The 72,089-nt window shown below is 41.8% G+C and overlaps 2 long non-coding RNA genes across 5 annotated transcripts in view; both read right to left on the bottom strand.

Annotated features, from left to right (window-relative positions):
- Positions 1-18,703: 18,703 nt before the first annotated feature.
- On the bottom strand, positions 18,704-29,486 carry LOC123608737. Of its 3 annotated transcripts, none has more exons than XR_006717404.1 (4): positions 29,374-29,486; positions 28,131-28,306; positions 24,099-24,172; positions 18,704-18,805 (listed from the first exon to the last, which is right to left on the bottom strand). It is a non-coding gene; the product is annotated as an uncharacterized LOC123608737 (long non-coding RNA). The 3 variants fall into 3 exon arrangements; XR_006717405.1 differs by lacking the exon at positions 18,704-18,805 and adding an exon at positions 23,818-23,926; XR_006717406.1 differs by lacking the exon at positions 24,099-24,172.
- A 29,101-nt stretch (positions 29,487-58,587) lies between these two features.
- The window catches only part of LOC123608735, a 147,353-nt gene continuing 133,851 nt past the window's right edge, over positions 58,588-72,089 (bottom strand). For both annotated transcript variants that reach the window (XR_006717402.1, XR_006717401.1), the window contains one exon: positions 58,588-59,100. This is a non-coding gene — a long non-coding RNA (uncharacterized LOC123608735). The remainder of the gene's footprint in view (positions 59,101-72,089) is intronic.

Here is a 72,089-nt window from a genome sequence, read left to right as displayed (position 1 = left end):
ATCTATCCTTCCTCTACCCCCTTTCCCAGACAACCATTAATCAGCTTGCTATAACTAATTATTTGGCATTTTCTAGAATTTAATCCTATAGAATATAGTCTATTTTGGCTGGCTTTTCACTCAGCATAATGATTTTGATATTCACCTAAGTTGCTGCATATATGAATGGTTTGTCCCTTTATTATTTTCAGCAGGGTTCCATTGTACAGATGCAGCAAATTTTGTTGATGCACTCAACTACTGATGGATAATTTTTGGTTTCCACTTTTTGGTTCTTAAAGAAAGCATCTATGAACATTTGTGTACAAGTCTTCACGCAGATTTCTTTGGAGTAAATACTTAGAAATGTAACAGCTGAGTTTTATGGTAGGTATATGTTTTAACGTGTTGAGAAACTGTAGACCTCCAAAGTAGCTGTACAATTCCATGTTTCCACCAGCAGTAGTAGAGCAGTATTAGAGTTCCAGTTGCTCCACATCCTTGTCAACATTTGGTATGATCAGTCTTTTTTAATTTTAGCCATTCTAATAAGTGTCTAGTGGTATCCTACTGCAGTTTTTTTTTTTTTTAAATCTTTATTCACTTTTGAGAGACAGGGAGAGACAGAGCATGAGTGGGGGAGGGGCCGAGAGAGAGGGAGACACAGAATCCCAAGCAGGCTCCAGGCTTTGAGCTGTCAGCAAAGAGCCCTACGTGGGGTACAAACCCATGAACCGGGAGGTCATGACCTGAGCCGAAGTCGGACATTCAACCGACTGAGCTACCCAGGTTCCCCTCCTACTGCAGTTTTAATTTGAATATTTTCCTGATGACTAATCTTGGCATGTGCCTGTTGGGCTTTCATATAGTTTATTTTGCATAATGCCTATTAAAATCCTTTGTCAGTTTTTTAATTGGGTTGTTCTCTTCTTAATATTGAGTTGTAAGACTTCTATATACTCTTGTTACAGTTTTTTGTCTGATATTTGTGCAGTGAATATTTTCTCCCAGTCCATGGTTTGCCTTTTTCATTTTCTTAGTATTTGTCAAAGAGAAAAAGCTTTTAGTTTTTATTATATAATAGTGTTATATATTGGTTTCAGGTGTACAATATAAACAATAATTCTGTACATTTCTCAGTGCTCATCAAGATAAGTGTACTCCTAATCCCTTTTATCTATTTCACTCATCCTCTCACCCATCTCCCCTCTGGCAACCACCAGTTTATCCTCTGTACTTAAAGAGACTGTTTATTTGTGTCTTTTTTTGTTGTTGTTAATTTGTTTTGTTTCTTAAATTCCACATATGAGTAAAATCATACGGTATTTGTCTAAAATCATACGGTATTTGTCTTTCTGTGACTTATTTCACTTAGCATTATATACTCTAGGTCCATCCATGTTGTTGCAAATGGCAAGCCTTCATTCTTTTTTATGGCTAGGTAATAATTCTGTGTGTATGTGTGTGTGTGCACATGTGTGTGTGTGTGCGTGTGTGTGTGTGTGTGTCTATGTATACATGTGTATTTATACACATACATACACCAAATCTTTATCCATTCACCTATCATTGGATACATAGGTTGCTCCCATATCTTGGCTATTATAAATAATGCTGCAATAAACATGTGTGCACATATCTCTTTGTATTAATGTTTTCATTTTCTTTGGTAAGTACCCAGTAGCAGAATCACTGAATCAAAGGATGATTCTATTTTTTCATTTTATGAGAAACCTCCATACTGTTCCCACAGTAGCTGTATCAGTTTGCATCCTTGCCAACACTTGTTATTTCTTGTGTTTTTTATTTTAACCATTCTGACAGACGTAAAGTGATATCTCACTGTAGTTTTAATTTACATTTACCTGATCATTAGTCATGTTAAGCATCTTTTCATGTGTTTGTTGGCTATCTGTATGTCTTCTTTGGAAAAATATCTGTTCAGGTCTCTGCCCATTTTTAATTTACTTATTTGGGGTTTTTTTGGTGTTAAGTTCTTTATATATGTTGGATACTAATCCCTTATTGGATATATCATTTGCAGATATCTCCCATTCAACAGGTTGCTGTTTTATTTTTTTGATAGTTTCTTTCACTTGCAGAAGCTTTTTATTTTGGTGTAGTCCTAGCAGTTTAATTTTGCTTTTGTTTCCCTTGCCAAAGGAGACCTATGTAGAAACATGTTTCTAAAGCTGATGTCAAAGAAATTACTACCTATTTTCTTTTAGGAATTTTATAGTTTCAAGTCTCACATTTAGGTCTTTAATCCATTTTGAGTTTATTTTTACATATGGTGTAACAAACTGGTTCAGCTTCTTTTTTTTTTTTTTTTTTTTTTTGCATGTAGCTGTCCAGTTTCCCTGGCACCATTTGTTGAAGAGACTTTTTTACATTTCTCCGATTGTAAATCTTGTCTTTCTTGTCGCAAATTAATGGACCATAAAAGCATGGGTTTATTTCTGGGCTTTCTGTTATGTTCCATTGATGTGTGTGTCTCTTTTTATGCCAGCACTGTCCTGTTTTGATCACTACACCTTTGTAGTATATCTTGGAATCTGGGATTGTGATACCTCCAGCTTTGTTCTTCTTTTTGAAGATTGTTTTGGCTGTTCGGTGTCTTAATTTTGATGAAGTCTATTTATTAATTTTCTTATTTTATGTTTCATTCTCTGTGTTCTGAAAAATCTAAAAGGGGGTGCCTGGGTGGCTCAGTCAGTTAAGTGTCTGACTCTTGATCTCAATTCAGGTTTTGATCTCAGGGTCATTAGTTCAAGCCCCACACTGGGCTCCGTGCTAGGCATGAAACCTACTTAAATAAAGTAAAATAAAGTATCTTTAAATAAAAGATTTTTCTTCCTGTGTTGCTTTAGACGTTTCCCAGTTTTAGCTTTTACATTAGGTCTATGATCCATTTTGACTATTGTGTAATAAGGATCCATGTTCATATTTTTCTATACAGCTATCCAGTTGTATTCTAGCCCTATTCTTTGAAAAGATTTTTCTTCCCCCATTGAATCACCTTAAGTAAGCACCTTTGTTGAAATCAACTGACCATATATAAGCAAATCTGTTCGTGGTTTTCCTATTCCTTTCCATTGATTTATATCAAATTGTAGCCTTAGAACAAGTCCTAAAATCATCAAGGTTAGTTCTTTATTACAATTAAAGCTTTAACAATTTTAATATAAATTTTAGTATCAACTTACTAGTTACTACCAAAAAATTTAGCTTATTGGACTTTTGATTGGGATTGCCTTGAATATATAGACCAAGTTTGGGAGAGTTGACATACTAACAATATTGAATTTTCCAATCTGTGAACACGGTGATTTTCTCTGTTTATTTAGACCTTTTCTAATTTATCTAGGCAGTGTTTTTATAGTTTTTAGTGTAGAGATCTTGGACATGTAGTCTAGTAGCTTCTATGAAAAGTAAAATCATATTCTTAGAACATTCCCATTTTGAGAAATACAGGATTAAGAACACTTGTACATAAAAATATAAATACCAGGAAGTTACTTGAAATACTGTATAATGACCAAATATATTTTTTAATTTAAAAAATACCCTAAACCTCAAAAATGTCTATTAATAGGGAAAACATTAAGTTATGGTAAACTATGTAGTTTTTTTAAAAGACTGAATTAAGTCTATATATGTTGATCTGGATTAATGTCCATGACCTATTGCTACATGAAAATAGGACACTGAAGAGCAGATATATGATGCTGTTTGAGTGAAAAAAAAAAAAAATTAAAGTGAAACAAAAAGCCTGCATGTATAATATGACATGCATATGAATACTGAAAACAGTAATGAAGGATACTCTTAACAAGTAGTGATCCCAGAAAAGGTAGATGACAGTGGACAGATTATTACCTTTTTTATGTAATTGTGAATTGTTTCACATGTTTAATGAGAATAGATAACTTTATAATTTAAAAAGCTCAGCAAGTTTGAAGGAGAAGGAGACAGAAGTGACAACATTGGGAAGTCATGAATTAAAAGATGCAGTGGTCTGTGGGAACACTGGTTGCTGTTGGAGGGTGAAATTACAGGTGGTTTGTATTTCTGTATTTCTTTAATGTTTACTTACTTATTTTGAGAGAGAATCCCACCCCAGGCTCCGCATTGTCAGCACAGAGCCTGACGTGGGGCTTGAACTCATAAACTGTGAGATCATGGCTTGAGCCAAAATTAACAGTCAGACACTTAACCAACTGTGCCACCCAGGCGCCCTTGTATTTCTGTATTTTCTAAAGGATTCTGCAACAAAAATATGAATTTCTTAGTTTACAAAAAAGTGATTTCCATTTATTTTTTTTTTTTAATTTACATCCAAATTAGTTAGCATATAGTGCAACAATGATTTCAGGAGTAGATTCCTTAGTGCTACTTACCCATTTAGTCCACACCCCCTCCAGTAACCCTCAGTTTGTTCTCCATATTTATGAGTCTCTTATGTTTTGTCACCCTCCCTGTTTTTATATTATTTTTGTTTATCTTCCCTTATATTCATCTGTTTTCACTTTAAGTCCTCATATGAATGAAGTCATATGATATTTGTCTCTCTCTCACTAATTTCACTTAGCATAATACCCTCCAGTTTCATCCAAGTAGTTGCAAATGACAAGATTTCATTCTTCTTGACTGCCAAGTAATACTCCATTGTATACACACCACATTTTCTTTATCCATTTATCCATCGATGGACATTTGGGCTCTTTCCATACTTTGGCTATTGTTGATAGTGCCTCTGTAAACATTAGGGTGCATGTGTCCCTTCGAAACAGCCACCTATAGCCCTTGGATAAATACCTAAGAGTGCAATTGCTGGGTCACAGGATAGTTCTATTTTTAGTTTTTTGAGGAACCTCCATACTGTTTTCCAGAGTGGCTGCACCAGCTTGCATTCCCACCAACAATGCAAAAGAGATCCTCTTTCTCCACATCCTCGCCAGCATCTGTTGTTGCCTGAGTTGTTAATATTAGCCATTCTGACAGGTGTGTAAGGTGGTATCTCATGGTGGTTTTGATTTGTATTTCCCTTATGATGAGTGAAGTTGAGCATTTTTTCATATGTTGGCCATCTGGATGTCTTCTTTGGAGAAGTGTCTATTCATGTCTTTTGCCCATTTCTTCACTGGATTATTTGCTTTTTGGGTGTTGAGTTTGGTAAGTTCTTTATAGATTTGGGATACTAATCCTTTATCTGATATGTCGTTTGCAAATATCTTCTCCCATTCTTTCAGTTGCCTTTGAGTTTTGCTGATTGTTTCCTTTGCTGTGCAGAAGCTTTTTATTTTGATGAGGTCCCAGTAGTTCATTTTTGCTTTTGTTTCCCTTGCCTCCAGAGACATGTTGAGTAAGATGTTGCTGCAGCCAAAGAGAGAGAGAGAGAGAGAGAGAAAGAAAGAAAGAAAGAAAGAAAGAAAGAAAAAGAAAGAAAGAAAAAAGAGAAAAAGAAAGAAAGTTGCTGTGTCCAACATCAAAGAGGTTTTTGCCTGCTTTCTCCTCGAGTATTGTGATGGCTTGCTGTCTTACATTTAGGTCTTTCATCCATTTTTGAGTTTATTTTTGTGTAGGGTGTAAGAAAGTGGTCCAGGTTCATTCTTCTGCATGTCACTGTCCAGTTTTCCCAGCACCACTTGCTGAAGAGACTGTCTTTATTCTATTGGATATTCTTTCCTGCTTTGTCAAAGACTAGTTGGCCATACGTTTGTGGGTCCATTTCTGGGTTCTCTATTCTGTTCCACTGATCTGAGTGTTCTTGTGCCAGTACCATACTGTCTTGATGATTAGGGCTTTGTAGTATAGCTTGAAGTCCAAGATTGTGATGCCTCCTGTTTTCGTTTTCCTTTTCAAGATTGCTTTGGCTATTTGGGGTCTTTTCTGGTTCCATACAAATTTTAGGATTACTTTTTCTAGCTCTGTGAAGAATGGTGGTGTTATTTTGATAGGGATTGCATTAAATATGTAGATTGCTTTGGGTAATATTGACATTTTAACAATATTTGTTCTTCCTATCCAGGAGCATGGAATCTTTTTTCCATTTTTTTGTGTCTTCTTCAATTTCTTTCATAAGCTTTCTGTAGTTTTCAGTGTATAGATTTTTCACCTCTTTGGTTAGATTTATTCCTAGGTATTTTATGTTTTTTTGTGCAAATGTAAATGAGATCGATTCCTTGATTTCTCTTTCTGTCACTTCATTGTTGGTGTATAGGAATGCAACTGATTTCTGTGCGTTGATTTTGTATCCTGCAACTTTGCTGAATTCATGGATGAATTCTAGAAGTTTTTTGGTGAAATACTATAGAGTATCATATCATATGCAAAGAGTGAAAGTTTGACCTCCTCCTGGCCGATTAGCATCCTTTTATTTCTTTGTGTTTTCTGATTACAGAGGCTAAGACTTCCAATACTATGTTGAATAACAGTGGCGAGAGAGTGGATATCCCTGTCTTGTTCCTGACCTTAGGGGGAAAGCTCTCATTTTTTTCCCATTGAGGATGATATTAGTGTTGGGTTGTTCATATATGGTTTTTATGATCTCGAGGTATGCTCCTTCTATCCCTACTTGAAGGTTTTTATCAAGAAAGGATGCTGTATTTTGTCAAATGCTTTCTCTGCATCTATTGAGAAGATCATATGGTTCTTATCCTTTCTTTTATTGATGTGGTGAATCACGTTAATTGTTTTGTGGATATTGAACCAGCCCTGCATCTCAGGTATAAATCCCACTTGGTCATGGTGAATAATTTTTTTAATGTATTGTTGGATCCGGTTGGCTGGTATCTTGTTGAGTATTTTTGCATCCATGTTCATCAGGGAAATTGGTCTATAGTTCTCCTTTTTAGTAGGGTCTCTGGTTTCAGAATCAAGGTAATGCTGGCTTCATAGAAAGAGTTAGGAAGTTTTCCTTCCATTTCTATTTTTTGGAACAGTTTCAAGAGAATAAGAGTTAACTCTTCCTTAAATGTTTGGTAGAATTCCCCTGGAAAGCCATCTGGCCCTGGACTCTTGTTTTGGGGGAGATTTTTGATTACTAATTTGATTTCCTTACTGGTTATGGGTCTGTTAAAATTTTCTATTTCTTCCTGTTTCAGTTTTGGTAGTGTATATGTTTCTAGGAATTTGTCCATTTCTTCCAGATTGCCCATTTTATTGGCATATAATTGCTCATAATATTGTCTTATTATTGTTTTTATGTCTGCTGTGTTGGTTTTGATCTCTTTCATTCTTGATTTTATTTATTTGGGTCCTTTCCTTTTTCTTTTTGATCAAACTGGCTAGTGGTGTATCAATTTTGTTAGTGCTTTCAAAGAACCAGCTCCTGGTTTCATTGATCTTCCACTGTTTATTTTGGTTTTGGTAGCATTGATTTCTGCTCTAATCTTTATTATTTCCTGTCTTCTGCTGATTTTGGGTTTTATTTGCTGTTCTTTTTCCAGCTCCTTAAGGTGTAAGGTTAGGTTGTGTGTCAGATCTTTCTTCCTTCTTTAGGAAGGCCTGGATTGCTTTATACTTTCCTCTTATGACCACCTTTGCTGCGCCCCAGAGGTTTTGGGTTGTGGTGTTATCATTTTCATTGATTTCCATATACTTTTCAATTTCCTCTTTAACTTCTTGGTTAGCCCATTCATTCTTTAGTAGGATGTTCTTCAGTCTCCAAGTATTTGTTACCTTTCCAAATTTTTTCTTGTGGTTGATTTCGAGTTTCATAGCGTTATGGTCTGAACATATGCATGGTATGTTCTCGATCTTTTTGTACTTACTTAGGGCTGATTTGCGTCCCAGTATATGGTCTATTCTGGAGAACATTCCATGTGCCCTGGAGAAGAATGTATATTCTGCCGCTTTAGGATGAAATGTTCTAAATATATCTGTTAAGTCTATCTGGTCCAGTGTGTCATTCAAAGCCATTGTTTCCTTGTTGATTTTTTGATTAGATGATCGGTGCATTGCTGTGAGTGGAGTGTTGAAGTCTCCTACTATTATGGTATTACTATCAATGAGTTTCTTTATGTTTGTGATTAATTGATTTATATATTTGGGTGTTCCCACATTTGGCGCATAAATGTTTACAATTGTTAGGTCTTCTTGGTGGATAGACCCCTTGATTATGATATAATGCCCTTCTGCGTCTCTTGATACAGTCTTTATTTTAAAGTCTAGATTGTCTGATATAAGTATGGCTACTCTGGCTTTCTTTTGTTGACCATTAGCATGATAGATGGTTCTCCATCCCAGATTTACATTTTTTAAATGTTTTAAATTATACCTCATTTTTAAATTTTTTAATATTAAGGTTAATCCAATCTTTTTTTTTTAATGTTTGTTTATTTTTGAGAGAAAGAGAGTGAGCAAGGGAGGTGCAGAGAAAATGGGGGACAGATGATCCTAAGCCAGCTCCATGCTGACAGTAGAGAATACGATTCAGGGCTCAAAGTCCTGAACCGTGAGATCATGGCCTGAGCCAAAGTTGGAAGCTCAACTGACTGAGCCACCCAGGTGCCTCTATAACATTTTTTTTTTTTTTTTTTAGTGTTTATTTATTTTGAGAGAGAGCATGAGCAACCCCAGGAGTGGCAGAAAGGGAGAGAGCGAATCCCAAGCAGGGTCTGTGCTGTCAGCACAGAGCCCAGTGCAAGCTGGATCCCACGAACGGTAAGGCCATGGCCTGAGCTGATATGAAGAGTCGAATGTTTAACCAACTGAGCCACTCTGGATCCCCTTAAATTATAATACTTTTAAAAGTAGTTGTATCAGGGGCGCCTGGGTGGCGCAGTCGGTTAAGCGTCCGACTTCAGCCAGGTCACGATCTCGCGGTCCGTGAGTTCGAGCCCCGCGTCGGGCTCTGGGCTGATGGCTTAGAGCCTGGAGCCTGTTTCCGATTCTGTGTCTCCCTCTCTCTCTGCCCCTCCCCCTTCATGCTCTGTCTCTCTCTGTCCCAAAAAAAAATAAATGTTGAAAAAAAAAAATTAAAAAAAAAAAAGTAGTTGTATCAGATGATTATAGGGCTTCATAAAGTGTATTCATAAGCATTTATAGCATATATAAGGTAACCAACCTGAGAAAGGCCTGCAAAGATAATTATTTTTAGATAATCAAGAATATTCTTTTCTTTTTTAATTGATATTCTGTGATTACCACAGTCTATAAATAGTGATAAAAAGCCTAATAAATGAAGAGGGAAGGAAGGAAAATATTTAAAAAAAGCACAGTATAATGAATTGGTCTATAACCATCTAGAAGAGAACAAATTACAACTGGCAGTTTCTCAGAGTACTTCTGCAGCCACATATATAATGAATCATAAATCTCTCTGCACCCCAATAAGGTTTTTGGTTTGAAGCACATGAGGAAAACGTCAGGATAGTGTATTGTCTCCCTTGGGAGAAAGAAATGAAGGCAAATTCATAAATCAATGAGGAATAAATCCCAATCTCTGCCTGCCACTGAGACACTCAGCTTATAGAGTTGTGAGCAGACTCCATCAACAGAATACAGGTGTAGACAAAAAAATTTGCATAGATAAAGCACCTTTGTGCCTATGTGATCAGACTCTGAAACCAGGAACCAAAGGAGCTGGTTCATTTTCATGAGCACATATCTTTTTTTTTCCAACGTTTATTTATTTTTTTGGGACAGAGAGAGACAGAGCATGAACGGGGGAGGGGCAGAGAGAGAGGGAGACACAGAATCGGAAACAGGCTCCAGGCTCTGAGCCATCAGCCCAGAGCCCGACGCGGGGCTCGAACTCACGGACCGCGAGATCGTGACCTGGCTGAAGTCGGACGCTTAACCGACTGCGCCACCCAGGCGCCCCATCATGAGCACATATCTTTACTAGCAATGAAATGGCCTTTAACTTTGCTTACTCTTCCTTTAAGTGGTAAAGGGGGAGTTTCTTGCTGTCCTTCAAGCCCCGCCAATGGATGATACTTGTCAACCACTTGGGAGTGTGACAAAAGACCAGAGAAAATACTGCAGAGAAATACCTTAGTTTTAAAGCTATTTTCATTTATTCTCACACTTAGGAAGCATCAGATGAGTCTACTTTTTCCTATACTAGCCATGCCAACTATCACGGTTAGAACTACATGCTGCTAACATAAGTGACTATCTTAAAAGCAACAGAATGCACGTACCCTTCGTGTAGGTTGATATATCGAAAAATACAGGAAATCTGCTTTTACAGTTTTCTTTGCCTAAACAGGCTAGTACCTGAGCCAGTTTTGCTGCCTGAAATGTTTAAACATTGCTATAATTGTTCCTTAAAACTGTTTGGGAGCTGAACAACCTGCCATTTCCCTTAAATAACAACCTGTCACAGTGACAAATGTGTAGGTGGTTGGTCCGCAATGCAAAAGTAGTCTGTTGCAGCCCATGTATGAGCAAGAGGCAGGTTCGTTAAAATGAAAGAATAAAATTTACCCCTACTCAGACACAGTGCTTTGGTTATTTGAGGGGAAATGTTTTATTTTATACTTAAAAATAGTCAAATGGGACTTACAAGTATTAAATATTTGTTCCTTAAAAGATTTCCTTTACCACTTTTCTTCCAAATTCTCTTAGTCTGTTGGTTGTTAGGAATGGGGCATTTTATTATCCATTAAAATGTGACATTTCATCTCATAAGACTGTCCTCTACAAACTGATTTCAAGAAAACGTGGATACACTTCTTAACTTTGGTGAATAGCCATCTTGCTTTTTCAGTGATTTTTTTTTTTTAATATATAAAGAAATGGAGGGAAGAGAACCATAGTAGTGAGAACAAGGTCATACTACTCACTGACATGACAATCTCCAGTTTTTATTATTTGTAATTCCAAGATAGGTATCCTATTCTGTAAGATGTAATGTAGATGTAATGATAACAAGTACATTTCTGCTTTCTCCCCTATCAGCATTCATCAGATTGCTCCCAGATGCTAGGAAGGAAGTGCAGTCATCAGATGTGCTTCGCTTTGGAGCCTGAAAATGAGAGGGTTATAGCTGACTGTGTGAAGGAAGAGCAATTCCCTGGAGGAAAAAGATCTGGGAGGCAGACCCTGGTGCTGGCCCTGCTTTCCATACACAGGATGGCCTAGACCAGATTTTAAATGCCTTTACCCTCAGTATTATTAATGTTACCTACTTTCTCCACTAGGGCAAATTCCCTTCTTCTAGTACATGGACCCAAGGTGTTGATAAGGAAGAAGGAATCAAAATATTGGGAGGGGAAATAGAATTGAATGTGTATTTCTAGATTCCTCATTTCCGGAAAGATTCTAAGTCCTCTCGCTTACAGTAATAACAATGTTAACAGAAATTCTTCATAGTCCTTTTAAAAATGTTACCTTGATTTAGGAATCAGTAAATGTTCTGTGAACAGATGTAAAAGGCTTCCCAATGAAGATCTCTTAAGACTGTAGGGAGAGTCCTGGATTTGGGCCAAATCACTGCTGCTCTGCACAAGGAATGTGCTTGCAAGACCAGCATAATGGAAAGAGTCTGTCTCCGATAAAATGGCAGGGTAGCGTTCCCAGATACAGCATATGACCCCTTGTAAGTCTTGCTGTATTAAACCTGAGGGACGCCAGGAGAAACAGCTGCCTCCAAACATAAGTGGAAATTGAACTTAATACTCTAATCATCATAAATTGTAGTGATTATTTGTGTAAAACCATAAGTGTGTGCTATGACTAAATGAGTCATTTACAGAATATCCTTTCAGTTATTAACTTGGCATAAATTGTAATCCCTGAAGATTAAGTTGAACACTAATCACTTTGAGCATTCAAGGACCTTTTGTAATCCCGAGTTTCTTATTTACATATGATAATTTCCCTGGTGGTAGCTGAGTAGGGCTGATCGTTGCTATGTAAGCAATAATGTATGACAAGGCAAGCTGGAACAAGGCATGGAGTTTCCCCCTCTTCTCCCAATTCCTCCCCTTCCTTCATTCCCAATTTGAGCTTAATTAAAACTCCTCAGAACTCAGCTCGGCTTAACTAGAGGGCCAAACAAGCCCTGAAATGCTGACGCCTCCTCCATTTCTGCCTGCTGGGTCAGCTCATTAAGGGTCTTGATTGTATAGCACATCCATGGTGGCCTGACCACAGGTTGGGGAGGGGGGATGTGAGCTTCAAGAGCAAAGAAGCAGAATACACCTCAGCAAGTAAATTAACAATTTGCCTGACTTTTTAAATGCATTTTAAAGATGGATTTTAATTTTTTAAGGTAATATGTGCACCTAGTTTCAAAATCAAATTTATCTTCCAGCAAAATGAGCAACTTTTGCCCCACCTCTCACTATCAGTCTATTTACCTTGTTAAATTCCATTTTCAGCTGAGTAGATTTGAAGATCTAATTGGCTTTATTCGGCAATTCATGAATTGAGCAACATCACGTCTAGCAAGTAGAAAGGAGCTTTGAGGAGCTCTACAAAATTTAAGGCTTTTATAGCCAGAAGGGAGTATGGACAAGGAAGTCATTTTTAAAAAAGGGTTATTTCAGGCAATGTCACTTTCCTTTGGGGGAAGGGCAGGAGTCTATCATGCAGATTAACTCCCTAGTGTTGACCAGGAATTTCTGACAGATTGGTTCCAAATTCCACTCCTGGGAGAGACAACAACCACAGTTAGGTTAGGTATTAACCCATTTCGCTGAAATGGGGCTTAGCACAGGTGACTCCCTTTGGGGTCTGTTTCTTTTTTAACAACCCATGCTTGTAAATAATATGTTTATACTGCTATTTACTTTTGAATTCTGCACACCAAAATTTCGACTTCATATTGTAGTGGAGGATTTAACCAATTTATGCACACCTCTCCCATTTCCCCTACCCTTTCATCCCAATATAGTTAGATCAATTTTGGATCAAATCACTCAGTATTGCATTATGACTATATAACTAGTGTTCACAACTAAGCCAAGTAAGGTCTGACTGTAATTATATTGCCTTTCTCTTAAAACCATTTGTTTCTCCTAGTACTTTTTTTCATTTGTCGATAGATGATCACTTTTTTTGGGGGGGGGGTAGTTTTATGGTTTTATTAACACAAATACGACATGCACATAAGCTGTCTGTTCATTTTCTTTGCTGCACAGCCTGGCATAGGGACTGGTGACTCTGAGGGTCAGCTGGGCTGCTCTTTCCACAATGGCTTTGCAGTTCTGGGGGGAGACATGGTGAGCAATCTGCACAGTGAGATTTGTTGCACATCAGCAGCACTTCAAGCTCCCTCACATTATGGACTAGTGTGAGAAGTAGGGGAGATGATTCATTTTCGGAAATACCAAATAAAAGCTGTGCTGTCTAATTAACAATAGGTTTAACAACCTATTGGAAATATGTATGAACCCCCGGCCACAATGGAGTCCCAAACTCTTAGACACTTCCTTGTTCTTTCCCTCTCTGTTTTGCGGGCTTATTTTCATGGGCTTTGCAATAAGCATATGCCAGAGAACAAAGGGAGGAGAGACTGAAAGTCTCTGCATCACCTCCGGGAATGTGCATTTGTTCTAATCAGACTACTTTTTGCCTTATGTGGACATAGATGACATCAGGGTAAGGCTGTAACCTCTGTAGTACTCAGCCAATGAGGAACCAGGGGAGGGACTCAGGCTAAGACTCACTTCACTGTGCTCCGAGACTCTGCGTCCCTCCTTTGATTGGGTTGATGGGCTTATTTCTAACACGAAGAACTTCCGGAAGCCACTGGGCAGCATGTGCTTTGTTTTCCTCTTGCTCCCCTAACCAATGCTGGGCATCAAGATCTGGCCCTTGATTTTTCTGCACACCCTATTGTCCATGCCTCTGGGTTTCCACCAGTTGTGCTTCATTCTGATAGATCAGTCTGACTGGTGCCAGATGAACTTCGTGGTCCTCTTTTTAACGACCTAGTGCTTCACCAGAGGTCTGAGGGCAGCCGTGATACCAAGTAGAAGATGGTTGCCACCTCCACAGGCAATGCGAAGGAAGGGCTAGATTTATCACCTTTTAAATTTTTTTTTTTTTCAACGTTTATTTATTTTTGGGACAGAGAGAGACAGAGCATGAACGGGGGAGGGGCAGAGAGAGAGGGAGACACAGAATCAGAAACAGGCTCCAGGCTCTGAACCATCAGCCCAGAGCCCGACGCGGGGCTCGAACTCACGGACCGCGAGATCGTGACCTGGCTGAAGTCGGACGCTTAACCGACTGCGCCACCCAGGCGCCCCGATTTATCACCTTTTAAAAATGAATGCTCCAACAGATTCATCACCCACACCTATTAATAATTTTTCATATTCTCAAACAGTTGCAGATCTATTTACTCTCTGAAGCCATCATTCCGTAGACACCCAGTACAATTCCCTGAGCTCCCATACAAACTCGGTGCTCTCCAGGCCAGTTCTGAGCTGTCATCCTATGGCTATGCTATGTCATCCAGCAACTTCTTTAGAAGAGGCACAAGTGAGGTAAACTTTCTGATTCATGAATATGATATGTCTGACTATGTTTTTATTCCAGTCTAGCTGCCCAGTGGCCTCTACATTTCTCCCCAAGATATACCCAGTTCTGTAGTATGTTCATCCTCGGAAGGCTGACACCTCCAGGCCAGAAGACTCTAGGTCAGACCCCAGGTCAGAAGAAGGGTCTTCTTGCTCAACTGTTTTCTGGAACATTTTATGCTGGGAGAACTCATCTTTTAGTTACATACTTCTTCTTTTTTTTTTTTTTTTTTAATTGTTTAATTGTTATATGCTTAGGCCTTTTCTGTCCAAGGACATAGACTGGGTTGAGGGGAAGAAGTCAAAAACTCAACAGCCTGAAATTGACTCTCCTTGGCCCATGAGAGTCTGGCAGTTGTCCAGGACAAAGAATGTAGGGTAGTATTCTCTTGGGCTGCCATCTGTCCAGCTGTTAGTGCCGCACCTCACTGTGGGCTACAAGTTGTGGTGCAAGGCTCACATGTTCTAACACGACCCTAAAGAATAAGGATTGGTCAATCTCAGAGGGATGAACTGTCCATAAGAAATCAACACCATTTTTTCCTAAAAGGAGTCAAAGCAATTTGATATTCTTCTGACAAGGGAGAGGGAAGGGGCATCTAGGGTGCTGCTCAAATTAAGGGGAAATGGAAGGAAGAAAAAGATTTAAAAGGAAGATTTATGTAAAAAAGATTTCCATCTTTACCAGCCCTCTCCCTTGCCTCTGTGGCGGCTGGAAACAAGAGATTTGCATTTTGAGCTGCCTTTACAGGTTGGAGTGGCTGAGTCACCTACATGGGGCCAGTGGGCAGAAGACTGCTGAGGGGCTCCTGAAAAAGTCTTTTCAGACTTCTTTTTTCAGACAGACTTTTGCTCCCATCTGTCCTTCCTGCTTAGGACACTGTGAGGACCTAATACATACATAGAGCCATCATGTGATGATGGTGACAAAAAGCCCACCTGTAAGGGTGATGGAACAAAGGATGGGAATGACCTTGATGAGCTGCCCCATCAGCCCTGAGATCACACTCTCCAGACTTCTTGTTAATTAGTAAATGTCCCGATGCAGCAAGCCACAGCAACTTGGATTTCCAGCCACTTGGAGCAGATAGCATGCCTAACTGATACCACCAGTCAGGGAGAGCCTCTTCCTACTACTGTATCTCTGCCATGATCCTCCATGTGACTTGGCTCAGTCCTGTCCACACACTGGGCCTGTGGGCCACTCAGGGACTCAACATAAGGTTTCCCCTTACTGCCCATCTGGCTCTGAGCTTATGCCCTGATAGGATAACAGCTTCCCTTTAGGACTGGAGTCCTGCCTTGATCTTGCCGATTGTAGGCCCTGATTCCGTCAACACCACCATCAAATATGTTAGCAACTGATCCAACTCAAGGTGTCCAATTCCCTGCCTATCTGGCATCCAAATATGGTCTCTTGCCAGGTGTTCCATACTGTAGCCCATGATACTCTGCTAGAACTTTCCAAGGTCAGCTGCTTTCCTGAATGGCCAGTTACCTTCTACTGGGCACCAAGCTCCACCTGCCTGGCTGAACCACCTTCCTGACCTTTAGTGGAGTTTGCTGATCCTTCCTTTCTCAATCCTTGCCCAACCCCAAGGAGGTGTCTGGCTCCATGTCTTGTCCCCTGAGTAACACACGTGCCAAGTAGATGACATCTAGGCCATCTACATCCTCTACGTGGTTGCTAGTCTGGATTTTAATCCCTTGTTCTTAAAAGGGATTCTTATTCTTATATTCTTTAATCCTGTATTTAATTCCCTTTTATTCTTATAGAATTAAAAACTGCTTCTACTTTTTGAGGCAAACGGGGCATAAATGCTCACTAAAGGTTAATCAGAAAGTTGAAAGAGTCAAAAAGTAGCAATGGTTCAGTCATGTTGATTTTGTTTAGCTAAAGAAAAAAGCGAAGAAGTATTTTCCATTTTTTAAGTTTTCCTCAGACTGTCTTAGATTTAGCTTAGATTTAGACCTCAGACTGTCTTTAGCTTTTTCTTATCGATTAAGTCTTTAATATGAAAATTAAGTTAAAGCTATGCTATCAAGAATGTTGTTTCTTTTTATTTCGGTAGGGGATGATTCTTTCAGTCTAGGCATTCAAAAGAATGCTTTTTTTTTTTTTTTTTTAAATCAGTTTGATAAGTGGGAAGTTACCATGACAACCAGACCAAGGTCCCTAAGGCTGTTGTGGCTTTAGAAAGATGTGTTTCGCAGTGGGGTGTATTGCCGGAGTTCACTACCCAGGCAGGTACCTCCAGCCTGTCCCTAGTCTGCACATAAAGCAGAAAGAAGCAGGTGGAGCTGTGCAGACAGGAGGTCTCTCTCAGCTGTTGTAGTATGCACAGCAACTCCTGTTCTGTTTTCCCTTCCTCAGAAGGTATTTGTTGCTGCTGCAAATTCCAGCCACTATTCTGAGTGTATTATAAGCGTTAACTTGTCCAATGTTCACAAAACCTCTAAGGTAGGTACCATTATTATCCCCAGTTTACAGATGAAGGCACAAAAGCATGGGAGGTGAAATAATTTGCTTGAGGTTCGGTAGCTAGAGCATGGCAGAGGTGGGACTCAGTCAGTATAAGCAGCTTGGGCTCTTAACATTATGCTGAAGTCTGAACATCACTCAGGGATGTAATAGGTGAATGTTTTCAGGAAACGTATAAGGTCCTGAGTAACACTGAAATGAATATATTTTATTTTTATTTTGAGAGAGAAAGAGCGTGCATGAGAGGGGGAGGAGCAGAGGAAGAGAGAATTTTTTTTAATATTTATTTTTGAGAGAGAGGAGGGGGAGGGAGGATGGGTGGGGAAGGGGCAGAGAGAGAAGGGGATTGAGGATCCTAAGTGGGCCCTGTGCTGACGGCAGAGAGCCCAATGCGGGGTTCAAACTCATGAACCATGAGATCATGACCTGAGCTGAAATCAGATGCTCAACCAACTGAGGCACCCAGGCACCCCCGGAGACAGAGAATCTTAAGCAGGCTCCATGCCCAGTGCAGAGCCTAACTCGGGGCTTAATCTCATGACCATGAGATCAATATCTAAGCCAAAATCGAGAGTCAGATACTTAACCAACTGAGCCACCCAGGCGCATTATTTTCTAAAAATTGGATTCTCAAGAGTAAAAACTTGACCAGTACTTGCAAAATGAGGGTGAAATGTCCATTAGAATAATACATCTTTACTTAAAAATAAGTTATTTGTGAATTGCTAGTGTTCAGATTAAAGAGCTAGAAGTGTCGTGAAAAAGGAAGGAAAATAGGAAAAATTTTCATACTGAAAAACTTCCTACTGAAAAATATGTCAGCATTTTCGATTCTGTGCTCTGTATGAACAAAAGCAACGGTGAGAGGCTTGTTCACCATTGAGAAGTCTGTGGAACTATGATTAATATTGTATAAGAATGTAGATATTCTGAAAAATGGAAAGAAGCAAGCATTTCAACAAGGGATAGTATCTATGGGGAGGGTGGGAATGGAAATTTTCAGAGAAAAAAAGGAATGATGTTAACCGAAAACTCAAAGGAGACCTCGAGGGGAGCCATCTTGAGTGCTGACTCCTTTCTCGTGAAAGAATTCATCTATCCTAGTGTATGATGCGAGGCATCAGGACAAATGAGTCTCTGCCTTAAGGCATTCATAAGTTAATGGAAAAAAAACAAAGGGGTAAAATAGGCAACTGCCACCCATTGTGATATGTGCCATCATAGAATTAGGTCAGAGTACTAAAGGGAATTCTGAAGGGGGGCCCTATATATAGTAGCCTGGGGCCAGAACCACATCTGGAGAGAAGGGATGCCTTGGCTGAATACTGAAGGTTGGAGAGAAGTTGGCCATTACGGGGAAATGTTTCAAAATAGAAGCACAATGTTCAGTGGCCTCAAGTGAAAGAGGCTGTGATACCTCTTTTTTTTTTTTTTAATGTTTATTTATTTTTGAAAGACAGAGAGAGAACGAGCAGGGGAGGGGCAAAGAGAGAGGGAGACACAGAATCCACAGCAGGCTCTGGGCTCTGAGCCATGGGCATAGAGCCCGATGCAGGCAGGGCTCAAATCCATGAACCATGACATCATGACCTGAGCCACCCAGGCGACCCTTAGACTACAGTGCCTCTTGAACTCCTGAGGTTCAAGACCGAGGGTCCTTCCTTAGGGCTGGAGCAGAGGTGTGAGGTGGACAGGGTGAGGTGGGCCAGGGAAACTGAGAAGGGTCAAGGTCATGGTGACAGGTATGTCCCTGGGGGGATATGGACCAATTGGCAGCCCCAGGGAGCCTTCATCCAAGTCACTGTTGTGCGTTGCATTCTTCCTGCATCCCTGCTTTCCTCGTATCCCCTGCCATCCATTCCTGCAGAAATCAAAAGTCATAACATGTAGACTACTGTAACTGTCCCTGGCTTAAAACTTTTCAGTAGATTTCCCATGGCATTTATGATAAGATCTGAGACACTTATAGGCTTACAAATCCTTACCTCATCTGGCCACTGTTTTCCCCTTCAGCTCCATCCACACCCACTTCTTGCCAGTGGCATGTTCTCAACAACCTGCTCCCAGCTAACTCTTGCTCAGCTGGGACCTTTAGGTCTCAGCTTAAACTGTGCTTCCTAGGAGAATCCTTCCTTGATCCCAGTAGCCTCCTTTGTTACATTTTTCTGGGGTTTTGGGGGTTTTTTTGTTTGTTTTTTTTAGGTGGAATTCACAGAACAGAAAATTAACAATTTTAAAGTATATAATTCAGTGGCATTTACTACATTCAGTGTTGTGCAACCACCACCTCTGTCTAGTTTCAAAACATTTTCATCATCCCAAAAGAAAACGCTGTACCATTATCATTCTCTATTCTTCCCAACTCATGGCTGCAGGCAACCATCAATCTGTTTTCTGTCTATGGATTTACCTATTCTCGATAGTTCATATAAAAAGAATTGTATGATATGTAATATTTTGTGCCTAGCTTCTGTTCAGCTCCTTTACATGATTAAGTAAATTTCCATTGTATAGATGCTGCCATGTTTTCTTTCTCCATTCTTCCACTCATGGACATTTGGGTTTCCAATTTTTGGCTATTGTGAATAATGCTGCTACGGACACTTGTATACAGGTATTTGAGTACCTGTTTTCAATTCCTTTGGATGTATATACCTAGGAGTGGAATTGCTGGTCATATGGTAATTTTATGCTTAACTTTTTGAGAAACTGTTAAACTGTTTCCCTCCATGGTTGTATGGTTTTGTTTTGTTTTTAATAATCCTATTCATCTGCCTATATCCTTTTCTTACCTACCTTACAAACTCTGTAAATGTGCTGACCATATCTGATTTATTTACCAGAAGCTAACAAAGTATGCACTCAAAAATATTTCTCCGCTGAACAAAGAAATGAGTGAATATGACAAAACTGATTCACGGTTTGAACAGATCACTCAGGGTACAGGTGATGGGTGGATTGGAGGGCCAGATGTGTGACAGAAACCAGCAGGGGCTGGCTGCATTGATCAGGAGCCTGATTGGACCCATAGACTCAATGAGAGACCTTCCTCCAAGTTGTCATCACCACCAGAGCACAGCCCAGTGCACTGCATTATACCTGTTCGTTTGCTTGATATCTTCCCCCATTTGCCCGTGAGTTCTTTAAAAAAAAATTTTAATGTTTATTTATCTTTTACAGAGAGAGAGAGAGCATGAGCGGGGGAGAGGTAGAGAGAGAGGGAGACACAGAATCTGAAACAGGCTCCAGGCTCCGAGCTGTCAGCACAGAGCCCAACGCGGGGCCTGAACTCATGGACAGCGAGATCATGACCTGAGCATAAGTCAGACACTCAACCGATTGAGCCACCCAGGCACCCCTGTCCATGAGTTCTTTAGGACAGCTACCACCAAGTTTTTCTCCACTGCCAGGTAGTTGCACAGTAGATTCCCAATCAGTGTTTGATAAGTGCATGAGTGAATACAAATGCAGAAACAGATAGTAACCGTATGACCTTAGTGAGGCAAGATACATAACTTTTATTTATTTATTTTGAGAGGAAGGGCAGAGAGAGGGAGAGAGAGAAAGGAGGAGAGAGAATCCCAAGCAGGCTCTGTGCTGAACAGAGCCTGATGTGGGGCTCAATCTCACGACTGCTAGATCATGACCTAAGCTGATATCAGAAGCCGAATGCTTAACTGACTAAGCCACCCAGGCGCCCCAAGATACATAGCCATTTAAGTCTTAGTTTCTTCAGTGGCAAAATGGAGACAGTGATGGTCTCTGCTTCATAGGATTTCTGTGAAGAGTAAAAGAAATGAAGCCACCAGGGCTCTTGGCACTGGGCTGCCCATGGCAGGCCCTCACTAGTGGCATCATGCACTCTTTATGACTGCAGACATAATTAGTGACCTTCAGGTAAAGGAACAAGATTTCAGCCTAAATGACAGAAAAACATTCTAATGTAAATTTTATGAGAGCAGGACCACATTCATGTTGTTCCCTTTGGTATCTCCAGTGCCTGACACAGGGCCAAGACAAACTATCCACCAACTGTGTGGTAAGTGAGACTGATCAAAGGTAGAGTGGGCAGCCTATGAGGTGAAGAGCTGTTCATCACTGGAAGTAGGCAAAAACTGTCCACCTGTCAGAGATGCCGGAGAGGAAAGCCTACTTTGGCAGGACAACAGTTGAGGTGGCCACAGAGATCCCTTGCAATTCTGGGATCGTTTATGTCCTTTGATTATCCTTATGAGACAGCAGACTCCTCCAAGGCATGAGTTGGGAACAGAGTAATACAAATATGTCTGTAGGGGTAGGGGCTACTGAACATAGTACTTTTCTCATCTTTCATGGGCAAATGAAAGCATTTTAAATGCTTCAGAACTGAAAATGATGAAAGAAACTGAAATTTGGAATTTTCTGAGGAGCCTGAGTTTAAGGATGAAGGAAAGCTTCATAGAAAGTGAGGAGCCCAAATCTCAAAAAGATATCTGTACTCCCACAGATATTTGGCTATTCACAGTAACCAAAGCATGGAAACACCTAAATGTCAACGACTGAATGAATAAAGAAGATGTGGAGAGAGAGAAAGGGAAAGAGAGTGTGTACAATAGAATATTATTTGGCCTTGAAAAAGAAGGAAATTCTGCCATTTGCAACAACATGGATGAACCTGAAGGACATAATGCTAAGCAAAATAAGCCAGACACAGACAAATACTTCATCATCTCATTTACACGTGGAATCTAAAATAGTCAAACTCACAGAAATAGAAAGTAGGATGGTTGTTGCCAGGGTCTTAGGGGAGATGGGGAAAATAAAGAGATGTTAGTCAAAAGGTACACCTTTCAGGCAAGATGAGTAAATTCTGGAGATCTAATAATGTACAGCATGGTGACTGTAGTTAAGAATATGTATTGTAGGGGCACCTGGGTGGCGCAGTCGGTTGAGCGTCCAACTTCAGCCAGGTCACGATCTCGCGGTCCGTGAGTTCGAGCCCCGCGTCGGGCTCTGGGCTGATGGCTCAGAGCCTGGAGCCTGTTTCCGATTCTGTGTCTCCCTCTCTCTCTGCCCCTCCCCCGTTCATGCTCTGTCTCTCTCTGTCCCAAAAATAAAAAAATAAACGTTGAAAAAAAAATTAAAAAAAAAAAAAAAAGAATATGTATTGTATACTTAAAACTTGTGAATAGGGTAGTTCTTAAGAGTTCTTACCACACCCAACACACACAAAAAAGAAGATGACAACTATGTGATGCTAGATATCTTAATTAGCTTGGGGCGCCTGGGTGGCTCAGTCCATTAAGCATCCAACTTCCAGCTCAGGTCATGATCTCACGGCTCCTGAGTTCGAGTCCTGCGTCAGACTCTCTACTGTCAGTGCACAGCCCACTTCTAATCTTTTGTCTCCCTCTCTCTGTGCCCCTCCCTCATTCATTTCTCTCTCTCTCTCTCTCTCTCTCTGTCTCAAAAATAAACATTATTTTATAAAAGGAAAAGACATTATTAATACTTAAAAAAAATTAGCTTGATTGTGGTGATCATTTCACAATATACACATGTATTAAAACCTCAAGTTGTACACCTTAAATATATACAATTTTTTTAATTTTTGAATTATGCCTCAAAAAAGTTGGTAAAAAAAGCTAGGAGTCTAAGACTCAGATAATTATGTTTTACATAATGTACTTCTCTTTAGCAATTGCAAAAACTTTTGTATTTTCCAATTGGAAAATTCTAAATACTATTTTCACTGTGGTAAATACACATGACATGAAGTTTGCCATTTTAACCATTTTACCATTTTTAAGCGTACAGTTCAGTAGCATTAAGTACATCTGCATTGTTTTACAACGTTCCATTTCCAGAACTTTTTCATCATCCCAATATAAATATTTTTAAATATTAATATGTCACCTAAGAACTCTGTTTAGAAGCTGGAGGTAAACTGTTGATTAGCAATTAGCTTAAAGAAAGGAAAACCAATAGAATGTCATTTTTCCAGTATCATCTCATGAAGTTGCTTTCCTATGAAATAAAGTAGCTGAGTTTCCTGAGTAGAAAAGGTGCTTTCAAGAGATTTTCTGTCTGTAAACTGATTTACATGTCATTTGTTTGAGGGTTCAGAAAGATTAAAAACCATATAGATTTCATGCATAGCAATCACAGTGGTCAATAAACACCCTCAAAACCTTCTATTCCAAGAGTCAATAATTGAAGCTTTCCAAGCATAGGTGCTACTACAGAAATGAAAATCACCAGCCTCAGATAATTTGGTTACTTGCTTTATTTGCACCTATTTGAACTACAGTTGCTTTCACAGCAGGAGTGAAATAACTCCACCTGCCCATATCAGAATCTCATAGATAAGACATGAAATCCATTAACAAGACATCATTTTTTGACCACAGAGGTAGTTTCTGTTTCTTCTCCAGCTGACCTTGCAGGGCATCCCCAAGCAGCTCTGTGTGCTGGGCTCCACTGGCGGGCATCAGTGCGGAGGTGGGCCTGGGCCTCACACATCACATAGTCACCCAGGGGCTCCACCAACACAGCCAGCGACAGTTCCTAATGACAATGCACAGCAGGCCCAATCAGACCGATTATAATCAGCTCATATTGCTTTATTTTACTTCCTTCATTTGATAGAGACAGAATCACCAAATTCAAAAGATTCCTGAGCAGCAAAGGTGAATGAAACAAATAGCTAATATCAGACACCATTTCAAAAGCAACTGCCTGGGTAAGCCTGTAATAGAATTTCCCAGTTTACAACTCTGAAGATGAAGAAGGCAAGTTACCATGGAAACAAATACTCTCTTTAAAGAGAGACAGGCTCCTCTCTTAGTCTGAGCTCTTTCCAGAAGGGAGGAGGGGAGAGAAGGGGAAAGGCAGGCCAAGGATCTTCAGCGAGAACAATGAAGTTTTCTTCTCATTATTGAAATACTACCTATGAAATTTGCTTCGAGGGTCAGCTCAAGACTGTTTCATTTTCTTGGCTGTACTATTTAAGAAAAAAACAAAAAACCTCAAGTCAGATATTTTAAGATGTGTAAGCAAAATGACATTGTATTGATCATTTCTTTAATTTTTTTTCTTTATTCAATTAATGACACATGTTGGTGACAAGTGAAAAACAATGGCAATACATGACATAAAAGGCAAAGAGGACTCACTTTTCCTGGTCTCCTTATTCCCAGCACACACTCTCTGAGGTAACACTCTGTTGGCTGTTTTTCTCTGCCTCTGCCTTGTTCATGGATATATACAGTAAAAAGATTATATACAAACAGAAACCCCAATTTAAAAATGGGCAAAGAACTTAAATAGCTATTTCTGCAAAGAAAATATACAAATGACCGGTAAGCGCATGAAAAGATACTCAACATTAATAATGATTAGGGAAATGAAAATGAAAATAAGATCTCATGGGACGCTCAGGTGGCTCAGTCAGTTAAGCATCCGGCTCCTGATTTCAGCTCAAGTCAGGATTTCAACTTGTGAGTTCAAGCCCCATCGGGCTCTGTGCTGACAGCATAGAGCCTGCTTGGGACTCTCTGTCTCCCTCTCTCTCTGCCCTTCCCCACTCGTACTCTCTCTCTCTCTCAAAAATAAACATTTTAAAAAATGCTTAAAATGAGATCTCACAATAAGATACCACTTTACACTTACTAGGGTGGCTGTTATAAAAAAATAAAAAACAAAATTCCAAAATAGCAAGTATTGTTGAAGATGTGGAGAAATTGGAACTATTAGGCGCTGCTGGTTGGAATGTAAAACAGTATAGTCACTATGAAAAACAGTATGGTACTTCCTCAAAAAATGTAAAACAATTACCATATGTTCCCCAGATTCTACTTCTGGGTATATAACCAAAAGAGTTGAAAACAGGGATTTGAACAGATATTTGCACACCTACGTTCATAGCAACATTATTTACTATTGCGTTATTTTTTTTTTAATTGAAGTGTAGCTGATACACAGTGTTACCTTAGTGTCAGGTGTACAACAGTGATTCGACAAGTCTGTACGTTACGCTACAATGGCATTGTTTACAACACTTGGGTAGAAGCAACCCCGAGTGTCCATTGACAAAGGAGTGGATAAATTGCGGTATACACATACAACGGAGTATTATTCACCCTTAAAAAGAAAGGAACTACTGACACATGCTACAATATGGTTGAACCTGTAAGACATTATGCTAAGCGATGTAAGCCAGTCATAAGAAGACAAATACAGTCATAAGAGGACGAATACTATATGATTCTACTTGTATGAGGTGCCTCAAAGAGTGAAACTAATAGAGACAGAAAGCAGAAGGGCAGTTGCCAGGGGCCAAGGGAGGGTGGGAGGAGGAAGTTAGTGTTAAAATGGGTACAGTTTCAGTTTGGGAAGGTGGAAAAGTTTTGGAGATGAATGGTGATGACGATTACACAACAGTGTGCGTATACGTAATGCCATAGAACTGTCCACTTAAAAATGGTTAAAATGCTTTGTGTCAATTATATTTTTTAAAAAGTCCAAAAAGTGGTTAAAATTGTAAATTTTGTTATGTTTATTTTAACACAATAACAATTGTTGTAGTTATGTGTCATGTACAGGGGTGTTTATATATAGTTGACCCTGGGATAACACAGGTTTCAATTATGCTGGTCCACTTATACGTGGATTTTTTTCAGTAAATACAGTACAGTACTATAAATGTATCTTCTCTTCTTATGATTTTCGTTTTTTTTTTTTTTTTTTTTAGTTTATTTCTTTCTTTTCAGAGAGAGGGAGTGCATGTGCAAGCGGGAGGTGCAAAGAGAGAGAGGGAGAGAGAGAGAATTCCAAACAGGCTGTCACCTCAGAGCCCGACATGGGGCTCTAACTCACAAACCGTGAGATCATAACCTGAACCGAGATCACGAGTCAGACACTTAACTGAGCCACCCAGGCGCCTCTCTTCCTTATGATTTTCTTAATAACATTTTCTTTTCTCTAGCTTATTATAAGAAAATAGTATATAAAATATATATAACATATAAAGTATGTGTTAATCAACTGTCTTATCAGTAAGGTTTCCAGTCATCAGTAGGCTATTAGTAGTTAAGTAGTTAAGTTTTGGGGGAGTCAAAAATTGTATTTGGATTTTCAACTGTGTGGTGGGTAGAGTGGCGCCCCAGCACCCTGCAGTGTTCAAAGGTCAACTGTATAGATGTCTTAGATAGATAGATGATAGGTAGATAGATAGATAGATAGATAGATGGATGTACAGGGATTTCATTTTTGCTCTTATTAATTTTACTAAAAGAGAATTATACTACACATATATTCCTTATGTTACAAACCCCAAACCTTAAAGATATAAAGCAATCATTTAAGTCTGCTTAGAATTAGGGATTCTATGAATCAGGAATTTAACCCAGGCACAGAAGGGACAGCCATCTCTTCTCCATGGTGTCTGAGGCCTCTGGAAAGACTCAAAGGCTGGAGCTTGGATCATCTGGAGGCTTCTTCACTTACATGTCTGGCAGTTGACAGTCCTCACTTGGACTGTGAACTGGAGCATCTCCACATGGGCTGCTTCTTTGAACTTCCTCACAGCATGGAAGCTGAATTCAAGTGGTGGTGTCCCACGAAAGGAGACCAGAGGTATGTGGCATTTCTATAATCTAGCCTCAAAGGTCACATTGGGTCCTACTATATTCAGTTGGTTGAGGCCATTACAAAGATCTGTCCACGTTCAAGGGTAAGGGCTCAATGGGAGGAGTGTTAGGTCCTTTGTAAGAGGAGTCTGTGGGAGGGACGATGTTGTTGTGGCCATCTTTGGCAAACATAGTCTGCCACAACTTTCATTAGTTTGCAGCTTGCTTTTACAGCATTTCAGTGGCATCCCCAAAAGTCAGTAAAGATGTCATTCTTCAGTTTTTCTCACTTATTTATAATTACAAAATTACTCTCAATTCCAAAAGTAATATAAATATAGTAACAAAACTTGGAAAACATGTAAGAGAAATTTATCCACAACCCCCCTCCATCAACCAATCACTGTAATTATTTTTAGTCTTTTTATTCCATAATTTTCTTATAATGTACACAGAGTTTTGTGTTCATTTTTATTTTCCCTTAGCATATAAGCCCCCAAATTCACATCTCAGTACTAAGTTATCTTCTTTATTTTTCTTGTGTGGACAAAGCAAAAATAAGAGTAGGGTACATGACGGGACAAAATCTTCAGCTCAGAACATTTGCTTAGCCTAATCCTACGTAAAACACATTGTGAAATATCACACCAAGGTTTCAAGTCCCCCATCTTCTTTAATGAACAGAAAGCTGAGACACACCAATTCTGGAAAAGTCATGGCTTGACTGAGTTGTGCCTCAGGCCACAGTTACGTAAGGAGCAAGCTAGTGACTGGCCTGGGTGTGGAATGCCAGCACGCAAGCTTTCACTCACTTTTCTGCTCTGAAAGCTTGGCTTCAGGATTTCAACAAATACATGAATCTAGCATATTAAAGATTGACAAAGCCCATATCTCCTAAACACTATTCCAAACTATCGCTCATTGTCATTGGCCTGCTGTGAAATGAGAAAAAAAAATAAAAATGCGGTGAGTTTTTGATAAAGCTAAATGTATTCAGGTTTTTAAAAGTTGAGCTTTTTTCTGGGATTTTTATTTATTTTGAGAGAGTGAGAGTGCGAGCAGGGGAGGGGCAGAAAGAGAGGGAGAGAAGGAGAGAGAAAATCCCAAGCAGGCTCCATGCTCAGCCTTACATGGGACTCGATCTCACCACAGCGAGATCACGACCAGAACCGCTATCGGGAGTCACATGCTTAACCGACTGAGCCACCCAGGCGCCCCAGGATCATTTTTTTTTTTAATGTCAACATTTATTTTCTTTTATGACATAATTCTGATCATAGATTTTCTTAGCATTTCCGGTCAGCAAAATAAAACTGGCAATTCTAAACTTAGTCACCCTTAAATTTAGTTTCAACTATTTTACTGCTCTGTGACATCCCACCTCTAGGAAACACTGATCTAGTCCAGACTGCCTCCTTATGAAGAACCTTAGAGTGTGATGTATATGTCAAAAGGGATTACATTCCAAGGTAAGGGAAAGACTGGGTGACATGATAAAGGGATCCAGAATGCTGAGCTGTGCCTGTGACAGTCCAGTTGTGTGCATCAAGCAGGTCAGTTATGCTCAGAGCCTCTTACCTCAGCCATCAAGACCTGTCAATACTGCCACCTTCTCCCTGCAGGGTGAGGAGAGGTGAGAGCCTTAATTGTGCAAAGTGCAGAATGCTGTGTCAGTGCTGAACGTCTCATTGTGCTGTGTCCTGTCCTCCTTGGAGCTTTCCTTCACAAAGGCTGCTCAGCAGGTCCTGCAATGGCTGGCGGAAAAATGTGAGGAGAGATCTTCTAACATACCAAGTATTTCCCTGGGAGTTCTTAATTTCAATGAGAAGAATATTCTCTAATTAAAATGCCGCTGCATATTTTTTTAAAAAACAAATTGCCATCTAATTTCCCTTTGATCTGCTTTTTCCATTTGGGTTGCAAGGTTTAACAGAATTTTCCCCAAACGCTTTGAGTCTGCAGTAATTTTATTCCATTCTTATTAAATTTCAAAGGACAAAATGTGAAGCCACTAGAACAATCTAAGCTTTTTACCACTTCACTTAGGCAATAAGCATTTTCAGGGCATTCTACAATGTGCCTAACATTGCATTAATGTTGGAGATACAAAGATGAATAAATACAACTTGGCCCTTGCCCTGACTTGGTTCAGTGTTTCCAGGACATGATCAAGCCATAAACAGAACAGTTGTAATGCAATGTGGTAATGATAGAAATACCATCACACAGCCGTTGTATAAAATCCCTTGCTGGAGCAAAATGGTGACTCTGGCTGAGCTGACACTTTTTTATTTTATTTTTAAAGATTTTATTTTTAAGTAATCTCTACACCCAACGTGGGGCTTGAACTCACAACCCCAAGACCAAGAGTCACATGTTCCTCTGACTGAGCCGCTGAACTGACACTTTAAATGAAACGTAAAGGAAGACTAAAATTCAGCCAAATGAGGGCATGAAGGCATCCCAGGCAGATGAGACAACATAAGCTTAGGTCCCAGAGTGGGAAATGGCATGGCCCCTGTTGAGTGTGTGCGTTTGTGTAATGTATGTCCATGTATGTGTATGCATCTATGTATATGTGTAAGCCTTTGTGTGTGTGATTGTGTTTCCATGATAGGAAAGGGCTGGGGTAGGTATGGTCTGGGAGACTTAACTGAATGGCATGAGGACAAGCAAGGTAATCTGAAGCAAGGTAGCAGCATCCTGTATTATTTGTGGGTCTTAGAGAAAGATTCAAAGGTTTGCTTTAGACAACCTAGAAAGAAGACAAAACTGACTCCTACACAGATAAGTTTGACTTTAATGCATGTTTTGAACATACCTATTGCAGGCTCTGTTAGAAACCAATGCTCATCCCTGGAATGAAGAATCCACATTCTCTTGTATAAATGATTCCCAGGGCCCTTGTCTTCTGGGGTCCAGTCCAGGGCTTCTCAAGCCTTGATATCCACCGAAAAATGGATCACCAGAGATCTTGTTAAGACGCAGATTCTGATTCAGTGGCCCAGGATTCTGCATTTCTAACAAGCTCGCAGGTGATGCCAGTGCTGCTGTCCACGGAGCGCACTTTGAGCAGCAAGGTCTAACGCCCTTGTTGCCACAGTCTTGATCACCTGCCCCCTAGAGAGACCACAGGGGATTCACGGCCCTCAAATCAGTAGTTAATAGTGCAGAGTCTGCCAGAGGACTGTGTTTGGATCTTCCATGTCCCTGGGACATAGGGTCCCATCCAGCAGGAGTCCGGACCCTCAAGTTTGGCTCCACAGACCTAGAAGTGAAGGGTGGAAGTGGGGCAGAAGGAGGTAGAAATGGTGGTGTGGGGCTGGCACTTGCTCAGAAAATAGGCCCAAATACCTCCTGTGACAGGAATTAAGTAAGATACTAAGGGGCACAGAAAAAGGAAGCAGGAGCTCAGGCAAGGGTCTGGGCAGAGCCTCAGAGTAAGGGGGGGTACTTATCACTATGTGCCAGAGACCATATTTAAGCTTTACACAGCTGTTACATTTCATCTTCAGCCAAAGCCTGTGCAAAGCAGACTATAAATCCCTGCTAACAAATGAGGAACTTGAAGTGCAGAGCATTTCACTAAATCACCCAACCTCCCAGTGGGCGCACAGTGAAGCCAGAGTTCACACTCAGGTCTGCATGATCTGAAAGCCCAAGGCCTTCAGGTACCCTACACTGTCCACTGTCCTTTATGATGATGAATGAGATCCAGGCTCTGTGCTTGGGCCAGAGGTATCCTAGGGTAGGGCCTTTTGATACATATATATTTTACATTTTATTTATTTATTTTGAGAGAGCATAAATGGGGGAGGGGCAGAGAGAGAGAGAAAGAGAGAATCCCAAGCAGGCTCCGCACCAGCAGCACAGAGCTCAATGCGGGGATCGATCCCAGGAACCGTGCAATCATGACCTGAGCTGAAACCAAGAGTCAGACGTTCAACTGACTGAGCCGCCCAGGCGCCCCGGTTCTTTTGATACTTGCTTCCAAAGCAAGTAATGTCAGCCATGAATAAAGGAAGGCCTAGGCCAGGAGGAAGCAGGTCAGAAGCTGGCATCTAAAGGAGACCTAGTATCTGGAATTGGACCACTCTTGGAAAAAGAGTCCTGGCTCTCTTGGTACCTCTGCCTCCATGTAGCCCAGCCAGGGGTAAGAGCCTTCATGATCTTGGCATGTGCACAGGTAGACAAACTGGTTGGTGGGCATCTTCAATCCATCTTGAATAGAAACTTCGGCAGCAATGGAATATTTACCTGAAAAAAAGGAGACAGAGCACTGAAGGGGAAGACTATAATATGACAAAGGGTCTTGGACACAGTAAGTAATCAATAACTGGAAGCTGCTATTGTAATTATTGCTGCTGTTGTGGGATGCTGTGTCTGTGCCTTGCTAGAGAACCAGCCAGTGAGCTACTAGCAACATCCCCAGGGATAATTCAATATAAAATATTCCCAGGAAACTAAAGCCTAAATGAGTCTACCCAAACGGCCAACAAACCAGCTGAAGCTTCATAAAGTACCCTGGGGAGCCTGCACCTCACCATCACTAATATCGAGATACCAGGATGCTGTTGGCACGTGGTCACCACTCATGCCCACCTGTTCCTCCTTGACCTCATAGTTCAAAAATTGTGATTCTAGATTCCCAGAGCCTTCCTGTAGAATGAGCCTCAGACTGCAGTTGAAAGACCCACTCTTTTCCCTTGCTGACACAGACTCCTCATGTGTGAAATGGAGATGATCCCCCCGTGCAGCCTACCACAGGACCAAGTGGGAGGAAGTGTGTGAAAGGAGGTAAAAGACTGCTGAGCCCTACACACGTAGAGGCAATGACATTACTCTGCCGACGTCTTGCCATTGTCTTCTGACTTGGGAACTTATTCTTTATTAAAATCTTATTATTGCATCTTCTGTGTTTCCTCTAAACTGCCTCAGATCCTTTGAGGAACTAGGAAGCGTTTACTTCCATACATACCTCCATAAAATAAAAGCCTACATGGAACCTAAAAGCAAAATTACATGTATAGATCTAAATGCACCTGTATGTGTATAGACACGTGTGTATGCACATAGTCACACAGATATTTATACAGATGTATATACAATAATGTAATATATATAATTTGTCCTCTGTACCAAACTCAATGGACCACCTATGAAAGCAGGTGAAGCATTTGCACAATTAGTTTAAAAGATTATTATTTAAAAACAGAAATAGCTTGGAGCAGATGATTGAAAATCATTCCTTGCTGCAACTCAAATGAAGGAAGCTGTCTGATTCTTGGAAATTTAGACATTCTTCTAGTAATTTAGCACAAAAATGGGCCTGGCTCAATCTGCTCTTCACATTTTGGTAATTTAAAAGGACATAACGGAATTTTATTTTAATGGTAATTGCAAACTCATGCAGAAAATGTAAATGCACATTTCATGATTAGCTTACAGCATAAACTATGGCTTCTATTAATGTATTCCAATTTGTAATTCCTTTCACAGTATGAGATTTGAAAGCTGTGATTAAAATTAATTAGGTTAAGTAAAGTTTATCCCCCCTGAGCACTTCTATTGGGAAAAAGCAAGAGGAAAATGTGAACTACATCTGGCTCTGCAGGAAGCTGTGTCTTCACAAGAAGTCGGCTGACTTCTTTTCTCCTCACAGAGGTTGCATGCTGCTTATTTGGCATACCTCAAGCACCATTTATCTCCTCAAGGAGCTAATTGAACCATTAAACTATTCTGTGCTGCCTCACAAAAACCAGACTGTGACTACATCATCTTCAAATAAGGATATAAGGTAGATCCATCCATTGTTTAAACACAATAAATCTGGGGGGGGGGGGGGGGAACGTACATCTGGTAAACCTAAGGTAATGCTGGCCACCCAGAATTCAGTACCATAATTGCTATGAAGGAGGTGCCAAATGAGGGAATAAAGATAATGACTAATTAACACCTGTACTGAGCTCTCTGCTTTGCACATTGTCTTAAATATTACCTCAGTTGATCTCCTCAACAATCTTGACAAGGAATCCTTACTGTTCTCCCATTTCACAGATGAGGATACTGAATGTTAAGTGAGGTGCCCAGGATCAAAAAGTGCTGGAGATTAGACCCAGTTCTAATCCTACACTCTTAAGGCTCAGCTCTATAGCTACACAAAACAAAATAAAACAAAACTTTCAACCTATGTCTGGCCTATGTCTTCACAATAAGTTGAAATTCATTACTAAGTATCATATGATAGGAACTAAGGCAAAGGTTAACAGCTCCAGAATGGTGTCACACATCCCAATAAGTAAAGCATAAATTTGGACGGCCAAGACAAAACAAAGTGAAAAACTGACCAGGGACACTCTATTTCTACTTCTTCTTCTTCTTCTTGTTTTTTTGTTTATTTTTTTTATTTTGAGAGAGAGCGAGCAAGAGTGAGCACATTCATGTATGGACAGGGGAGGGGCAGAGAGAGAGAGGGAGAGAGAGAGAGAGTCCCAAGCGGGTTCCACACTGTCAGGACAGAGCCCAACTCGGGGCTCAAACTCAACAGATCATGACCTGAGCCAAAATCAAGAGTCAGGCACTGAGCTGACTGAACCACCCAGGTGCCCCAGCAACACTCTACTTCTTACCGAAGACACTGGTGAGAGCTCTCCAGTCTTCCTTTACTGTCCCTTTGCTTGATACCCAGCAACTTGTGCTGCCCCTGGCTCATGTCCTTTGGCACAGTGAAGTCCCAGTTCTGGTCCAAGCCCTGGGAATACAGACACGGACAACATACATCCTGTGTCTGAGCTAGCCTGTCCTATGTCCTGAGTCATGATAGACCCTCATCTCCTGTGACTCATCCTACCTGGCTCTCCACACTGTCTGCCCTGACTGTATCCAGGGAGGACTAGCTGGTCCTATCTGTTAACTTGTGATGATGTGAATTAACATGCCATCAAGGAAGGAAAAAAAATACCTCTCCCTGGGCATTTTAGTTTTTTTTTTTAACTTTTTAAATATTTATTTATTTTTGAGAGAGACAGAGTGTGAGTGGGGGAGGGCCAGAGACAGAGGGAGACACAGAATCCGAAGCAGGCTCCAGGCTCTGAGCTGTCAGCATAGAGACTGATGCGGGACTCGAACTTATGAACCGTGAGATCATGACCTAAGCCAAGGTTGGATGCTTAACGAACTAAGCCACCCAGGCACCCCTCTCCCTGGGTATTTTAAATGGCACCTCTTCTAGTGTAGTGAAGAAAGAAGTAGCTTTCAAGTATGGAAAACTGGATTTCACTAATAGTTCTGCCAAGGACCTTGGATGACTATTTAATCTCTTCTATGCCTTTAAAATGGGTGCTTTTTGTCTGCTAGCACTGATAGAAATTTCTGTGATGATGGCAATGTTCTCATTCTGTACTTTAAATAAGGTAGCCACTAGCCCATGTGGCCAATGGCTACTATATTGAGCAAAGCAGGCATATGATCTCTTAAGCCTCTTTCCTCTCTAGAGCTCTATATAAAATAAAATCTAAAGGTGGGAACTTCTAGCTCATATGAGAGGAGATTAGTTGGAAAGATGGGGGAGTAGGTAGGACCTAATAATGACCCTTATATCCTGCAACATGGAAGACCACAAGCTCCTAGAGACTAAAGGCAACACATTCTTGCTTTTTAGGTGGACGATGGTGTAAGAAGACTCTTCTATCCACAGTGGCGGCTGGGCCCAGTTACATGTTCACGGGTGGCCAGTTCCTACAGCCTATTTCTGGTATGATGTGGGCATGCTGAAATACCAAAAAATGAGCAGGGAGTAGCCTCCAGAACCAAACTAGCCTCTGCTTGCAGAGGCTCCCAATAATCTTGCTCCTCTTCCTGCTGCCTGTGAGTGAGGAGTTAGTGAGCTCTCCTTACATCTGCCCGCCTATGAGGAGCACAGTGCCTGAAAATATCTTAGCTCTGCTGGCAAATAACATTCTATTAAATCTGTCCAGTAGCAGGACTAAACGAACCTGTGAACTCCTCTTTCCTAAAAATCCATTCAATTCAACAAACAGGGACAGCACTGAATCATGGCTGTGGAAAAATAAGATGTATGAGATATGGCCCCTGACCTGCAGGCAGGTGTGGTCTGGGGGATGACTGCAAATTCACTGTCCTGTGCCATAGGTTAGAGGCAGCAAGCTATCACGGGAAGTTTCTAAACGAGCTTAGATTTTTATATTTGTAAACGTTTCCCTCGTGAGCATATACAACACTTGATAAGTTTTAAAAATTAGCTAAAAGGATGTTTACAGACTATTAACTCTTAGGAAGGCTTTTTGAACCTGTTATTTCAAAAATCTCCCAAATTTTGTCTTTCGGGGACTTTGTACATTCTGGGGTAAAACTCTGGTTTCATTGTTGCTGAAGAAAAAACCACCCACAGAGGACAAGGCCATGTGAGTATTGTTTGATATTCTTAAGTCCCATACTCTGAAACCAAGGAGTCTCCAAAGATAAAGAATATTTCCCTAAAATTCAGGAATTAAATGAAGGACTGATTTTTTTTACATGATACTTAAATTAAAAAGAACAAACAGCATGTGCTTAGAAGTTAGAGAACATGGTTGGGGGGTTACTGTCCTCCAGGCAAGGAGCAGAATTGACTCCATGTTAAACAGCGAGAGTATCCTTGTTCTCAGATGTCCCCTCTCCACACAAAAATATCCATTTCTGTCTTCTAGAACCATAGAAATTGGAGGTAAAGGCGATCTTTTTTTTTTTTTTTTTGACATCTATTCATTTTTGAGAGACAGAATGCAAGTGGGGCAGGGTCAGAGAAAAAGTGAGACACAGAATCCTAAGCAGGCTCCAGGCTCTGAGCTGTCAGCACAGAGCCTGAAGTGGGGCTTGAACCCACAAACCGTGAGATCGTGACCTGAGCTGAAGATAGACACTTAAAGACTGAGCCACCCAGGTGCCCCAGAAGTAAAGGTGATCTTGGGGAATATTTTGTCCAGCCTCTCCATTTCATAGCAAGAAAACAAGTTGAGAGATTCCCATGGACTCTGAACAGGAACTCCTGGCTCTGCCCTGCCTTCTAATCAGATAGACTAATTCTATTTAATAGAAATCCCTTCCAATAAACCCTTCCCAGAACAGGGGAAGGACTCAGGGGTGGAAGAAGCGTCCGCAATCCCTGAACGCTGCTTTTTGGGTCTGGCATTCCCATCTCCCAGTCAGCAGAGCCAGACTGACTTAGGGAAGAAAGTAATGGTTACAGTTTCCAGCTTTGAGGTCAGACATCACATATTCACAACTTCACAGAACTGGCAACTCTGAACAAATTACCTCACGAAGCTTGAGTTTCCTTTTTAAATAATTGAACCAATTCATAATGCTTTTGTGAGGAACAAATGCAGCAGTTAAGCCTTTACAAAGATTAAGCAATCCATAAATGTTAACTGATTTTATATTATTATCAAGAGGTGACTATTCTGAATTTGTACGATGAATCTGGGGGATTTAGCAATTGGGAGACCCTGGTTCTGACAAGATACGGGGTCTTTGGGGCATTACTTCACCTCTCCCTGCCTCAGCTTCCTTATGCGATGGGGCCTCACTGATCTCTCACTGATCTCTCAGGATTGCTTTGGGGGTTAAATGATACAGAGTATGTAAATGAACATTAATTCTTCTATCCAGTAGATGCTGGAGAGCTGTTTATCTGTATTTCAGCAAGTCATGGCAAGAGTCCTCTAAGGAGAATCAGAAGATCCTGTGACAGGACAAGAAAGCTAGTGACCTGTGTCTGGGCTTCTCCATCCTGCATGGCCAGGCTCTTCTGAGACACCCTGAGGACCGTGTATTTTAGGAGGAGAATTGTGCTTCCTCCTCATACCTTGACAACTTTCCCAGCAAATGTCTTCCTAAGCTTCAGTTCATGTGGGGACTTCAGGAAAGGATCTGTCTTGTGTGTCCAGCTTTTCTTATCTAATGCTGCTCATGAGATATAAACTCCCTGTGCTTGGGCTACAGCTCTTCCAGTCAGAGAAAGGGTCCAGATCTACCCAGACCTTCATGCACTCTAGGGCATAGGAGTGATGATACATTATGTATTAATTTCCCACCCCTTTAGATTATCAATTTTTTGCAAATGTCCTGCAATATGCATGATATATTAATATAGTTACACACACAAATATTCATAGTGAGGTGCATGCTGAAAATGATTTTACAGATGGGGCGGACAATCAAGTAATTTGGGAGATTTCTGCCCTAGAGGTCAGCCAGGGACACAGGACTCACTCACAGCTACAGCCAGCCCCATGGAGAACGAGAGGCAGGGGGACTGAGCCTAGGGGAGCCCTGAAAGGTTTGAAGAATCTCAGATCCTGGGAGGATTTCAGAGATCAAATGGGCTGAGCCAGGCAGAAAGTTGTTCTAAGAATGCCCCCTCCCTTCCAGGTCACACATGAATGCCCAGGCCCAGGCCCCCAGGCTGGGGAAGACAAGCAGAGTCCTTGGTGTCCACTTAGGGGGCCACCACTACATATAAACTCAGTATGTCCTGTCTGTTGCCAACCCACCTCAGAGTGTATGTTGTCCTCTAAATGAAGTGTTATCCCGGTAAATGGGTGGCTGTGAATGGCAGGGGTAGCCCTTGACTCTTTTTATTGTGAGCCCTTTCCATGAGCACATCCTGGACTGGATCTTTCCCACTTTTTTTGTTTGTTTAATTTTCTGTTTTAGCACTACCAAGGGAGAGGGGTCTCCACTTCCTGGGGAATAAGAGGAGGTTGGCTGGTTGGTTTTACTGAAGGGTGGGGCATGGGCATCGGGGTTTGCAAAGGCAGAATCCAGGTAGTGGGGGAGCAAGATGTCAGGGGAGAACATCATGCAGTTTATAAAGGGGTGTAAACCTCACAGCCACTAAACCTGGGTATTGTTAATTTCCACTTTTCTGAGAGGAAATGGAAGGTTTAAGCCACTTCTCCAAAGCTATACAATAAGCTAGTGACTCAAATGAGCCTTTAGACTCCCAGGCTGGTCTTTTGGCTCTACCTTGAATCTCATAGTGTTGCAGTGCTTTAGGGGCACGATGGGATTAAATTAAATTAAATTAAATTAGGGGATTAGCTTGCAAAGCTGTGACCAAAATTTCCTTAAGGAAGATGTTAGTTCTTGGTAGTAACTGCCCAGCTGGGTCTGACTGTGGGGTTCAGGTTCCTCCCCAGACTGAGTCTGGCTTTTTTTAGCCACTAGGTGGCAGTACAAGCACAGCCTTCCAGAGACCAATTTCCATCCACTACTGTGGCAGTGACAAGCAAGGGGTTTCCTAACCAGGCTGGGCTTAGTCAACCCACAACTCCAGTGTCGCAGTATCAGTTTCAGTGTGTTTGGTTATCTGGAGTTTTCTCTGAGCTCTCCAACCTTACCAGAGGCTGCATAGTTTTGCTGGGGAGATACCAGCTGCGGGACTTTCTACTGAATAAAGTACAGTGAATGAGGGAAAAGCTTAACTGGACTCCCCACACTCTGAATACCAAGTTGCTGCCATCCCTGTGAGTAGGCAGAGCTGCCTGGGGTCCTAGAAGGAGACATCCCGGGTCTCCTGCATCCTCAGGCTGCTTAACGTCCCAGTTACTCTCAGTGATGTGACCTGCTACGGAGAAAGGACTGTTCAAAGGGAATTGGAGACTCAGAAGTGGAGATTTACCAGGAGCAAATTTCTTCCAAAACAGTAATGTGCAGTATTCACATGCTGAAGAAAGGCATCTTTGGGGGTGAAGCAGCCTGCCTGTCTCTAGAAAGGAGCACCCTGCACCAAAATTGATTACATGATTAATATTTGTTAATGCATATTAAGCACACAGTAAGTACTGTATTACACACTTAACACAGATCACCTCATTTAGTCAGACTGTGACTGAGAGGTATACACTATTACTCTCCTGATCTTCAGGACGCTGAGGGTTAGACAGGTGAGGTGATTTGTCCACGCCCTAGAATTAGATCTCTCTGATTGAAAGCCTATACTTTGTCTCACTATATTTGTGTTTAGCACCTCCTTTCACAGTGCATGGTGTCTCATCCTACCTCTGCCACAGAAGAGGGGGCACGCAGATAGGGCCCCGTGTTCTATTGCAGAATTCTTTGGTGAGTAAGAGCAAGATGCCAAGATGGAGGGTCTGGGTTGGTGCCACCCTCACACAGCAACCTGGGACCAGCATGAAGACCCTGCAGGCCTGTCTCAGCAGAAGTTCGCCTAGATGGGCTCATCCCGAAGGCCAGGGAGGCTTGACACTGATCCTCTTTGATCCTGACAAGCAAAGGAAGACCGAAGGAGTCCAGATGATCAGGCAGGTAGCTCAGCAACACAGCCAGCATATGTGAAGGGATTCGTAGGTAGTCGTCTGGATACACGCTTCTTACTTTTATCAAATCTGGTTTGATCAAGTGGCAATTGCTGCTTCTCTTTTGTGCCTCTCGATGGAAATCCTTAGGTCTTAGGGTCAATTTGGAGATAAGATAGTGCAGCCCAAGGATCTTGATTTCACTCAAGGAAACAATCCTGGAATTGCAAATTGTCCTCTAGGTTTATTTCCCAAATGCTGTCCATGATGACACTTTCCTTGGTTGGCATCAAAATGAAGACAAAAGGACAATGTGATCAGTTTTCCGTAAAGCTACATTTGTTAGGTTTAGAGAACAATCCCCAATGTTTAGATTCCATCTTTCCTATTTCTTTATAGTTAAAGTGTTTCTCTCAGGAAAGAGTGGAAGTTGATTTATATCTTAATCATGTTCCCTGTAAAAACAAAAACTTGACAAGCCTATGTAGTGTTCCCCTTTTTCTTTTTAAAAAATTCTACAGATTAATATCTGGGAACCCCAGCTCTGGGTAGTTCTCAAACTTCCTTCACCTGAGCACGCGGGGAGTGTTTCAAATACTGCCATCTAGTGGTCATCCTAGCACACACTCACAGACTCTGAGAAGGTAAAGGGTAAGCATGTGAACACATGGGGTGGGTGTGTGTGTTCAATTAGGTGCCGACAAGCGGAGATGTGTTAGCATGGAAAAATGCAGGTTTTGAAAACTGTGTAGAAATATTCGGAGCGAACAGACCTCCTACTCCAAAACCATGTGGGCAGAATTGAAAGCAGGTGCGTGGGATTAGCACTCTGTATTTTTTCCAACTTCCACCAGTGAAAGGGCAGCAGCACAAAAACATTCATGCTCAGGAGTGCTATCAGCTAATAGGACATGAGAAGTTGTAGAGGAAAAGCTTTCAAGACTAAACTTGAACCAAATGTGTTCACAACGTAACTCATACCTTTTGAACAACAGAGGCATCTTTTCAAACTCCAGGAAGACCCATCAACCTTTCGAAAATGGGTAAATATGTATTTCTGCAAGAACCCAGTGCCCTTAGGGGAGGGAAGATGTGCGTTTGCAAATACCAGTCTTCATCTTTCAAGTGACCTGCATCTAGACCTGGCCCCACCAGCCACTGGTATATCCCACTTCTGTCCTCTGTGGCCACTGGAGCTTCTGGAGCTCTCTGTCCTCAGCCTCCCATTGACTTCTCCAAACTTGCTGCTTAAATATTAGATAAACTGGACTCCCTTTCATACTGCGAGAGAGAGAGAGAGAAGGGGAAAGGGGAGAAATGCAAAAAGCCCCAAGTTTAAGTTAGACGGATGATGGCTATTGGATCCTTAGAAGGCCTGCATCTGCACAGTCCTTCTGAAACCAGAAGGCCTCCTGTAGAAAAGGCTTTAAACCATATGGTACTCTGTAACTCACCTGAGTTGCTCTGAAATGAGTCAGGGAAATTCAGGTTCTGGACACTGGTGCATGAGCAGGCATCTGTAACTTGCTAACAGGTATATTCTGAAGGGTCACATGTGTATCCGCACTATTTGAAATTTGAAATGCATTTACACATAAAACCAATAAGCTACAGTGCTTAGGCTCCCAGCCTGGCTCAGGAAACCCACTTAACCTATTCTGTGGTTCTGAGCTGCACTTCAGACCTCCCTGAAGCCCCCTGAGCTTTCCCTGAGTGGGGCACATGGGTGGGGATGGGGAGGTTCTGCTGAGACTTGATCATTGATTCTTTTAATAATTCTCAGTAGAAATTCTAGGCACATCAGAAGAGTACCCGGAGGTGGGGGGGGGGGTGGACTAGAAATAAAGAAATAAATGTGAATATAATTAATCACATTTGCCAAGGGGAATGTGTTCAAAGAATTCTTCAAGAAGACAGCTGCCAATAGCTAAAGGAGGAAACTGCAAGGATACAGACAGAATTATTAAGGTGCCCTTGCTCTTTCGGGCTCTGGACAACCAGGCTTGCTGTTGCTCCTTTCAGTTTCCTCCTTGACGGTCTGCCTGTCAGGCAGTGCGCTCCAGGACAGCTCTGTGCCCCTTGGGTCTGGCTCATAGTAGGTGTTCAATAAGCATCTGATGGACTGAACTGCCAACAGCAGGCATAATCTATTTCTTCTGTTCATTCTATGTATATAGTAAGTGCCTGCTGTGACGTAGGTGTGTGCTAGGTAATGGGATCAACACAGAGCAGGGGAGATTGGGTTCCTGCTTTTATATGGGCCCACCAAAGATGTCTTCATCCTGACCCCTACAAGTATGTTGTTACCTTAAATGAAGGAAGGGACTTGGCAGAAGTAACAAAGTGAAGGATCTTAAGATAGGGAGATTATTCTGAATTATCTAGGTGGGCCCAATGTAATCAGGAAGGTCCTTATGAGAGGTCACAGAAATACAGGACCAGGAGCCAAGGAACCTAGGCAACTTTTAGAAGCTGAAAAGGCAGCAAACTGATTCTCCCCCGGAGCCTCCAAGAGGAGCACAGCCCTGCTGACTCATTGAGTTTAGCCTAGTGACACTGATTTCGGACTTCTGACCTCCCACACTGAAAGATAATAAATTTCATTGTGCTTAAAGCCACTCAGCGTATGGTAATTTATAACAGCAGCAATAGGAAATGCATATAGCTGTATTTAGCTGAATATAGTTGTAGCTTATTAGACATTTTGCATAATGTTTAACAGGCATGAAAAAAGTAATCCTAATAAATTGTGATAATAGAGGGAAGTATAGAGTGTTGTTTAGCTCATTCACCTTATTATCTTTTTAGATTGGCTTAATAATTCATCCTTCTTATTGCCAACCAGAGGACCTGTGTGTGGCTGTACCTTTCTGGAGTAGCAAGAATTCACACTTTGTAGCTTCCGATATCAAGTCCTGAAGCCTCAAATGCTTGTAAAAATATTTGGTGGATGAATCCCTTCCTATGACAACAACTTTCACGTAGGAGGAATACTATTCCTTAACTGACACTAAAGTTCAACCTGGTTTTCTGGTCACAGCACCCTTAAAAATAGAGAGGAGATATTTGCATTCCATTTCTCCAGTAGGGAAACTGAGGCAAGGCTCTGATAAAGTTTGCTTTGCCACTCACAAGAATAAGAGCTCAAAGGGCTCTGGGATACCTCAGTCGGTAGAACATGTGACTCTTGATCTTGGGGTTGTAAGTTTGACCCAACATTGGGTGTAGAGATTACTTAACAACAAAATCTTCAAAAAAAAAAAAAAAAAAAGAATATGGGCTCAACTCTTTTGACACTTCAACCAAGGGCTTTCCCTTGGCAATTGGTTGCTGTTTCCCAAGGCATTAAGAAAGAGAAAGGCATTAAACACACAGCATGAAGGATATGGTCAGCTTGCTACCAGGAGAGGAGAGGACTTCTGGAGAAAGACTAATGATCAGAACCTATGGAATAAGAAAGCCTCCAGTTTTTAAATTAAAACGTGGGGGAAATTTTGACAACTGGAAGAGTTTCATTTTGAAACTCATTTAACCCAAAAAGTCAAAACGAAACTCCAGGGGCGTGAACCCACAACAATCAAAATAAAAACAAGTTTTCATAAACCCTTTGCAAAGCTAAATATAGATTTTTCAGATAGATCCACTCACCCCCAAATTCATGACTTTAGAACTATTTCAAACATTATTTTAAAAAAGTGTATCAATCAAAAGTAGTTTTGTGTGGGAGGTGGAGTAAAGCTGGGCGTGTATGTATGTATGCATGTGTGTGGGGGGGAGTATTTCTCTGTTTTGCACCCCCTGCCCCCCACCAAACTGTCAAGATGTTTTTAAATACCATTTGTGGTCACCTACACTGGTAATATTTTCTAATTGTGGTCAAAAGAAGCTGACTAAAGGTTTGTGTGTTTGCTCCAAGAGGAAACTGTCAAATATGGGTGCCTTAGCGTGCCTGCAGTCATTTTATTTCTGACCTGGTTTGCAGGCGTATTTGTATGAACCTCTTTCTGTGTGCTGACCAAAGGGAGAGCGGAATTAAAATTGGAAACCTAAATCCTCCAGCTGCAGCAGGAAACACTACATAAGGCCCTGTCCTTTTTCTGCTTTGCCAACTTCCCCCTGTGCCCGGGAGGAGGAGGAAGAGGGAGGGGGGCTGACAAGTCGGCCGGGAGTCACCTGTGGCCTGAGGGTTACCCCGGAAAGATGGCCTCTCAGGCTCCTCCACGTGTGGTGAGGGCTTTGAACTAGGATGTTTGAACTGCTGAGCAATTTCTTATTAAGACGTGAACACCAGAGTGTCAGCTGGAGCTTTAGGCTTTTATTTGTGGCAGGCTGTTTTCCTGCCACGGTTGTTGTGGTTTACCGTCTACCTGAGTGTTCAAAACTGCTTTGCAGAATCCAGTGGCTTTGCTTCAGATTTGGTACCTCTCATGCTCACCCAGCCTTGCCCCAGGGACACGTCCTGCTCTGCTTCTCCTCCAAGGCCACATGTGCTCGCAGGGGAGGAGAGTCACCTAGTGAACAGGCACCAACATTATCAGACCTTTAGCATAGTGTGTATTTCCAGGAATGGTAATTTAGGGAAAAACTGAGTTAGGTCTCCAGACCGCTGCGCAAAAGATGATTTCCCAAAACGACAATGAAAGTCAGTCATAAAACCATGTGGTCCAAGAAAGGAATTGTTAAATCAAAAGGCTTAGAATTTTTTGTCCTATGCCTACAAATTTATGCTAAAGAAAGAATCATAAATTTGTGAAAATTTTACAAAAATTTAAGTCACAAGGATGTTTATTAGGAGCTTATCATAGCAAAAAACCGGAAAAAATCTAAATAGCAAAGAGGTTACTGATTGAATAAATTATGTTATAATCATGTTATGTTGCCAAAATCAATGGCTAACATTTATTGAATGCTTACCATGTTCTAGGCATTGTGCTAATTGCTTTATGTGTGTAAATACATTTTTTTAAGTTTATTTTGAGACAGAGTGTGAACACAAGTGGGGGAGGGGCAGAAAGAAAAGGAGAGAGAATCCCAAGCAGGCTACGCACTGTCAGCACAGAGCCAGATTCGGGGCTTGATGTCATGAGCAGTGAGATCATGACATGAGCCAAAACCAAGAGTCAGATGCTTAACCGACTCAGCCACTCAGGCACCCCTATTACATTCAATCCTTAAAACACCCCAGGAATTTACACTCAGAAAGGTAAACTTTCTTATCCATGAACATAGTGCTCATATAGTGAGATAGATAGTGGCCCCCTGCAATTCATGTCCACTCAGAACCTCAGAAAGTGACCTTATTTAGAAATAGGGTTTTTGCAGAGGTAATTAATTAAGGATCGCAAGATGAAGTCATACTGGATTCATCAATGACTGGTATCCTTGTGTGAGAAAGGAGAGAGTTTAGACATGTAGAGACACAGGGTAGAAGTCTACATGAACATGGAGGCAGAGACTGGAGGAATCAGCTCTATGAGCCGAGGAATGTCAAGGGTTGCCGGCAGCTGCCAGAAACTAGGAAAGAGAGGTATGAAACAGATTCTCCCTTAGAGCTCCAGAAGGAACCAACCTTGCTTACACTTTGATTTTAGACTTCTGGACTCCTGAACTGTGAGAGAATACATTTCTGTTACCCAGTTTGTGGTAATTTGTTATGGCAGCCACAGGAAATGAATACAGATAGTGAGTAGTACACAGGGGATTTGAACCCAGGCTGACTCCAGGACCAGAGCTCTTCCATTGTGCTATGTAGCCTCGAAAAGCAGGGCTTAAAATTGTATACATAATGTCACATTTGTGTAAGGAATTTGAATATGTGCATGGAAAAGAACTGGAAGAATATACAGCAAAATGCTTATTTCTGGGTAGAAAGAATCCAGATGGATTTTAATTTCCTTCTTTTTGCTTATCTGCTTTTTCTTTTTTCAGCATTGAAGTGCAGTACTTTTCATGGTAAGATACACACTAAAGTATGTAAGAGTAAAGGGGCATCATCGTGTTGCAACTTACTCGCAAATGGTTCAGCCAAAAACTAATAAATATGTATAGACGCAGAGAGAATATGATAGAGCAACTGTGGGAAAATGTTAACCATTGGAGAATCTGGGTAAAGTGTGTATGGGAATTCTTTGCACTATTCTTGCAACTTTTCAGAAATTCTGAAATTATTTCAAAATTTAAAAATTACCCTTCCCCCCAAAAAGAGAGTCCTAACATGGAAGATACTCAAAGCTGAAACAGATAAAGCTTTATACACATAAATGTCAAGACACTGCCAATTTGTATATTCTAAGAATCAGAAAATTTTGAGGGATAAAAATAAGTATTTGCATTACTGCAAAGATGACTCTCAAAGGAAAAACAAATGCAGAGAGACAGAGACAGAGAGCTAAAGAGATAGAGAAAGAAGTGATAGAAGAAAACAATACCAAAAAGAAGTCCCTGGCCAATGATCACTGTAGGGCAAGGACACAGCTCTCCAGTGCCATTTTTTTGCATATACTTGACATGCAGTGATTTCGGGCTAGCTGACAAGAAGTTGGAAGAGGAGGGATCCCCGACTTGCACGGAAGGAGTGAGGCCCACAGCGCCTTTATAGCCCCCTCAAGTTCTGGTGGCGGCTTTGAGTCACTGGTTACTCATTCCCCAGAGGGTGGACGTTAATGATAACTATACGGATTACATTTTAAAAATAATATGGATCGACAAGCTAGAAAAGGATTTCATAGCCTTTTGAAAATGTGAAATTATTACCAGGCCACTTGATATTTTTGTTTTAGGAGGACAGAAATTTTAAATTTGTGCCAATTTTAAAGCTCACTTCCAACCAACGTCTCTAGTTTACCATCTGGACAAATACAGGGAACAGTATGGCCATAATTTGGACTTATATGAAAGAAAAGAAAGTCACACTACTAAATTGCATTATTTCAGATGATCCATTTCTCTATCGTTAATTTCTTTAAAAATCTGCGACCATTACAAAAAATAACCCAGGGTTACTGGCATGGTTTTACGTGTGTACAAGATATCGTGTCCCCGAGCTAGTTCTCATCCATTTGAAGGCACTGCTTGTTCCTTTCCTTCCAAGGTTGGTGAGGGGCAGGGCTGGAGTGAATGGGCCTTGCTTGGGAGTAGCCTCTCCTCTCCAAATGCACAGATAAATATATGGTTTGGCAAAAGCATATTGAATAGATTTTGTGAGCTCTAATTGAGTCAAAGAATAATAGGTCCATTTTTACTCCATTTTCAAGTTGTTTCACTTTCAACATTCCTTCGTCACAAAGGTTTGCTAATTGTTCCAATTTTCAGTGCCAAGTAATTTGTGCAGAGTAATTCCATAAATGTTTTCATTTCTGGGTTCCTGCGAAGGAATTCTCTTGCACAAAGCCTCTAAGTAGCCACTTGGAGGGAAAGGGTCCCACAGAGAGCATGGGTAGAGGCGGGACTCAGTCCTGCTGTCACGTGCACACACTCCGAATGTCCCTGGAGGTACAGAGTAGCACAATGATGTACTGGCTGCCCAGGATGCCACCCACGGATCATTCAAATAGAATTACCAGCCAGTGGGAGGGTGTCTGGGTAGGAGGTTTGTTGTGTGTATGTATTTTTTTCCTAATATATTTAAAACTAGTTTGAAGTACAAATGGGATGATTCCCTTTTTAGCCTTCCCTTTATGGAAAGAAAAGCAGCTTCTTGGTAAAATTCCAAATCATCAGCCCCACCTCCACTCAAAGCTCTTTGAACCTTTTTCTACCAGTTTTATCAATACTCTCTGCTCCAAGCCATTATCACAGTGTACAAAGAATGTGTCCTGTTGAGTCCCAAACCGTCCTTTTAAAGTGAAATATCCTGCCAAAGCCTGGCCTGGCTGTGGCATTTTTGACTTCTGTTCTTATTTCCTGGGTGACACCAATAGTGTTTACAAACTTATGCATACAACATGACCTAGTGATGATAAAGAACCCCAAGCCTAAGAGAGTTTTTATTTTATTGTTGAACTTTGTTTATTTATCTAGCTACACAACCTCTACACCCAATGTGGGGTTTGAACTCACGACCCTGAGATCAAGAGTCACATGCTTTTCCAACTGAGTCAGGCAGGCACCCCTAAGAGAGTTTTTAAATCATTTAGGTCGGCCAGTCTTCACGGTATCTGAGGAATTGGTGACATTGATTAGGACGCTGCATCCATCCTGGACCACCAGACTCAATTCTAAGGGAAAGACTGAAGCCATACACTAATGAGTTTTTATTTGACCCAATGACAAAGCTAAAACATTCCTTCTGGAAATGTTCCTAAAACAGGGCTTTCCTTGTTGAAAACGGCTAATGTTTTTGTGAGCTTGGTCAAGACTGTATTCTTATGTTTGAGCTCAGTGCACTTAATTCTATGGACAATCTCGGGTCTGTGTTCTTCTATCCTACCTTATGAAAGAGGTAGGAACCAGGTTCTTGCAATTCTAGTAACACGCAATGATTATGTACATTGTGTCTGATGAGTTGTAATTTTTCCATGTCGAGGAGAAGAAATCTAGAGTCAGAAAGATGGTTTTCTTGAAGGTTTACACACTGAGTTCATGATGCTTGAGCCAAAGTTCTAAAGGGCTACTCATTCCTTCAGGCCCTCACATAGCGGTGGAAATTCCTGAGCCTACAATCCATGTAACAGTCACCAGGTGAGCAAAAATACCCTGGGTGAAGGGTGCTGGCTCCTAAACTCCCATGTGCATAAGAATCAACCAGGGAGGGGCACCTAGGTAGCTCAGTCAGTTAAGCGGCACACTCTTGATTTCAGTTCAGTGCATGATCTCGTGGTTCGTGAGTTCGAGCCCTACATTGAGCTCTGCACTGACAGCCTGCTTGAGATTTTGTCTCTCTCTCCCTTTCTCTCTGCCCCTCCCCTGCTTGTTCTCTCTCTTTCTCTCTCTCTCTCTCTCTCTCTCTCTCTCAAAATAAATAAATAAATAAATAAACTCAAAAAAAAAAAAAAAAAAAAAAAGAATCAACCAGGGAAGGGGCAGTTAAAAACATAGGCTTTGGAACCCCTACACAGGCATCAATTCTGCAGGTGAGGGAGGGTGTGCATTTTGAACAAACACTCTGGGTGATTCCGATGCAAGCAATTTACAATGAGAAACAGTCCTATAGGCCCTAATGGCAAATATTCAGACGTTTGCCTTAACTCATAGTCTTTTGGTTTTCAGATTTCCCACTCAAAATTCTATTATTTCAAATATTTTTCCGAATAAACCCCTTTACAACATAAAGAGATACTTAATGTCATTAGTCATTAGGGAAATGCACTTGAAAATTAGAATGTGATATTACTACACACCCATTAGAAGAGCCATAATCAAAAAGACTGACAAAACCAAATGTAGATGGAGGACATAAGGAAAATGGAACCCTCAGGTATTGCTGATGGGAATGTAAAATGGTAAAAACCACTTTGGAAACAGTTAGTGGTTTCTTAACAAGTTAAACATATACTTACCATATGATCCAGTAATTCTGTTCCTAGGTATGTACCCAAGAGAAATGAAAATGTATGTCCACACAAAGACTTGTATGACATGAATAAATGTTCATGGCAGCATTATTCATAAACACCATAAACTGGAAACAATCCAATCCAATCAATCCAAACATCTACTGGTGAATGGATAAACAAAACGTGATACATAAAACACATGTATATAATCATATATATAATGCGATATGTAATACTATGGAATATTATTCAATATTAAAAAAGAATGAGCTACTGATTCATGGTACAATACAGACGAACCTCAAAAACATCATTGTGAAATGAAATAAGCCAGATACAAAAGACTGCAGATCATATGATTCCATTTAGATAAAATTTCTAGACAGGGCAAATCTATAGAGATGGAAAACAGATCATTAGTTTGCCTGGGGCTGGGAGTAGGAATTGACTGTGGACCAGCAGAAGGGAACATTTTGGCGAGATGGAAATGTTCTAACACTGAATTGGGAAAATGGAGGCAAAACTCTCTAAAGTTACTTTAAAAATCATTAAACTCCATGGGTACAAGGGATGGATTTTAAGGTACGTACTTATACCTCAAAAAAAGGTGTTTAAAGAAACAACAGGCTCTCGAAAATGGCAACAGAATGGTACCTGAGTAAATAAATTAACCGATCAACAATATTTCCAAGTATTTAGGAGAGGACGTTCAAAGAAGCGTATATGCACATGTGATTAAGCGCCTTCTGCGCTTCTTCTCATTCGTAGGTGGTGTTTTCTCCGCAGGCTTCGCGGGCTTATCCCCAACTTTCCAGTTGCTCTCAGCTTTTCTCTGCCTTAACCACCACTAGACTCTTCCCTTCAGGCTAGTAGGCAATGCCGGCCTTTTAGCTTTCTTAACAGGCAGAAAGGAGCGTCCACCATTCCCTCTGACTCATCTGCTTTCTTTTCCATGTGGCAGGAGAAGAAAAAAAGAGTTTTCAGCCCCATCATCTGTCTCTGTGTCAGCAATTCAATTGTTCCCTTAGCAACCATCGCTGTTTCTGCCGGCTCTCGGCTCTCCGTACGCTGCCTTCTCAAAGAGCTTAGAGCCACAGAATCTCTTGGTGGGTGCCAGAAGCGGTTTTCTAAAAAGGCCAATATCTCTTCTAGGGCGAACTGTTTTTTAAAACGATACTCAAACAAAACATACAGTTTTTAGACAAAAGTGATGGTGGGGACAGCTCTGAGAAAACGATGCCTCTTCAGTTCATTTGCCTGAACTGCCTCAGACAGGACTGTGCGTGCAGCCACAGACTCTGCTCTCCTCCTGGCCAGCGGACGTCATGGGTAACAAGGGGAATCAGAGGCCAAGAGGGAGGCTCACACTGGGTGGGAGCAATCCAGTGACCTTCCTTTGCCAACAGAAGGATATAAAGGCATTATTTTTGCATTAGAAGCATTTCAGATGCACCATTTTCCATCGGACTCCTCATGGGTGCTTACTCCCCTCAATGTGTTTCTGCATCCAGGTAAAAAACTAAAACCAAGGGTCACTCGCAAGTGTGGTTTCCTTTAGTATTCCACCAATTATGTATTTTCCAAAAGGATCTGTAATTTTTTTTCCATAAAAAAGACACGTTTCATATGTTGGCCACTGTGCAAGAAGCAAGGGTGTCTCAGACGGTGGAGATCATGTGACTGCTCTCTCAAGAAAACATGCCCCAAACACACTGAGAAACATTTGGGGTTTTGTCATAGTTCCCTTTCACGGTCCATCCGTCAGAACAGAATCACTCAGCAGCAAGTTGGGAGTTTCTTCTCTAATTAATAAAACTGAAGAGGTATTTTATCACTGAGAACACAGTGGCTTTTCAGCATTTCAGAACACCTGTACTTTAAGCCGTTGATGCCAAATATTTTTTTTAAGTTTATTTATTTATTTTGAGAGAGAGAGGAGAGAAAGAGCATGAGCAGGGGAGGGGCAGAGAGAAGGAGGGAGAGAGAGGATCCCAAGCAGGTTCCATGTTGTCGGTGCAGAGCCCCATGCAGGATTGAACTCAGGAACCGTGAGATTGTGACCTGAGCCCAAACTGAGAGTTGGACGCTTACTGACTGAGCCACTCACATGCCCTGATGCCAAATATTTTTAATGAACCTCTGCTGAATATTATGTGCACTAGGAGTTGGGTATATTACTTACAAATTTTGGGACATGCCTTATTTTAATACAGGCACATATTTGGGGTTAAACTCCTTTTATTTCAACTTATCCTTTAAATCATTTGTGCTCCTAATTCAGTCAGTTCTTCCTTGATATTAGCCCAAATAAAGGAAATTTTCCTGTATATGAATTATTTTTTTAAAAAAACTGTTGAGGGGTGCCTGCGTGGCTCAGTCGGTTAAGCGTCTGACTCTTGGTTTCGGCTGAGGTCATGATCTCATGTTTTTTTGAGTTCCAGCCCCACGTCAGGCTCTGCATTGACAGTGTGGAGCCTGCTTGGGATTCTCTCTGCCCCTCCCCCGCTCATGCTGTCTCTGTCTCTCTGAAAAAAATGAATAAACTTTAAAAAAAATTAAAAAGCTGTTGACACAGGAGCTGTTGACTCATGGGCTTGTAAAAAAAGAGGAAATCCTCTGGTGTTTTATAACCTCAGAGGAGAGAGACTCATGGTCCGTAAACATGTGCTCCTGCCACTGTGGCTGCTGGGAGTCTCAGTTTTGTGGCATGGATGTCCCTAAACCAGTCCTTCAAGGTGTTTTGAGAGGTTATATTCAGGCCAATCCACTCCCTTAGGGTTTCCCAAAATAATACTAAGTCACCAAGAATGAGAAACTCAGACCCCAAGGTAAGGTTTGGAGTCTATTCAGAAGACCGTAAGGATAAAATCTTCAGGTAATTTAGCAAATATCTTGAGCAAACACTGTCAGCCTTTCCTCACACACAGAAAAAGGACGCTCCATTTAGTTTTCAGTTTAGCCAGGGTAAATTAGGGAGTCATAATGATTTGAGCCTGCCTTGGAGGATCCAGAACGTTTGGTTTTACCATGACAAAGGAAGAATAGAAGTCTTATTTCCTCTCTCCTTAGTGGGAACTGTCACTTTGAGATGCAGGCAGGCAAATGTGCCTAAATCAGTTGTCACTGAGCTGCCGAAGACCCCGGTTTTTCTCTTTAATGTCTGTGGGCACCAGCTTCCTCTCCTGCCAAGAGAGTGGGATCACGATGAACATCCTCCAAGGTCCCTCCATGGCTACTATATCTGTTTATAGCTACTTTCTTCTGGTAGCGAACTGTGTAATTCCGTGATTTTCAGCGTGTCTACCCCAGCTGCCCAGACCTTCTCTGGGGCCCGTTTTTCCTCTGGGAACTGAGCAGCTTCGCATTCACTGTCCACACATGGCGGTTCTCACGAGCCTTTCTTCTCAGCCCCATCAAAGTCCGAGTCAGGTGTTAAAGGGAAGAAGAAAAATATATACACAGACACGTGCATATTGACATATGCATATATACAAATGTGTGTTCTTAGAAAAGAGTCAAAGGACTGAGGTAGCCCAAGGCTTAGTGTTCTGAGTCTCTAAGGTGATTCTCAGCAGGAAGTGACCCTGTCAACTTCCTGCTCTGTCTCGTGGGGCCCATCATACATCCTGTTCCCGGTGGGTGAGGCTTGCCTGCCACAGACTTGCTTTCTAGGCTGGATGACCAAAGAGGGATCTCCTATCTGCAGTTTCTATGTCAAGTTATGGGGCAGTTTACCTCACGAATGGGCGCGTTACCAGATAAACAAACACATGCAGGATCCTTGGTCCCTTAACAAGAGCTACATGTAAACAACCTATATGTCCAGCGAAAATCTGCCCTGAGTTAAAGTCTACAGGACAGTCTAAAGCTACTCTTCTATCAAAGCTGGCGAGGGGCGCCTGGGTGGCTCAGTCGGTTAAGCGGCCGACTTCGGCTCAGGTCACGATCTCGCACTCCGTGACTTCGAGCCCTGCGTCAGGCTCTGGGCTGATGGCTCAGAGCCTGGAGCCTGCTTCCGATTCTGTGTCTCCCTCTCTCTCTGCCCCTCCCCCGTTCATGCTCTGTCTCTCTCTGTCCCGAAAATAAATAAACGTTAAAAAAAAAAAAAATTAAAAAAAAAAAAAAAAAAAGCTGGCCCATTGTTTTACAAAAGATCCTGTTAGTCCTAAGGTTTCTGACACTCATTCAGGAAACAGAAACAGGAATCCCCACCGCCCCCCCACCCCCCACCGCACCCTATGCACTTGTGTCTAGTTTTGTCACATGTTCCTTTCCCTGGCCCATCAAGAACAGGTCAGAGCCAAGATGGTTCCCATGGTAGGTAGAGGGTTCAGACTGTGCCTTGGAGTTGTTTTCTAAAGCAATGAATGGATGATGATCAACATAATACTGACGTTCATTGTTGAAAATGGGTTTCTGGGCTATGGGGTGGTGTGCCCAGATGTGTGTGTGGGGGCGGGGAATAGAAATGGAGGCAATCAAAACAGGAAAAGGAATATAAAGACCACATTTGTGAATATATATAAATTTATGAATACATGCATACATTAAATTATATTAAAATATTTTAAGAGATTTGGAAAATGCAGAATAGTTCTAGGAAAAAAATAAAACCTATAACTTTACTTCCCAGAGAGAACTCTTACTCACATTACAGTATATTTCACTCTTCTGTTTCTTACATTAATGTAATCTAAGCTTCAGTTTTGTATCCTGTTCTCTTTCCAGTTAGTAGTATTTATCGCAAACCTTTTTCATGTAGTAGCTAAGAGCCTTAGGCAGCGCTGAGCTCCTTACATCCTTCCAGTAACTGCTGGAGTGATTCATCACTTATTATATGACCTATGATGTAGTATCTGGTCTGGATCTGGCTTCAGTGATGGACTCACTCAGCCTTCAGATCCACAGAATTATAGCCCATTAGAACTAGAAGGGACCATGAGTGATCTTGGGAGTCAACCCCCTCATTTCACAGATGAAAAAACTGAGGTCTGAATCAGAGCCAAACGCAGGACTGGATCTGCATTTCCCCCTCCTGGTCTATTTCCCTAAGGCCGTGACCACTAGCATGAAAATGCTTCCCTCTCAGCAAACAGCCCAGCAGAGGATTCAAGGTGGGAAGGGTGTGTAGCCTCTCCAGGATTTCATTTAGTGGTGGTCACAGCCTCCCCCAGCAGGAGAGGCCATGCTGGTGCTCCATGAGGGGTGGCCTGGGGACTGGGAGGATATACAGTGGATACACAGCCCGGCTGTCTCGTACAACCCAGAGAAGACACCCTACTGTTGCAGGGAAAGGGGCCTCAAATGTTGGAGGCACAGGTCTGCCGTCGATCTGCAGAATCAGACCAGTTCTCACCACCTCCTCCACCACCGTCCTGTTCAGAGCCACCTTCTCTCCTGGAATACTGCAGTAGTTCCTTATAGGGGTGCTACCCCCACCCTGCTCACCACACCCCCCACACTGATCTCCTACAACAGTCAGTGAGATCCTTTTAAAACATAATGCTCAAAACCTGCAGTGGCTTTCTATCTTATTTTGAGTAAAAGCCAAAGTTCCTACAATGCCCACAGGGCCCCTCACCACCTATTTGCCTCTCTGTGCTCCTACTTCCCTCTTGGCTCACTGGGCTCCTGCCATTCCGGCTTCCTTGATCTTTCTGAAACTTGTCTTAAAGCCATTGTACTTGCTGTTCCTTCTGCCTGGAAAGCTCTTCCCCACACACAGCCCTCGTTTACATTCTCATCTGCTTTGGGTTTTGGCTCAAACATCACATTCTCGGGGTATGTGGGGAGAGGTGGTTTCCCTGAGAATTTTAAGTGGGAGCTCTAAGAATTAAAAAAAAAAAAAAATTCTTTCTATGTTTTATTTATTTTTGAGAGAGAACGTATGAGCAGGGGAGGGACAGAGAGAGAGGGAGACACAGAATCTAAAGCAGGCTTCAGGCTCTGAGCTGTCAGCACAGAGTCCAAGGCAGGGCTTGAACTCATGAGCTGTGAGATCATGACCTGAGCTGAAGTCGGACGCTTAACCGACTGAGCCACCCAGGCACCCAGGGAGCTCTAAGAATTTTAAATGCTTTCCTTCTAGAAATCCCTGCTCCCCTTATCCTGATTTAATTTTCCCTAGTTCTTTTCACTATGTGACTGACCATATATTCTACTTCTTTTTCATTGTCTGTTTCCTTCCACTAGAGAGCAAGCGCTAGGAAGGCTGGGGTTTTTGTCTGTGTAAGTTGTCAAGGTCCTTTTGTTACAAGTCCTAGAAACCAACTGCAGCTAACTTGAAGGAAAGGGTGGCAATTTACTACAAAGACTCATGAAACCCGAGGATAGGAGGGAAGCCTGGCCTCAAGAAGGGGTTGGAGCTGGGAACCCTGGGAGTCTTAGTTGGTTAAGTGTCCACCTTCGGCTCAGGTCATGATCTCTTGGTTCATGGATATTCGAGCCTGTATCAGGCTCTGTGCTGACAGCTCGGAGACTGGAGCCAGCTTCAGATTCTGTGTCTCTCTCTTTCTTTGCCCCTCCCTCACTCATACACGCTCTCTCTCTCTCTCTCTCTCAAAAGTAAATAAACGTTAAAAAAATTTTTTTTAATTTTTATTTATTTTTTTCTCTCTCTCTCTCTCAAAAGTAAATAAACGTTAAAAAAATTTATTTTTATTTTTATTTATTTTTTTTTCAACGTGTATTTATTTTTGGGACAGAGAGAGACAGAGCATGAACGGGGGAGGGGCAGAGAGAGAGGGAGACACAGAATCGGAAACAGGCTCCAGGCTCTGAGCCATCAGCCCAGAGCCCGACGCGGGGCTCAAACTCACGGACCGCGAGATCGTGACCTGGCTGAAGTCGGACGCTTAACCGACTGTGCCACCCAGGCGCCCCCCCCCGCAAAAAAAATTTTTTTTTAAATAAGGGATTGGAACTCAGTGAGAACGCTCTTGTTCTCCTGTTTACCTCTCCCTGTAAGTCTGCTTCTTTCTTCTCTCTGCTGGCTTTTCCTGCTTCTCTAGACCATGTAACAGACCATGATCACCCCTCAGCTCCCATTCATTAGCCAACTACTATTTGTTGGGTACAGTACATGTCAGGCACTGATCTAGGTGCTCAGGCTGCATCAGTAAACAAAGTAGGGCCTTGCTCTCATGGGTTTACATTCTAGCAGGAAAGACAAAGGACAAAGCATGTTAGATATGAAGAACATGGGGAAAGAAAAGGAGAACCGAGTAAGGGGGTCGGGGGACCTGGGACATGTGGGAGGAAGGCAGGATGCAATTTTGAATTTTCATCACAGTAGACTCCGGTGAGGGGATAAAATATGAGAAAAGGCCTCCAATCACCACAGAGTTAGTCAGAAACCCACTTTTAAATCCACAAAGCAGACATCAAAAGGCAAGGCCAAAAAAACGAGCATGGTTTCTGGAGGCCAACTCCTGAGGATGAAATGGTGAAGTAAAGGTCATCCCCAGAGAAGGGGAAACTACCTCGAGCTGGAAAGACATCTCCAAATACATCTTCCACTGAAGGGATTGAGGGGCCCTCTGTTCATGCCACTGGAGAGCCCGTGTAGACTTTACAGTTAAAACAACAATCCCAATCTAATTGAGTTGTTCAGGCAACCTCACCTGTTGGAGGTCTGTGGTAAACCAGTCCCTCCATTCTGGCACATTTGTGGGAAGGCATTGTGCTGCTCATTTCCTGCTGAATTGCCCAAAAACAAGAAGACAGAGATGGTGATATCACAAAGAAACTTGCTGAATGCGAACTGACTGAGAAAATAATGTACCTCATGCCCAACTGTCAGATTTGTTTCTGCCTCCTGGGGAAGGGCTGCCCATTTTTAGGACAAGCAGACCCGTTTCCCTTCTCTACCCTAAAGATTTTCCCCTTGAAAGAGCAAAAAGTCACAAAGAATTAAGGGAGTGAAGGGGAATAAGACAAGAGACACACTAGATGATATAATGGTAGAAGCCATGAGATTCAGGTTATTTCCTTCTGAGGGAGACAAAAATAGACATGGAAAATTTGATAAACCCCAAGTCATCTGCTGCTTTGCAAGAAAAGTCTAAGAGAATTTTAAGCCTGGAGGGCTGCCTCAGAGGACCCTCCTCAGATGTTTACAGCCTTATCTGAATTGTTAGTCTTTGGAAAAGGAGACAAGGAATATTTATAAAATTATGAATTTAGAAACCTCAGGGTCCCATTATTAGAACCAAGTAACATAGGAATCTTCTGGAGTCTAAAAGCAGAATGTAGTTCATCTGTGGCTGTGAAATCACAGCAGAGCTCTAGGCTGACTTTGAGTACAGAGATTCTGCACCATGCACCCTAATCCACCAGCATTTGTACATGGTGGAGACTGAGTCCCCAATATGTGAGACTTCTTGCCAATGGATGAAGATGCCATAGGTAAGGTAGAGAGATGGCTGAACCAGAGTTTTCTTTGTTTGCCATAGCCAAAAGAAGAATAAGTGTGCATTTGTGGCTTTTGGTCCCTGGGGGCCTTTTATGGGGGCTGACTGCCTAAGACAAGCCTGACAAGAAAGTGGGTTACCTGACTGAAAGTCCTGATTCTGCCTTGCACCCAACCAAAGAAGCCAGAGGCTATTTGGAGCCCTTGGTATTGTCCCTGGGTTACCTTTGATCATCTGCCTCCTCAGAGTAAGCAACCAATGCATCCTTACAAGCAAAACTGAGTATTTGCAAGACTCAAAATCAAAAAATTTTTTTCTGATTTACCTTTGAGTCTCGAGGGAATTCTAAGCACTGACTAGCCTGTATCTACAGGCTATTATTATAGTTACCTGGGCTTCCATGGTTTGAAATAGATCCCCCAGAGACCTCCTCACCCCCAACCAGCCCCCTGATTATTCAAGGGATCACACAGCAAGGACCTCAAAAGTGTCTGAGAGAACCCTAAGGCCATTAGAGGCTGGTCTATAAAGCTTGAGAATTTTGGCCTTATAAATCCAGTACAGAAATGTCCCCAGGGGTTTTCTAGAGCAGAAGGAAAGCCTGACAATTACAGCAGGCCGTTCTTTTTACAGAAAGTTCCATCTAAGGAGCGCCAGAGGTTAGTTTTTCTACTGCATGTTGACACATCTCCTGTAAATCAGACTTGAACAAGGACGGCCCGCTCTGCCTGAAATGGGTCCATTCCCGGTGCCAGTCTCTCGCAGACTTGGATTCAAGGGCTGCCAAATGGCCTTGTGGAGCTCCCTGATCATTCTCCCAGAGCACCATTGCTCAGTCGTGGTCTCCCCCGGGGAATCGAGGCTTGGCCCTGACACTGAAAAGTCCATTTCTCGTTTTGAAGTAACAAGACCATAGCACTTCCTCTTTTCAAATTGCATGGCCCCTGGGTTTCCCAGAGCCCTTGCTGAATTCCTGGAAAGATGGCAACAGGAAGCTGCCAAGCTGAGCCAGACAGCATAGGGAGAAGGTGCTCATGCGAGGCCGGCAGAGTCCCAGGGCCAGCTGGCTGCCCCGGCCCAATTACCAACACCACTCAGGAGACCCGGTCAACATGAGGATGACTTTTTTTTTTTCACTTGAGTGACTTCAAAGAGTTGTAAGGGACAGCAAGTAGGGACTAGATGCAGCCTGCTATAAAAAGAATGTTTGGTGATTATGAAAAAATCCATATTCCTTCATGTGTGTGGATCACTCAAGGCCAGTTTTGATCCAGGTACGAAGGCACAGTACCTGCATTGGGAAGAGCATAAGTTGTAGAGCCATATGGACTTAAGTTCACGAACTCCATCACTTCTTAGTATGTAGCCTTGGGCAAACCATTTATCCTCTCCAGCCTCAGAGAGCTTGCTTTCTTATCTGTGAAATAGGGACAGGGCGAATATCCTCTTGTAGGGAGGATTACTGTAACCAGACTGAAGGAAAGGTAGAAAACTCAGCTAGCACAATGCCTGGCACACAGTAAGTCAGTAAATGATAGTTACAGCTGCTATTGCCATTTTTAAAAAAAAAAAAATTTTTTTTTCAACGTTTATTTATTTTTGGGACAGAGAGAGACAGAGCATGAACGGGGGAGGGGCAGAGAGAGAGGGAGACACAGAATCCGAAACAGGCTCCAGGCTCTGAGCCATCAGCCCAGAGCCTGACGCGGGGCTCGAACTCACGGACTGCGAGATCGTGACCTGGCTGAAGTCGGATGCTTAACCGACTGCGCCACCCAGGCGCCCCGCCATTTTTAATACAAGCAGTGACAGTAAAGGTAATTTTAAAAGCTGAATGATTTGGGGAGGTTAGTATTAGAAGACTCCTTCCCTGAGGGACCTACTGACTCAATAGGTAGAGCATGTGAATCTTGATCTCAGGTTGTGAGTTCAAACCCCATGCTGAGTACTGAGCTTACTTAAATTACAAACAACAACAATAAAAAACCGCTCCTTCCCTAATGCCAGGGAAGTTGATGGAATAGCCATATGGATATACAAAATATGGCAGCTGGCATTGGCTGGCCATTCCTATTCCTCTTTCCTCCTTGTTCCTTTACTGTGGAGGCCAGGAAACCTCCTGGCAACAAAAGATTTCCATAAGGCACAGTCCTGGCCAATGAGATGTGAGCAATGATGTTTGTTTGTTTGTTTGTTTCCCTGATAAAGACATCGCTAGTGCCACTCTTCCTTTCCTTTCTTTTGCCTTGAATGTGAACGTGATGCTTGGAGCAGAGGCAGCCATACTGCAGCCATGAAGCAACATGCCACGTGGTAATGATGTCTGGAGAGAATAAAAAAAAATATTTTTGGTTCTCACTGACATTATTTAGCTGCTGTACCAGTCCTGGGTTACCTTCTTATAGACATCTTTTATAAGAAAAATACCCTTCTATTTGTTTAAGTGACTCAGATGGGTTTTCTGTTGTTTACTGCTGAAAACATTCTTATCTGATAAAGAGTTTTATGATAAGCTTCTGAAATACCTTGCTGACGTAGCAGAAAGATTCACAATCACTTTGACTTCCTAATCAACTTCTCAGAAGCATAAGCTTTGTAGGCATTAAAAAATCCTAAATATTTTAACAAAATGGACATCTATCTATGCATGTATGACTCACACACACACACACACACACACATATTTATATAGTAGCTTATAAAACCTGAGAGGTTTGCTTTAGATGCAATTCTTGACTTTGAGAGTACACATGTACATCACAATCATGGTGGATCTCTTTAAACATGTCCTTGCCTGGAGACAGCCCCTCAGATGAGGTCAGAGCATCACAAAGGTTTAAAGCTACACAGATATCTGTGAGGGAGAGGACCAAGTGAGAACTATGCCAGAACCTTCTTTAGCAGAGACCTAAGCTTAATAAATCCAATCTCTTAGTTACTAACACCTCCAAGAGTCAGACCAGAAAGGTAAAGTAGCCTTTCGAGCAGCATGGCATAGCTCTACTATTTAATTCAATAGAATTATTATACATAAATTTTTAAAAAGTTGTCAGACTCCATAAAACACAGGATTTATGTATGATCCCCTACTGTAAGTTGCACAGACTTCCTCTTTAGTTTTGTCTAATATTTGGTCTGGATAAGCCAGCATTCAACCAGCATAGGGACCAGAAATACCAGAACTACTACATTATGACCTTATTTAAATAACTTGGATGACCATGATAGAAACTCGATAAAATAGGATGGAGTTCATCAGCAAAGTCCCACATATGGACAGACTAGAGCTCCTCTGATGAGAAGACAGTCAGCTAGCTCCTCATCTTTGGAAATGTTGCTATAATGTGATAGAAAGTGCCCACATGGTATGATCAGAGTCACTCACATTGCTGACCCAACATGTCTTCTTTCAATTTGTAATTTTTCAAATTATATGTAGTTTTTTGGCCAGTATTACGTATTTGCTTGAATTTCCTGTATAGATTTTAAATGACATATTTATATGCATAAATAAATATGCATAAGGTCTTGAGTTTTTTGTTTTTGTTTTTAGCCAACAGCAAAATGTGTGTTTTATCAGCCATATCTGTTAGCTTTTCAATTAGGCTTCTATTCTAGGACTTGGTGGCAAGTTATTGCTAAATAATCTTAGGTTCCTGGGGTGCCTAGGTGGCTCAGTCGGTTGAGCGTCAGACTTTGGCTCAAGTCATGATCTCACAGCTCGTGAGTTCGAGCCCTACGTCGGGCTCTGTGCTGACAGCTTGGAGCCTGGAGCCTGCTTTGGATTCTGTATCTTCCCCTCTCTCTGCCCCTAACCCACTTGCATTCTGTCTCTGTCTCTCTCAAAAATAAACATTAAAAAATAAATTAATTAATTAATTAAATAAAATAAATAATCTTAGGTTCCTATCTAGAGTAGTACCGTGTTAATTCTTTAATCAACCACCTTTGAGAAATAACGGCTGGAGTCCACACTATGTAACTGTTGACACAATTTTACAGCAGCCCTTCCTCACACTGCATCTTTAGTTTTCACTAGTAATAATAATGGTAAAACTTTAATGAGCCCTAACAGTATATGTACTGTATTCTTTCTGGGCATTATTTTATTTAATCCTCACTGCAACCCAGTGAGGGAAAGTAATGTTATCATGATCATTTTAGAGATGAGTAAACTGAGTTTAGGAAGTTAAACTACTTTGAAGTCACAAAGCCCGAGGCTGGTAGAGCCAGGCTTTGAAACTTGGTAATTTTTAAATTAAAAAAAAAAAATTGCTATGGGGCACCTGGATAAGTCAGTCAGTTGAGTGTCCAACTCTTGATTTTGGCTCAGGTCATGATCTTGTAGTCGTGAGATAAAGCCCTGCATTAGGCTCTGTGCTGAACATAGAGCCTGCTTGGAATTCTCTCTCTCTCTCTCTCTCTCTCTCTCTCTCTCTTCAAAACAATTTGTTATAAACCTAGGTAATTTTTTATACCAAAGCCCACCCTCTTACCCATCATGCTGTGTTATTATCAACCATATTTTTCTTTGGGCATATTGTAAGAATTTTTAACAATTCTTCTATTATAAATCACCTTCAACAAATCTTTTAGCCATATTTTGCTCCAGCATCAACTTTAAAAATCTTTTCCAAACAGATAAGGCCATGGGTCTGTTGTCATACTTCATTCTATGATCACGCTAGCTGTGAAGTCAGTTCCACAGATGCTGGTGTGATGGAATGAACATAAGTTTTAGAGTCAGATGCTTTGCTTCTGTGACCCAGGCTGGACATTTAATCTCTTTAAGCTACACCATGAACATCTCTAAACGGGAGGTATTCACACTGCCTTCTTGCCCCCCAGGGTTATGCTGATGGCTACTCAAGTCAGTGCAGGTAGGAAGCGCTGTGAGAACTATAGGGACACTTCCATATTTTGCAGCTTTCTTTCAACACAACTCTCCTGACTAGTTTCACTCTAATTCATGGTCACAAGTCTCCAGTGCCCTTTAGCACCACCTGGGAGCTCTGTCACACTCTCCAAGTGTTTGCTCTCCCGTTCTTCTAAGTGACTGTTGTACATCTCTTTTCACACTGTCCCCACCCCAGTGTTAACCGGTGACCTTGCCTCACTCTTCCTCAAGAAAACTGAAGTGACCAGAAAGGCCTCCCTTGTCATGTGAGCACCCAAACTACTGCCCTAAGCCTTCAATGGCTTCCTTCAGATCACCAAGGATCAGGTGTCCCACTCTCTTCAAACCAACTGTCCCCCCCCGCCCCGGCTCCCATCCTCCCTCACCTGTGTCAGGGACTTTGTTCCTCCAATTTTTCCTTCTCTTCAGCATCATCCATTTCACTCCCTCTACCAAAGCATGATCTTGTAATTCCCATAGTAAAAATATAGATAGAAAAGCAGTCCTCTCTTGGCCCCATATCCCCACACAACCACACCCCATTTCTCTGCTCTCCTTAACAGCAATACTTCCTGAAGTAGTTTCTTATGGTCACTGCCTCCACTCTCTCCTCCCATACTCCCTCCTCAGCCCACTTCTGCTGGCTTCCTGTTCTACTGTGCTTCATGTTATAGAAGGCAGTGAGCATCCCTGCCCTCATTATACTTGGCCTCTCAGCAGACGTCAACAGGGTCCATCACTCCCGCTTTTTAGAACACCTTCTTCTGACTCTCAACACACTCTGCAGGTTCTGCTTCCCACTTGCCAGTTGCCTCTTGTTCAGCTCTTTCACTAAATGTACTTCATTTTTCTGACCTGCAAGTGTCAGAGTGGCCCAGGGTTTGTGCAATGATCCCTTCTCTTCCAGGTCTGCACCCACTCTCTAAATGGTCTCATCCAGTATTAGGGCTTTAAATATCATCCATGCACCTGCCACTGCCTGCACCAACTATTTGGACTATTAAGCACTGCCACACAGATGTCAAAGCAGGCCTCTCAAACTTATGGCCCATCACAGTTCTTGAATTTCCCTTCCAATTTTCCACCAGTCTTCTCTTAGTAAATGGTACCATAATGGTATCACCAATTGGTGTCATTAAAAGGTAACACTTGCTCATGAAAAAAATCTGGAAATTACCCTTGATAACTTTTTTTTGCATCATCCCCACATCCAAACTATCAGCAGAACTTTTTTTAAAAATTTTTTTAACGTTTATTTATTTTTGAGACAGAGAGAGACGGAGCATGAACGGGGGAGGGTCAGAGAGAGAGGGAGACACAGAATCTGAAGCAGGCTCCAGGCTCTGAGCTGTCAACACAGAGCCCGACGCGGGGCTCAAACTCATGGACCGTGAGATCATGACCTGAGCTGAAGTCAGACACTGAGCCACCCAGGCGCCCCTATCAGCATAGCTTCTTAAGTCCACCTGTAAAAGATAGCCTGAATCTATCCATTTCTCCCAATCCCTCTGCTGACACACTTTGGAATCAAGCTGTCCTCACCTCTCTTGTGGAATACTTCAATAGCTTCCTAACTGTTCTCCTTGCTTTGTTCAAATCCTTCTCGTGGTTTGGAGATCCCTATACGATCTGGCTTCTTGCCTGCCTCTCAGATCTCACATCCTATCATTTTTTCTCACTTACCCTGCTCAAACCCAGGCCGGGGGGTCTTTCTGTCCCTAAAACATACCAACCTCATGGTCAACTTATAGCCTGGAAGCTGGTTCTCTACCTGGAATGCTCTTCCCTTCTACTTTGCATACTTGGCTCTTCCTTGACATTCAGTCACTGGCTTCAAGGTCACCTCCTCAAGGAAGCTTTTCCTCACCAACCCATTCTCTTCCTCTCTAATCCCACCCAGTAGTAATTCTTTTTTTTTTTTTCTTCTTAAGTTTATTTATTTACTTTGAGAGAGAGAGCGCACAAGCAGGGCAGGGGCAGAGAGAGAGGGTGAGAGCAAATCCCAAGCAGGCTTCACACTGTCAGCACAGAGCCCAATGTGGGGCTCAAATCCACGAACCGTGAGATCAAGACTAGAGCTGAAATCAAGAGTCAGATGCTTAACCAACTGAGCCACCCAGGTGCCCCTCACCCAGTAGTAATTCTATGCAGACCCACTTGCCTCTCCATGCTTTTCTCGTTTATCTTATGCCTCCACTGAGCTGTTAGCCCAAGAGCAGATATTTTGCCACATTCGTATCTGTATCCTTTACGCTTAGGAAGTACTGGCTCAATAAATAGTTGCTGAACAAAGCAGAGTGTTTGTTATGTACTTCAAAAATTATGTATACTACCTTCCATATTAAAATAAGTCTCCTAGCAATAGAGAGATTCTTCCTCTCACCAGTCGCGAGTACTCTTTCCTACATAACTCCAGAGTTTTCCGTCCTGGGGATCATTCTGGTTATATTCTGAGCAATAGATATTTTGTTTCTGTTCCTTTTTTCTAGGGAGCCAAAGCTCATTAAGCCCCTTCCCCATTAGGACCCTTGGGGACCAAGGCAATTACTAAGAGGACAATGGGCATTATGTGCTCCTACACTTCCCAGAAACGATGCCTGCATCTCATAAATGGCAGGGCCTCAGTATGCGGTGATCATTTTTATCCTCATTGTTTTGACACCACTGATGAAATATCTTCCTATGCCAATTGCTAAAAGCCAGGCAATAGCAATAGTTGTCATAAGTTAGGGACCAGAAGAGAAGTTTGATCCTGCTGTCTCCTGCCAACTCCGAGTGGGGTCTCTGATTTGCCATTTGAGTTCTCTGTGGCAGCTGCTTCCCTTTGAATTTAGAGTGACTCTTTCAACTTTGTGAATGAAGCATGGGGCCTGCAGAATCAGAAACCTGGGCCTCCGTCCTGCTGGTAACCAGTCTTCACAATTTCCTGTGTTAGTCACATTCACGAGCTGCGGTGAAACTCTAAGGACAATGTGTTGTAAAAGAGACATGATCTGATCCATAAAATTCATCCCTGTCATCATCTCTCATCCACTCCAGGAAGCCTGTCAATAGGACTGCCCTTCAGAATTGTCCCCAATTGCTTAGGAATATCGTATCTCCCTGTTAAGCCACATAAAGGGAGCTAGCTCCACCAGGGAGGATGGGAGAGATGTGTGCTGGCATAAAAACCAAGTCTCTCCCAGTGTCTGCGATCCCCGAGAGGTCGCGCCGCTTGCTGCAGCTTCGTGGGAGCAGATGTGTGTGGTGAGGGTTGCTGCTCGGAGGTACCACTGGGCAGATGGATTCATTACACCACCTAATGAAAAGCAGTGATTCGCTGTGGCCTGAGGGAAGGCAGGTTAGAGTCATAAAGATGATATAGGGGCTTGGACGTGTGTGAATGCAGAGATGTGCAGATGGGAAAATGACAGGATGGTCCAGGTGACAAGACGCTCGTGCTTCTCTCAGAACTGCCAAGAGAGCTCCACCTGCATCAGGTTCACGTCCACACGCTGCTGCATGGGAGCCAGTGTGACTAGCAGCCTCGAGGTGCCATGACCGTTGGCAATCACTGGCAATTAAACAAACCCAAATTGAAACAATGGATGGAAATAAACAGTGGACTTAGAAGGGTACAGTGTGGTGGTATCTTGTTTCCTATTAATTACCAACTGGTGACCTTGGGCATTTTAATTAACCTCTTGAGCCTCAACTTACCCATCTATAAAATGTAGGCAATAATAGGATCTCATATGGTTAACGTGAGAGTTAAATGTTAACATATACAAAAGTCCTTAACACCACCAAGGTACAGGGTCAGCCTTCAATAAATGGTAGGTATCATTGCTATTTTTATTTAATCATTAGGCACCTAAATAACCTCCATTGCATCACTGCTGATTTAATTAAATTGAAATCCTTTCTGAAGCTTACATAGCCTTTTGTGAATTGGCCCTGTGTCTCTCAGATCTCGCCCCATATCACTCTTTCTTGACCACCCTGTTTGAACCACAGCAGAAGTCTTTTTGTCCCTGAAACATACCAAATTCACTCTCATCTTAACGTCTTTCTATAGATTAGAAAAATAGGCCTATATGCCATGTTTATTTGCTCAGTAAGGAGTGTAATAGTCAATATAACAAAGACCGAATTCCAAGTACAGGGTCCAAGAGAATATATTGATAGAAGGAAATAAACTTTCCTAATATAGAACATCTTGGATTTCAGTGCCTGCAAGCAGGAAATCAGTTTTATAAAGTTGACAGACCAAGCAAGGTGCTTACGATCTCTTGGACATAGAGAGAACTGTATCTAGATAAGCAGTTGGTTAGCCCTATTGTGCCAATGAGACAATTGAGTTTTAGAGAGGATAACCTTGCAAGAAACAACTTGTAATTAGTGGAGCTGGGTGTGGAACCCATGCCTGGCTTCAAGAGTGCTTCTCTTTAACTATAATCCTCTACTGGCATAGAGATTTTCAACATAGGTTCTCTCATTATTTTGGAGGGACAGCAGATCCTATTCCACCTATGGAAAGAGCTTTCTAACCAGGAGAGGCCATTCAGAAAACTAACACTGAGTCATTATACTTATCCTGAAACATTGGTCTCATACAACTTGCCTCCCCAGAAAAATGGCTTAGAGAACCAACCTGGACTCTGCCCCCACAGGTCCCTTGGCTCTCCTGGCACTGGATCTGCTTCCTGAAAACCCAGTTCCCCTGACCCTCAGCAGCCTCAGGCACTGTGATCCAAATTTCCATCCAGAGTCCCTTCTTCTATCTTTTCTCTCCTCACCTCTTGGCACACACTCTTTCTTCCTTTACCAAAGATCTCCTAGTAGCCATTATATCCCTTGCTACTTAAAGTAGAATTCGTGGCATCCCCCAGAGGCTTGTTAGAAATGCAGAATCTCAAGTCCTCTGCCTTGTGAATCTGAATCTGAATTTTAAAAAGATCTTCAGATGATCCATAGTCCATTAAGGTTTGAGAAACACTGATCTTGCCTATTTCTGGACAAAGCCTCCACCAATTCCAAAGGTAATAAATTAACCCATTGGGTCTGTCACTCTGACTTCCCAGCCCCTGTACAATCTGAACATCTGCCTCCAAAAGCCCAAATCAGCATTTTACAGTTTCACCTGGCTTCTCTGCTGCTTCTTCCATAAGCCCAATGTTTCAACCCAGAGGCAATTAATTGGATTTTCTGAATGAGAGCAAAAGAGTGATGACAGACCATCCCTAATAGTACTTAGGGGTGTTACTCACATGTCAATTGATATGAGCCTCAGTCATTATTATTGAGTAATATGGCATAGATAGATATGAATTCAGTACACCGTCCTGTGCTAGGGAAGTATAGTGATTTCCATTTAGGAAATAGACACAACAAGCAGGGAGTTGGGTCATAAGCTTATCCTGCCTAGTTCTGATGTCCTCTTGCTAATGATGCCTAATTTTGTCCAGCCCTTAAGTTCAATGGCTGGTACAATAATCCATTTTGTTTTATTATTTTTTAAATGTTTATTTAATTAGTATTTTTTTAATGTTTATTTATTTTGAGAGAGAGTGCAAGAGCAAGCACAAGCGGGGGAGGGGCAGAGAGAGAGAGAGAGAGAGAGAGAGAGAGAGAGAATCCCAAGCATGCTCTGTGCAGTCAGTGCAGCGCCCAATGCAGGGCTCGATCTCATGAACTGTGAGATCATGACCTAAGCTGAGATCCAGGGTGGAATCCTGAGCTGAGATCCAAACACTTAACCGACGGAGCCACCCAGGCACTCCAAAATAATCTATTTTAAAATTAAGTTAAAAGTATTTGTATTTGCTGTATTTGTTGTATAAAGATATTTCCAGGAAGGTTAAATCTATTATTCCAGACTGCAATTAGAGGTCATAAGTTTTTTTTTTTTTTTCTTAAGTAGGCTTTATACCCACTGTGGAGCCTAACACAGGCCTTGAACTCATGACCATATCAAGACCTGAGCTGAGATCAAGAGTCAGGTGCTTAACTGACTGAGTTACCCAGGCACCCCAGAGTTCATAAGTTTCTTAATCCTAGACATGTACATGGTCTAGAAGTAATATTAGTAGTTTATAATAACAATAACAATTACATTGATCAAGGTAACCATTTATTCACAAATACTATGCCAGATATTAAGAGTCAGGTATTATTTGTATGTTTACCTTCCAGAAAACCAACACCTGCAATGAGATGACAGTCATGATTGAACCTCAATAATAGTTTGACCAGTCAAACCACTCTCTGCTCACCCCCTATTACATACATAGGCAGTAATAGTAAGTGTGGGTTCACTGCTAGATGGGTTAAAAATAAAATAACTTCGGTCAAATGCAACCACATCAGAGATTTCACACTGAAAAAGTCACTTTTAGAAAAGGAATGTGCTGAAAGGTCAGATGGAAGTTTCCTCTTTCCCACACCCAAGAGCTCAAAGAGTGAATAAATATGTCCCTCTGCTATGGGGGCTAGGCACTTCACGAAGGTGGCTGTGGGCAGGAGTGATCACTCCTCTGATCTACAGAAACTGTGTTAAGAAGAAACGTGAAAGTAAGTGCAAGGATTTGGGGAGGTGGGAGTTAGGTGATTTTCCACCAGCTGAGGTCAAGTGCAGAGGACCTCATTTATTTTCTATATAAATCTCAAGTCAATTTTCTAAAATAGAAAAAAAAAAATAGGTGGGGAGAGGGGTTGCTTGAAATGTCCAGGCTTGCTGGATTTTTCTGTTCTCTTTGTTTGCATCATCTGTCCAAGTTAACCTCTCATCACCCAGAACAAGGGATGAGAAAAATTAGACATTTCTAACACAGCCACTAATTATCAGAAAGTCTGCATTTTTCTGAAGTTCATTCACTTTTCTTCAGTAACTTTGACTTTGTTAATAAAGGTTAGACCATAAAATTGTACTTTGAGGTAAATATTAAACTAGATCAACCCACCGGTGGGCCGCCATTTCTTTCCAGGAAATGAAATGAGTAATTAGAAAAATGTAGAAACATTTTCCACAGTCCTTGCTTCCTGCTCTACCTTTTTTTCTTTCTTGTTTAATTTCCTCATACAAAGTACTTTTTCTGATGCCAGTTCTTAATGAGGAGCCTTATCTCTTGCTCTGAAATAATTGACCAGGTGAAAGGTGTTCTCTGTTTTAATTCTGCTTCTTGAAAACGTTGCTTTTGTCTTTTTCCCTTTTTCTATTCTCTCTTTTAAAGGAGTTGACTGAACATCTCAAATTCGTTATGCTAATGTAGAGTAATAAAAATATGTGTTCAAATTGTTTCATTCTGCCATCTTGAATGTTTCCAAGTGACCATTTATCTATAATTTAATATTAAAAGCTTTAAATATAAGATTAACCTAAATGAGTTCTATGGGGAGAAAAGCATCAGCTTACTCAGAGGAGTCTATTGTATTTTTTATTCCAGCTGAACATTCATTGCCTTCCCCTCTCTTCCACCTCAATTTTTCCTCTACACAAGATGGATATTAACTGTTTGAGGAAACAGACTTAGGTATTTTATTTTGTAGCTTTACACTAACCCAACAATGCAATTTATAGCATTTACAAGGAGCCTTCCATGTTCTAATCAATTGTAGCTCTTCTGCTCTGAGTACCAGCACCAGACATTATATTTCCCATGAGCCTTTGATTAACACAACACCAATGCTCCAAACAGAAACTGAAAAAGCAGCAAAGACATAAAGCTTACTTTTTCCAGCACTGACATCATGCTGGTCTAGCAGTAAGGAACAGAAAGAAATTGCACAGAGAAGTTGCCTATCAACACATGGCTAGTTCTTTGAGACTGATCTGAGTTTTCCACTTGAGGGCTTTTAAGCACTCAGAATGGAATGCAATATCTCAAAGCATTCCAGGCAATGGACTGTGCTCTTAAAGAAGACTGGCCTGGAAGAGTTTCCTTTCAAATTAAAGCTGGAGTTGGAGTTCTGTGAGGGTCCATCTCTGTGCTCTGAAAGAACCTTGTCCAAGGTATGTCAAGAGACAAACTTGAAATGGCCAGCAAACATCAATAGTCACTCTTGCTGGGGGCTCCTGGGTGGCTCAGTCAAACGTCCGACTTTAGCCCAGGTCATGACCTCGCGGTTTCTGGGTTCAACAGCTGACAGCTCAGATCCTGAAGCCTGCTTCTGATTCTGTATCTCCCTCTCTTTCTGCCCCTGCCCCACTTGCGCTCAATCTCTCTCTCTCTCTCCCCAAAATAAACATTAAAAAAATTTTTTGAAAAGATTCACTTTTGTTGTTACACAATGAAAAATGTTAAAAACCTCAATGTCACACAATTTGGAGACTAGAAAAATCCTGACCGTAGAAACCAACACATTTACAAAATAATCTGGCCATTCAAAACAAGGTTTTCATGAATTCAGACTTAATCACTGTTTTTTCCGTAATTCAACTCAAAATTATTTTTTCATTTGATTCCTCTTTTCAAAGAAGAGTAGGGGACTTTAAAAATTTTCTCTTCAAGCTCTGCATTAAAACAAAGTCATATATTTTACTAAACTACATGTAATCAAGATTATATAAAAAGCTGAAGTGTTGTATCCAGGTTATTATCTGCTTTTGCTTGCTTACATGTTTCTGATCCAAGCCTTACTGCCTGTTACCAAGCACAGGTGGAGAATAGGTATGCTCTCCTTTGTGCTGTGAGTGTAGGGTCCTTGGACTTAAGGGTGACAGGATCAAGACCAGTGAAACATAAGACAGGAAGAAAAGGGAAACTGGGGAAGACAGATGCCCAATCTTAAAGCATATGGCCATACTCAGTGTACAGAACTTATTTTTAGGATAGGGCTTTGAAAGAATAATGAAACCAGTATCACTGCAAGTCAATAGCCACAATCCCTTTATCCATACTAAATCAGATCAATTATCTTCATGAACTCATCACCATTGATTGTTGGTTTTCTCTATTACATGCTCCCCCATCTCCCTCCAAGTCTTCCCACTTCTTCCTTTGCTTCATCTTTTTTTTTCCTATTCTAAGGCCAATACTTAAAACCACACTAACCCTGTACCATTGTTCTATTGCCCTAGTTTGTCCGCCTGCCTCTACACTTTTTTCTTAGGCAATGAATCCTACATCCCATCATTGAGCTATTTTCCTAAAACTCCATTTTTTTTATCATGTTAGTTCAATGGATAACAACAGCTTTGGCTTCCTATTATCCATAGGGGAGCTAACTCCCCTCCATCTGGCTCTGCCTTCATTCCTACAACAGAATTCCCACCACTCCCTCTGAGGTAACAGTCTCCACCGCCCCCCCCCACCACCCCCACCCCGGTTTTCCATAAAGACATCTTTCTCTTGTAAGCCTATCATGTTAAGGTTCTGAGTGATTACCTCTGATAGGTGAGAGGGGAAAAAGACAACAAGTCCCCACAGAGGTGTCAAACTGGTACCCAGAGCTAGGAAAAAGCAGCCACTCATTGAACTTAAGATCATCAGACCTCAGGGGGCCTGGGTGGCTCAGTCAGTTAAGCATCTAACTCTTGATTTTGGCTCAGGTCATGATCTCATGGTGGTGAGTTCAAGCCCCAAGTCATGCCCCAGACTGAGTGTGGAGCCTGCTTGGGATTCTCTCTCTCCCTCTCTCTCTCTCTGCCCCTCACCCACTCACTTACATTCTCTCTCTCTCTCTCTCTCACTCTCTCCTTGCTCTGCAAGGACTGAGAGTAGGAGATCCCTACCTCCCAGACTGGAAACAGTAATTCAGCAGGGTGTTCTGTTTGGATGGAGATTGAAAGCTGAGCCTTCTGTTGGCCAGGGCACAGAGTAGAGTTAGGGCACATCCTCCACTACCCATAGGCTCCAGGAAAGTCAAGTATGATGTTAGCTCAGCTGCCAAACCAGAATCATGGGGTCGGAAGCTAAGCGTCACCTTAGGCCATAACTGAATATACATCAGGTAAACTTCAGTCACACCTCAGGTGCCATGACCTCTGGGAAGCATTCTCTGACCTTATGACCCGTCCAAATGACCTCCACCGAGCTCCCTTAGCATCCCCCATTATCTAAATCTTCGCTCACATAAGACAGTTATCTGATTCCCTGCCTGTTTCCTCCATCAGAGAGCTCTGTGAGAGCTCATCACACAATGCCTGGTACGTGGAGCAGTTCAGTGAATGAAACCAAGCAGTTCTGAAAGCAGAAGCCAGGGGAGGAGTGGGTGGATTGGAAGCTTTTCTTACGTATCTTCCCTCTGCAGAGCCCAGCTCTGGATGGCACACAAAAGCGGCACTTGCTGAGTGAGTCAGTGACTGATAGGCTAATGCTGTTTTTCATATTCTAGTGTTCTTTTCATTTCTTTCTCACATTTCATGTGAAAGTCCAACCCTGTTACTACTAGAACTCTAAGAGCTTTATTTTCAAAATTAATCGTTGCAAATTTTC

Source organism: Leopardus geoffroyi, chromosome B2 (genome assembly GCF_018350155.1).
Source record: "Leopardus geoffroyi isolate Oge1 chromosome B2, O.geoffroyi_Oge1_pat1.0, whole genome shotgun sequence".
Classification (NCBI taxonomy): Eukaryota; Metazoa; Chordata; class Mammalia; order Carnivora; family Felidae; genus Leopardus; species Leopardus geoffroyi.
Note: the sequence above shows the minus strand (reverse complement) of the source record. Positions and strands in the feature narration are given on the sequence as shown.